Raw genomic sequence first — 70,477 nt, 5'->3', positions numbered from 1 at the left:
TTATAAACTGGAGAGTTCAGGTTCTGATTGCATATTGATGATTCCCAGTCGGTATTGATAGCCTTATACTCACTTCACTGGATGTGTTAGGGACTTACTAGCTGGTTGAAACCCATTGGTTCGGTCACTAATTTTTCAAAGTTTTATTTCCTGTTCGGCTGAAATACCGTAGTCACGAGTAAGTTGGTGAATTGTCTGTCTCTCTGAGGAGTTAAATGGGCACTTCTTGAAAGTGTCTCTCTTTTCCGGTTTGCCCCATCTCTAGATAATGAAGTTTCTTTAGAGTCGGAAGGAAATGATTTTTTTTTCCATTTCATTTTTCATTAGTGATCTACATATCTCCTTATTCGTTTTTGGTGCATATCAGATACCATTCTCAAGACGCTGTTAGAGCCAAATTTGCTTTTCACCTCCTTGCTGGTCAGTATGTTTACATCTTGCTTTAATTTACTGTCCTCGTACCTTAGTGTTACATTGCATTATGTTTAGGCAAACTTTTTTCTACTCCCATTAAGTCAGATGGGAATTCCATCACTTAATCTAAATTGATGTATTTTTTTCTCCTTCAAGAATAAATTTTAGAACTATAAAGGAAAGTAACAGTTTTGAGGGGTGGGAGTAAATATGGGGAGATAAGATTTGGAACCTATGACATACTTCTGGTCCTCTCACGATGTGTGATACACAATTGCACAACATTAAAATCTCAGAATGACACAGAGTTGGGTTTCTAATTAGTACTGTTGTAAAAAATGCATCAGTAAGGCTTCTTTTTATTTTTTCCGATTAAAGCATGAGTAAAAATTAAATGTCAAGATGTGTCTCATGTGCTGGTCAAGTACCCAATGCCTTGATGCATTCTCGTCAGCCTTAATTTTTGTCAAGCCCTAATCCTCACAACATAGGATTGTTTGGGAACAATCCTATGTTGTTGTTCATTTTTTCCCATTTTTCCACACTATACCATACCAAATAAGGATTTATGTAGCCAAACTTAGGGGTGGCAATTCGTGTTTGCGGGCCATGTCAAGTCTTAGACATTCGATTATATGAGTCAACCCAAAATCGACCTGTTAAGCTAAATGAATAATAAGGTACCCTAACCCGGCCCATTTAAATAATGGGTTGTGTCGTGTTTCCCGTTTTGACTCGTTTAATAATTAGTTAGAAATAGGTCAACATCACACGACATTTTCAACTCGTTTCTTGTAAATGGGTTGAACTGACATACATAATCCATTTGACCTGATTATATAATTTAGCATAAAAACTAAAATCTATATTTAATAGTAGCCACAATATGTAAAAAAAAAAAAAAAAAGACTTAACTACTAACCAAAAATATTAATACTTTTCAAATTTTAACCTATAATAAAACTAATATTACAACCCAACAATAATAAAATTGTCATTTTGAAATAAAATTTAAATAGGTTATTGCGGGTTGATTTCGGATTGGGCGGGTTGACCTGTGATATATCTGTTTATTAATCGTCTCTTAATGGGTCAACCCATTTTGACTCGAATCCATTTATACAAAATCCAAACCCGGTAATTTCGTGTCGTATTTGGTTAATGGGTCGTGTCCCATATTGTCACCCCCCCGCCAACCCCCCTCCCCCTGCTATATCTGGATTATTAACTCTTAATGGGTTAGAAGTTAGCGGCTCTTTGCAGCCAGTAGCCTTTCACCAAATGCTGTCTCCCACCCTCATAATCATAGGATAGAGGGAAGGTCACATGATTTGGGACTCTTGTCGTAATTGCCTAAACAAACATACAAAAAGCCTTCTTTTGCAATTTGTCAGTTGACCATTATCCTTTTTAAATACTCGGGAGAATCCATAGTTAGTATCTTTCTCTTCCTTGGTACAGTTAGCTATTTACTTGAAGTGTTGTAGAGTTTATTGCTATAGACATTCAGTTTTATCCCTTCTTAGAAAAATGTCAGTTTTATCATTATTCTGAATACAAAATCTGTATGTTTGTCAGAGTTCTAAAGATGATGCTCTTTTACAAGAAGTTCTGTATGATGTTGTTATAAGGTTGGGGAAATCATTCCTTGAACCTCCCAGAGTGATTCAGCTGGCTGGCAAACATTTGAAAAATCTTATTCTGACATGGACGTTTGCTACTGAAACTGCCATACGGTCTGTTAGGTACGATATGACAGTTGCATCTATGAAGCAACAGTTGCTTTTAAATATATTTCATCTGATAAATCTTGTGTTCTAATTTGCCCCAGGGAAAGAGGTAACCAGGCCAAGGCTTTATCTTATATTAACGCCTTCTCTGAATCTTGCTTACCCTCTCAATTGATCAAGTGGGTCACTAATCAGACTACCACAAAGGGAAACATAAGCAAACCGAATGCTTGTACTCCTGTAGCTCTTCTTGGTAAGTTGCCTTGGTATCTATATGCTCTACAATTTAATTAACTTTTGAATATACACCATACTACTATTTTATTTTCATCCTACTAAGTAAGATGTGACACATTTATCACCATTAAATGATCTTTTATTGCATGCTTCTTTATCATCTAATGGTGATGAATGTGTCACATACTACTTAGTATGATCAAAATAGGATGAGAGTGTGGTGTATAGCATTACTTTTAACTTTTTGGTTTAGGTTCAGCACCTCTACAATGTTTATCTGGTTATTATTCTGGATTTTCCATGTTAAAATATGGCGACACTGCTAGCGTAAAATGGTAAAAGTAGAGCATAAAAGTTACTAGACTGCCCATCTCCTTTGCGGAGTATGGCAGTGCTGTGTTATGCAGTGAACAATTTCACTGTCAGTGTTAACTGGATAAAAGTTGGAGAGAGCTAATTAGATACGAGCTTCCTGGTTTGTTTTCTGGTTTTTAGATATTTATGATGGTATATAAATATGTATCTAATCAGAAAGTTATGCAATCTCTAGGGTGGCTACTAATTGTTGAAGATCAAGGGGTCAAAGTATTTGATTGTGAAATCTCCAAGCTTCAGGCCAAAGCAGTAATTTGCAAGTCAAGATTAGAGTATGTTGTCTCAGAATTAAAACCAGAAGGCAAGAACCTAGATGAAGATCTCCTGTTTAGTTCTACCAAGGTTGAAGTAGAAGATAAATTTGATTGTGACCTGGAGATGGCTGATGCTGTGGAATCCACATTTTTGTGGGATGACGGTATGATGAAGGCAACAGCAGCTGATGGGACAAGAAAGCGCAAAGAAGGAATAAAGGATGATATGGAACTACAGGTTAAATTTGGCAAATATCACTTTCATGAGAATTCAGTAAGAGAGAAGTTTTTGCCCATGGGTACGAATGATGGTTTAAGTAGTGAGAGTCAGGTGGAAAATCCAGTTCCAATGAAGATACAGAAGATTTAAGTTAAAGAATTTTGTATAATGAAACAAAATACAGACTGCAGTATTAACCCTTGTTGGTATTGTATCAATGAGAATAGATAGTTCATACTTAATAGTTGTCAGTTGCAACCTGTTTACTTGCCTTTGGGTTGTGTCATCTTCACTAACTGTGGAACTGAACATTTCTTCGATCGATCTTTTGTTTTACTTCTTGTAGAGATGTTCCTTGAAGAGTTGTTGATAACATGTAATGCCGGCCTAATGTCATATTGAGATTGATTGCTATGTACTTTTACTCAATATATACAAGTCAAGTGGTCATGGCAGAGAAGCCAGTCTTTTTTGAACTATCTTACCTTTGCAGTGCAGATGTTTAAGTTTATGATAGTACTCTATCTAAGTGTAACATTTTGGCCTATTGATTGACATTGTAGATGCAAGTTTGTTTTACCTGTTCAGCAAAATCTCATTTCAGAGGAAAACATGGTTTTTTTTTTTCCTCCCTCAATTTTATTGAAGGCATTCTCATTGGCTTTGTGATAAGGGATGCTTGCCTTCTTTCTCACATAATTTTCCACTGTGACATTATGACTTAGAATTTACTCACCTGCATTTCTGACACGTGTTCTTATGTAAATTAGTTTTGAAGAGACAAATGCCACTTCAGTATTTTCTGTATCATAGAGGACCTAGAGGTGGGTTTTTTTTTTTTTTTTTTTTCAAAAACAAAGTATTTTCTGTAAAAGTTGTAACGTCATCTCAGTTTCTGTTCTTTTTCTTTTATTCACTTTTCAGGCTAAAAACTAAAAAACAAAAAGCAGAATTATTGCTTTATAAATATAAAGAAAGTAGGGAAAAAAAAAAGTATATGCATAAAACAGAGCATGCATTGTGCACTCACTTGTAACACAAGCAATGTTGATGCAAACCACGGCCTGAGGTGTGGGGGCCAATCATTGAAAGTGATGGTCAATTCATAAGCTTTGAGATGAGTAGGGCTTGATTAGACAGTGATACCAGGTGAAATGATTTTAAATAAAAATTAAAAATTAAATAAAATATTATTAAAATATTATTTTTTAATATTATTATTATTTTAAATTTTAAAAAAATTAAATTTTTATTATATTTTATATAAAAATTTAAAAAAATTATAATAAAGAGATAAAACGAGACGAAACTGTTTTATATCTGAACGGCCTTACACTTTGCATAAACACACATGGATGGTCACCGATTTTTTTCCTTTTTTTAACCAATGATTGATAGTAAATAATTGATGAATAAATCAGAAATATATATATTTTGGATCATTCTTCTTTTCTTCTTCTTTTTTTTTTTTTTCTCAAATACCACAGCTTAAAGCCTTAAGCTTAAGAGAAATATTTTAAAAGAAATTTTATAGAAGTAAACTGATAAATTGAAATGACTTTAAATTATATATCAGATTATAAATTTATTTTTATTATAAAGTAAATTTAACGTATCACATAAGATCACGTTAATTTAAAAGGATATTTTTGTGACCCCTCTATGTAACTAGCTGTAGCATTTCTCTAAACTCAAATGTTTATTATCGTTTTACGAGCAACTCAAACCATCAGGCCATCTACTCTTGTGGCACTAATGGCAATATCTCGAGTTAAATATGTAAATATATACACTTGATATCACTGCAGATGCTATTGGGTATCATTTAAACAGCAAGATTCTCCTAAATAAGGGGGTGTTATAAAAACATGTTTTTTTTTTTCGGACACATAATTTATTTACAAAGAGCAAATGTGCCTGAAATGAAAATCCAAGATTGTCGGTAGATAGGATTTGATTTCGTCAGCTCAGGTTGTGTCGGTTCTACAACCGTTTTCAATTGTTTTAATATTTTCTCAAATATTTTATTTCTGAACATTAATTAAATATAAAATATTTTTTAATTTTTAATTTTTATCTAATCTTTATAATTTTTTCAAAACTCTCAAACACAATATAAAAAATAATATAATATTTTCAAATTTCAAAAAAAAAATTATATTGAAACAATTTTTTAAAATTTATAATATTTTTATTCAATATTTTCTCTCTCATTTCCTAAAATCTAATAAAAATTTTAGTTTAAATAATTTTATTACTATTTACAGATATACTACCACTTTTTGAGAGGTTTGTATTTGCAACTCATCTCAACTCATTTCAACTCATCTCAACTCATCTCACTACTATTCGCTACTATTCATCAACTTTAACTTATAAATTTTACTACTATTTACAATTTATCTCATTACTATTCACAACTTATCTCAACTTATTTTCGAATCCAAACGATACTAAAAATATCCAAATAGGACCTAAAGCTTGTCCTTTTTTTATTTCTCTATATAATGTAAAAGTTATAGGCTGTTTTGGTATTTTGATTATGAAAGTATTTTTCTTCATGATCATAGTTTTATTTCCAATCAAATTTATTGAAGTAACACATTTTAAATAACTGTCGATTTAAATAGTGATATGAAATATTTTAATGCACCATACGAGTAGATGCAAATGAAAATGATAAAATAAAAAATGAAAACTAATATTGCTTACTTGATCATGGAAAGAAAAAGAGAACATTGCTTGCAGGAAAAAATACAAGTAAAATTATTGGAGTTTGACTGTTTTGAAGAGAAAAGAAACCTAAGTAGTGGGGCTAATGAAATAATTCTTCAAAAGAAAATGAATTATATAGATTTAGGGTATGTAAGTCCTGAGTAGCATTTTGAAAAAAATAAAGCATACTTGAGATTTACACGAAAAAAATTTACATTTTATGGTAGACTCTAATTTTTGTTTTAAATAAATTACGTGAAACTTGCACACTCAATATCTGTATTTAGCATTATTGTAAAAGATATGAAATTATTCATTCCAACTAATCTTCAAATTCTTCTATATCACACTTATCACATAATTATTGAGTCACATTTCTTAAATAATGTAAAATGTTTTTTGTGAAATCGGAGTTCGAACTCTTAGTTTGGATTGAGAAATACTCTTAATCCGTCTTATCTCATCATTACAACTTTCACAAATTCTCATATAAAATATAATAAACAATTTAATTCTTTTAAATTTCAAAATAATAATAATATTAAAAAATAATATTTTAACAATATTTTATTCGATTTTTAAATTTTATTTCAACTCATCTCATCTCAACTCACTATAAAAAATCTAACCTTAATCAAAACTATGTAAGGTGTTTATCAAAGCTGAACTTGTGAGTTAGATTTTTTTTTTTCCAGAATTAGAATGGATTGATTATTTCCGAAAAAGGAAGAACACAAAAAGAAATATAGATGTGATGGTTAAACTAATGATAGTTTAATTATGCTGTTTTTTTTCTTTTTTTTCGATTGTATTGTGTCAAATGTTGTTCAAAACTCATTTTCTGAGACTCCAAAAAACTTTTCACACCAAGGACTCGACAGGAACGTGCTTGTTACAGTCTGGTGAATGCTAAAGACAGATACCAACTTAGAAGGAAAGTGATATATAATATAAGAATTGCTTAATTTACAAATAAATATTATAAAAAATAAATTTATAAATTGATGTGATTTGATATGATATGTCAAATCCTGACTATTATAAGGCCCAATGCCTTGAGGGCTTTATTTGCTAAAGCCTTTCTGCCTAAATGGTTACTGCAGATGTCTTCATGTGTTTTTATCAAGACATACCATGCTTCCTCGGGCGAGATGCACCTTAGCAGAGGGCGGCAAAACCTTTTTTGTACAGGATTCTATCAACTTTAATAAACCACGCCGCATTCCTTCTAATTTTCCTTGCCGCTCCTTCCCTTTTGGGAGCTTGACGGTATTTATTTACTCCAATATTTCTTTAATCCACTCTGACCCGTGGGCACAACTTGGTTCACTTGGATCCTAATTGCTAGAACCTCTATCATTTATAAAAATTATGAAATTATGAAATGAGTATTGTTGGATATAGGATATACAACTTTGCGTATTTTCTCTGAAATAAAGTGAGATACACTATTAAAAAAATAATTTTTTTATATAAATATAAGATTTATACATTTTTTTAAATAAAATGTACATAACTTACACACTCTAAAATTATAAATATTATATCTCTTATAAAATATATTCGCATTTGACATCAAGATATATTAAATTTATTTTTATAAAATCTATTTATAAACTTAACACTTTATTTGAGTAATTCATGCAACGGACCCACTCATTGTTTTCTTTTAGAAACCAATGGACCCCATCTTGACCAAAGAACACAATGTCTCAACCACAAGAGCCTGTGGCCGAAAGCCAGTTCGCATCTTTTAAAAGGTGTTTGCAAGAATGCAAATATATAAAAATAATGAATAAATATAAATAGTAATTATTGTTAGAAGTAATTATTTTACATACATAATATGATATTATAGAGATCACATATCTTTTAAGTTTGAAAAAAAGAAGTGGAGAATTAGAAGTAACTATATAGTGAGTGTAAAGTATACACTGCTACAGTAATTTCTCTCTAGCGTTATTTAAAAATAATATATATGTGAAATAGAACTAAATAATATATATATATATATATATATTACATAGAACGTGCATATATCATTGTTCACGTTGAAAGACAGCGTGACCTAGGACAGATTAAAGTGGGAAACAAGGACGGAAAAAAGAGACATAATTTTAAAGTAAGAGTTAATTAAGGATTTCATTCATTTTCATGATTATAATTGGTATGTAATTTGCCCTTTTTTTTTTTATTATTATTACTTTAGAAAAAAGTTCTCTATTTTCAAAATGTACTCATTCTCAAAAGAGATTGGAGGATCAAACCAAATGGTACTAATTCTTTTTTAGTTTAGTTAAATAGATACATCAATCGAACCGAGCATTAGACCAACTTTGGTTTGAGACTATTTGTGTCTATTTTGAAAGAGAGAGCACATAAAACTAATGTTCAATTTGTTATATTGGTGAATTGGCCATTGAATCGACTCGAAACTCTCAAAAAATAGCTAAAATCGATTGATCCAGAATGATATACTGACTAATCGACTCGATGGATTGTTTGAACAATCATATTTGTTAATAATACAAGTTATATGGCTTTTATATTATTTCCACATACATAAATTCACGATTTCTTTATCATTAAACGAAAAGGAAAATACTTTAGTTATAAAAAGATTATACAAAAATAATATCACAAATTATGTACCTTAATATGATTTGTCAGATTGTAAAATTATTTTTATTATAAAATAAATCTAATATATCAAATGAAATCAAGCCAATTTATAAGATTATTTTATGTAATTATTTTATGAATATAACAATCTTCAAAAAGGAAAACATAAAGATAGGGAGTTGAAGACAATGAAAGTCAATTTTATAAAATAACATAAAAATAATATCTTTTTTATAGAATTAACTTGAATTTAAAATATTGTTATTTAGAGTCTGTTGTCTGTTTGTAAACAGGATTATTTTAAAATATTTTATTATTATTTATAAATTATTTCACTTCTATTTCTCATTATCATTTACCAATCATCTGAAGTATTTTTATAGAAACGGATTCATTACTCAGGTTAAAAAATAACACCCAATCATTTCGTCAAACATAGGATACCAATATTTTATCTTTGTCAAAAGTCAACCGTACAACTTAAGATGCATTATTTTCGAGGCAAGGAAAAAAGCAAAACAAAACAAACGGGAAAAGAAAAAGAAAAATGATAAACATACGATATTTTATACAATATTTTATATAATAATATTTTAAAATGAGAAATATTTTTATAAAATATCTTATAAAATTAATATTATTTTATAAAAATATTCTTATTTTATAATATATATTATAAAAAATATTATATAAAGTGTTATGTTATCACTGCTTAAGGGAAAAAGGGACAAACCCTTGATTAATGGAAACAGGAATACGCGGCGTTGTTGTGTCGTCTGGGGCCATGGGGGCGGCAATATAGTATTTCAACTAAAACTGTCGGCCTCTATTAACTCTGGTTAAATGTCTTAACCAGAGGCCCCAGTTAAAGGATTCTGACCGACCGCTCGACTCGTGTCTCTCTCTCTCTCTCTCGTTCAAGCGTCGGTGACTCGGGGCGACTCGGTCCGAGTTTAGGCACGAGTTAATTTTCAACTAGATAGTCGAGAGAACCTCTCTCCTCTCTCTCTCGCTCTCTCTCTCTCTCTCTCTATCTATATATATTGACGTACATGGAGACCTAAGCCAACTGCCTCTGCAAATTTGAGAGAGAGAGAGAGAGAGAGAATGGGGTATTCGAGCGATTCAGTGTCAGTGGATATGGAGGGGATCTCTTTTGGCGGAAAGGTTACTTCCACTTAATTTATCTGGTGTTAACGCATTTCATAATCCATGCATCTCTTTTTGATATGCATAAATGCTTTGTTTGATTGCTTCGAAAATGTAGGAAAATTGCGAATAAAACGACTTGTCTCTCTATTCAACTAAGCATACTGCTAACGTCTGATCAAGTGGAGGTTCTTTTGAAACTGTTTTAGATTTTTCCGTTCTTTTAGGCATTGATGAAGCGGCTCGTAGTTTCTGGGTTTTATCATTTTTTTTAATAACATTTACTACGTTTGTTATATCTATCTTGTTTCTCTATCGTTGAGTTGATTTCTTTGTGTATTTTAGCTGAATTCTCGTGATTTTATTGGGAATAGTTTGATTAACATTAGAAAGTTGCTCTTCTGGTTGTTGACTGTACATGTTGCGTTGAGTTAAGCTTTTCTGAAATGCCAACGACTCGTTACCTTACTTAGTCTTTGATTCTAAAGTTTGGGCATTCAAAATAGGATTGCATGGAAGGGAATTGGGTAGTATTACATGTGTGTGCGTGTGTGTGTGTACTTTGTCAGGAATGAGTGTTGGGGAAGTTTATTTATTTTGACTTTTAATTTGCTCAGTTTCTTTCTAAAGTTATTCTTTGCCTTTCGAAATGTCTTGCAGGAGCATCGAATACAAACTTGCCATGGTTCTGTGTCTGTTGCAGTGTATGGATACCCGGACAAGCCAGCTCTCGTCACTTATCCAGATTTAGCTCTAAATTGTACGTAAAAACTGAACTTTACATTTTCCTAGAAGGTTTTTCCCCTTTCCAGTTTCCCGTCGATTCAAATTTTAGATTGTCACGCATGCGGCATGTCCGACACTGTATTATTTACTCGCGAAGCCAATTAATTGGCACATCAGTTGACTTACTTCTTAATCTGCAGCATTATATGGTGAGCTCTTTTTTAGTATAGCTAATTGCTTTGAAATTAGCATGGAGATCCTGGTCAAATTTTGGCAGGAGTTTTTTTAAATTCAAAGCTATTGCCAAATTACTTTATCTTTGAAGTTGTGTGGTTCAGGTGGTCTTGGAAAATTATTTTTTCTAAAGAAATGTCCGAAAGACTCACATTCCATCAAATCTCATCAAATAATTGCATTCTTGATGGTAATTGTTCATATTTGAATCCAAACTCTGTATTTTGTAGGATATGAAAATGAAAATATGCAGTATATATATCCTTGATTTGTTGCATTCGGAGATTAAGATAGAAATCAAATGATACTAGAAAACTATTCCACCATTTTACAAAGCTCTAACTTAGCTTTCTCTATATGTGATTGACCAGATGTGTCCTGTTTTCAAGGATTATTCACTTGTCCAGAAGCATATTCCTTACTGCTCCACAATTTTTGCATATATCATATCAGTCCTCCGGGGCATGAGGTTTGTAACTTACTTTTTTGCGTATCATGGTCCTGCGTATTTTCATATCTGCATTGCTCTGTCTCGTTCATTTAATCTAATAATTAACATCATTTCTTACTTCAAGAGCTGTTGCAGTTGGGAGCTGCTGAAATTAGCCCAGATAAGTCTGTGCTTTCCGTTGATGATTTAGCAGATCAGATTGCCGAGGTTCTCGACTTCTTTGGGTATTTTTTTTGAACTTTTTCACTTATATTTATCTATTCTTTTTTTAGCAGCAGCCAATCAGGAGTTCGCTTTAGGGTTGTCTCTCTTTTTCTTCAAATAGTTTGTATGTTTTTATCACAACTTCTGTTGGCTAGCAATGCTTCTGGCAGTTGTCTGAAAAAATAAGAAGACATTCGAAAGATTTTTATTAATTAAATATGCTGTGTTCATTCCTCACCGTCAGCATTTACTTTGGATATATTGAAGGGAAGCAACTGATGTGCTCTCTCTCTCTCTCTCTCAGACTTGGTGCTGTGATGTGTTTGGGGGTTATATCTGGAGCATATGTCCTTACCCTATTTGCTGTAAGTTGTCTAAATGGGAACAGCATACATGTTTTGGTGTCAAGCAACTTTTAGGTTCTGTTTGGACACTCTTTGAGTGTTAACCGATCTTATGATTACTCTTGATGACAGATGAAATACAGACAACGTGTTCTTGGACTGATACTTGTCTCTCCTCTATGCAAAGAACCTTCTTGGACAGAATGGTTGTATAATAAGGTTTTTTTTTTCTGAACCTTGCTAGTTATTTGGGTTGGAGAATCTTATTCATATGTGAGATCTAATATCATCTACAGGTGCTGTCAAATTTACTCTACTTCTATGGCATGTGTGGAGTGGTAAAGGAGTTATTGATTAAGCGGTACTTCAGCAAGGTATGGCTGTGCGTCAATTTTTTCTCTATTGATCTTCGTGTTTCGAGAAATTGGTTTGGTTTCTTTATTTGTTTTTTCACTTCAAAAAAGGAATTTGGTTGGTTGAGTGATTGGATTTTAAATAATGGTGGCAGGAGGTTCACGGCCTTGCTCAAGTATCAGGGTCAGATATAGTTCAGGCATGTAGAAGAGTCAGTACTCCAACTTCCCTTATTTCCTTTCTGACTTTCATTTATTCACGAATTGGAACTGAAAAATTTTAGCTGAAGGCTTGGCAATTTGTCGGTTTCCATGACATTAAGTTTCTTTTGACAGTCTTTGGAAGAGAGGCAGAGCTCGAATGTATGGCGGTTTCTTGAAGCAATCAATGGGTAAACCCCATTGCTAAGATGGTTTTGCTTTACTTTCCATAAGAAGGGTAAAATCCATATTATTTGATACGTTGAGCATCAATGTCTAATTTGAAATCCTTCATGGTGGAAAGCAGCTCCGAGGGCATCCCTAAATATTAACTGACTTTCTGCATTTTCTAACCCATAAATTTTTCTCAAGTCATTTTACATCACACGATTAAGTTTTCACCGATCAATGTTATAATTGCCAGTCTGTACGGTGCAATTGTTTTAATGCCTTATAGAAGAATATCTAACACAGCGTAATAAGCTATGTCCTTGTGGTTTCGTGATGCGCACACATGCTTGATGCTTGTGCCTTGAGATTTGGATTAACTTTATCTTTTACATCTAGCAGGAGACCTGACCTTACCAACGGATTAAGAAAACTACAATGTCGTTCGCTCATCTTTGTCGGGGATAACTCTCCATTTCATTCTGAGGCTCTCCACATGACTTCCAATCTAGATAGACGATACAGTGCTTTAGTAGAGGTATGTAACATGTCTATCCTATGATTTTTATGCATTTATATTAAGCTGGCATGAGAAGCTAGCTTTATTTACTGGATGGTACTGGGAAACCACAGGTTCAGGCTTGCGGGTCAATGGTGACAGAAGAGCAGCCCCATGCCATGTTGATACCATTGGAGTACTTCCTAATGGGATATGGCTTGTACAGGCCATCTCAAGTAAGTGTCAGCCCAAGGAGCCCCTTGAGTCCCTCTTGCATTGCCCCGGAGCTTCTTTCACCTGAAAGTATGGGCTTGAAGTTAAAACCAATTAAAACTCGAATTTCTCTGCAAGTTTGAATGAAAGATGAAAATGTAGAAAAATGGCTTCTTGTAATGTATTTTATCATAGGGGGTGTTTGGATGGGCTGGATAAATGAGAGGGTTAATATGTGTTGTTTTGTAGATAAGAGGGGAAAAATAGAAGGAAAGAAAGCATATATATTTTCATTCATTAATTTGTAGTAATCACTCTGTTGAGGTGGGCTGAACAAAGTTGTCTGTAAATCCTCAACCAATCATTCATCAACGACAAACGAAGGATAATAATAACAAGAATAAGCCTTGGATGGTGGCTATGCTTTTCTCAGGTTTTGAAGTATAGTTTATTCTTTGGCTAATTTATTGTTTCTCTCTCTCTCTCTCTCTCTCTCTCTCATTTGGGGATTTAGGTTGTTTGAACGTGAAGAAAGTAGGGGCTTTATAGTTGCACTTTTACAGTTGTATTTTCTTTTTTTATGTCGGGACCTCTCTAAGGCAAGGCAAGGCAAAGACCTTTCAGACCCACTTATGCAGAGTAAACCCTGGTCCCTTGTACCACACTGTCGGAAGTTTTCCCTACAAGGAATTGGTAGGAGCCTCCATGAATTCGCAATTAGGAGCATCCCTCTTTTTCCATGAAGACAAAATAACTATTGGAGTTCTGGCATTTATAAACAGGGGTGTATACACACTACCTACTATGTCTCATTACAGTTAACCAAAAAGAAAAAAAAAAAAAAAAATCAAAGCATGAATAATTTGAAATCGAAGGCTTTCAGAAGTAAAGATCTTTTCAACTGAAGAAGGATATGGGTATTCACAAGATACTCATGCTCAGAAGCATGCAAGTAGGCGAATACTAATTCTTTAACACTCCCAACCCCCTAAATTTATGGAAAAATTATTAAGTACCGGATCATGTCATGTAATTTAAATTGCTTATGGAAACACTAACTTTAATTGATATAGCATGTTGTGATTGGACGGGAGCACCATGTGTTGGAAGTATCTATAATTACTACAACTTTATAGAGCACTATCCACAGTTATTGGTAAACATGATCTGGATGTGGTTTGTTTCTTATAGAATGACAAAAAAAGTTGTTCATCCAATTTTTCTGTTTACCTTTCTTCCTTCAGCTTCAACTCGCATTAGATCTACGGTTGCTGATACTTATGTGGCTTCTGTGATTGCTTTGGGCTCCTTCCTCATCCCGTCGCCCCTTTCTTCTATTCATCTCGGCATACATTTCTTCAATCATTGGTTTCCACAGACGAACCCGAGCATTTATAAACCAATTGGATACCTGATCATATATCCAAATACAGATAAGAAAATAAATTGAGTCTATTCTATTTTTCTATCCCTTGTTAATTCTTAAAAAAATGCAATCCTTGGTTAATAATACCGCAAAGCATTCTATATACTTCGATCCACAATGATGGAGGGAAGTACCTGGCTTCTAGTCAATCCACTTTTTACTGCAAGTAAATGCTTCTCTGCGTCTTTAGGATACCTGACATTTATCATGTGCAAGAGTTTCTTGTATATCATATACCATGTACAAATGTGAATTTCACCAAATACATCTATCTATCTGATAATTGAGTTCAAAAACAATGTTAGCCGTGATATATTAATCTTACTGCACAAATGTTAAGATACTCTATAGTAAGAGAGCTTACGGATGAAGAAAGTTCTGAAACATCCATGCCCGTAAAACTGAGACAGATCTTTCAGGCAAGCCTCGTTGGGGTCTCCATATATGATGATCTTTAGTTTTTAGTTGCTGGAGAGCCCATTGCTTTTGGATGAAAGAAGTTTCAAAAGATCTTTCCTTCTCTTTCTTGCATGTGCTGTTAAAATGTGGTCCCATTGCAAGGATGTGGTTGCTAATCCTCTCTCTCAAGTTTTTGTAAAAGAAAGAGATTGTTTGCAGAGCAAACCGAGCATCTATCTGAGGGTCCAACTCAGTAGCAGCATGAAATGCAGATATCACAGTATGGATCTCATCCATACATTGGTTGCAACGGTCATCAACCTGGGTGCAAAAAAGTATGATATTCAAGGTTAAGTGCAAAGCTATGGCAAAAAAAAAAAAAAAAAAAAAGTCCAACAGTCATCTGAGAAAGAGAGAGAGATAGAGATGGGTAAATTGTAAGACAGCTTGGTCAACAAAAGCTTTAATATTGAAAATTTTCTGAACAGTTGAATGCAATTTAATTTTTTGAAGAAATCCATTCTCTTTTGATTCACTGCAGTAAGTTTCAGCATGTCTCTACCCATAAATACCAATATGCATGACAAAGTTAGCACTAACAGACTACGATTGATACCAAAAATCCAATCAGGTAGCATTAACTAAGCCCACATACCACCTGTAGCAGAGTCAGCAGATGGGTTTTCTTTGCTTCAACTGTCCATCTTCGCAATGTGGACTCCATTTGAAGCTCAAATCCACCATCCACATCAGGAAAAATTGATGGCATCCATCTTCCAGCAGCGAAATTTGAAGAGAATGGAGCCGTTGGATAACTCAAATGATCTAGATTTTCTAGAGAATATTTTGCAATCTGTGCAAATATCTGTTTAATTACATGAAGATATCTTGGTCCTAATACCCCTTGAGAGAATTGAGGCGGATTGTAAGAACCAAAATTTAAGGAAATCTCCGTACTGTTGCAAGACATTGGCTGAGATCTTAACCTTTTTTTATTCAAGCAATGGCTAGTTACATCAGACATGCCCATTTCTGAGGGCCGATCCGGGATATTAATCTCCCTGAGAATAGAAGGCTCAGATGTAGCAAGAGTTAGAGAGAGCTCATTATTAAAATTGGATGGATTGTACGGATGATTTGCAGTCACATGCCCACGATTTGATGACATCCATCCATCTGGAACCAAATTTACTGCAGATGGATAGGGCTGAAGCTCTGCTCTTACAGGGGATTTCCCATCAAGCTCCAGTGGAGCGGGGTACTTGTTATCCCACTTGGTGTTCATACTACCAAGTACATTATCGTATCCACATTTCACAGAAGTTGCAAACAAAGCGTTAGAATTGCCATTTGAATCATAAGTTGGTAAAACTTCCAAAGGACAGATTGAAGCTGCTGAAAATGCTAAATTGTTAAAATTTTCTTGAAGACCACTTCTTGCAGGTAGAAATGTAGGGTGTGAAGCAGTAGAAATAATCGTTCCTACAGCTGCTTGGTCTGGAAACCCAGAGTTATCAGTGAGGCGTGGACTGCAAGGTGTGGCATCCCTCACAACATGTCTTCCTAGCAATGTAAGCAATGCATTCGATTCAGCAACGCACACACCACTTGGAATGTGAAGATTAGCATGGAGACCATTAATAGGTTCACCTTGCAATGCTGAAAGCACTGGGAAACCAGCCATGACATGGTTTTGGTTATTAAGGTCAAATGACTCAGGTTGCGTAAGTGCATTTGTTGTTGTACACGGTGGAAATCCATCCATGTCAACAGGACTTTGGCTGCCCATACCCATCAGAACATTATTCTCCATCATATGAGATACCAAAAATTGCTTGGCATCAGGTATAAACAATGACTAAGTGCTGCATAACTGGGTTCTTGTGCTTCAAATGAATGCTGGGCCAGCTTTATTTCAAGAGCACCATTCTGACTCTCCCAGGAAATCCTCTTACTAAAAACCAGAGGAGATCAGAACATATTAATGCCTTTTGTCTTCATGCTTTCAACGTTTTCTGCCAAGTAATATTAACCTGGACGAATGCAAAAGTGGAAGCAGTAAATGAAGTCCATAAGAGCACAAACATACCACAACAATATTGAGAAAACAACTCTTCTGAGTTGTTACGAAGATGAAGGAAATCACTTAGATTGATCATATCAAGACCTAGTTGGTATGCAATTGCAACTTTCATTCTTTCCTTTATATTTTCAGCAAACGCACAAGCCAATAGGCAATACAAGGCATGTAAGACATTCGTTGTTATCAAACACTTTAGGCATATTTTTATTTATTGGACCCAGCAAATCCCGGGGGTGCACAGGTCCTCGGCAAGGAGTTTCTTGCAAGTGCACCTCAGGCAATTCAAGGGGAAAATCTCCCAATCCGATGACCCCTAGAGATTGTGTGCACCCAGTGGGATTTGAACTTTGGACCTTGGAGGGAGCATACCACCAAGACCAAGGCCTTTTACCACTTGAGCCAATCCCTAGAGGTTACTTCAGGCATAATTTAACCATACAAATGAAAGGTGAAGATTATGTTTGACAGGTTTCAACACCTCAGGCACAATGGAACAGATATTGACTAGTAACTATGAGATGACCAAAGGAATTAATTATGAATATCCCTAAACATCCACATGTAGCCTTAATTGCAAACAAGTGAAACTGCATCCAAGCAATAACATCACTGGAGCATATGTAAGACATTTAAACAAGAGTGTGCTCATATCATTCACTGAAAAGCCAATACCCAGGTAAGGTAATAGGGAATACTCAAATTGTTCTTTTAAGCTCTTTGAGCCTTATGTTTAATCTTGGAAAGGCATTAGCATACATTCATTTTCTTAGAATAGCTCTTTGAGCTCTTTACATCCTGGGACACACTGAGAATTAAATGGTGGCACAACTTAAGATAGAGGCAATACTAAGTCAGACCTAAACCATATTACTCTATCACCACAAACTAGTAGCTAGAAAACAAAATGAACGTAAAAGTCTGAGTATACCATATTACAGAAAATTTACAGCTTCAAATTCAAATTATAGCAGTTAGCGCTATTCTGAGTACATACCATAGGTCATTGAGCAGAAGGAAACATGAAAGAACAACCAACCTCCCATTCATATGCAGAGGAGCTAGCACAGTCTGCACGCACAACAAAACGCTCACGAAGACTGCAGCTTTCTCCACCAAACCCCCCAGAAAGCAAAACACTGGTGACAATAGTACTCATGCAGGTTCATAGGATTTCTTCAACTTAGATCACAGAGATCTTCCAAATCTCAAAGATAAAGTTGTATATGAAGCTGTTTGCTGCTGTGTGCAGTTTTCCTATGAAAACCAAAACAAGCTACAGCAGTGCAAGGTTCACTCGACACCGCTAGTTTCTCTTTCACTTTTTCCGCAACCAGAGAGCAGTGGTTAAAAAAAATGTCTCTTTTTTAATCAAGATAAAAAATGGAAACGCTAACAAGAAATATACACTGTCCCATCTTCTCAAACCACAAGAAAATCATGAGCCAATACAAAAAGTGGGTTACTTTCTTTGCATGAACAAAGTAGAATTTCCTTCAAGAACCCAAAACCCAAGAACCTAAAATTTAGAGTCTCAGCAACTCGGACCCCATCATGACCCTCGATCTCTCTCTTTTTCTATTTCTGTGCACAAATGGGTCTGGAAAATAAAGAATACTAACTTCACAGAATCCACCAAGAGGAAGAATTAGAGTGCGCACCAACAAGCCAAAAAAGGCTTTTGCAGAGAGCTTGGTGGAGACGAATAAAAATGGTGTGCAGAGTGAACGAATATAGCACTCGAGCAAAAACAAAGGGAGAGAGAGACACACACACACATTAATCTTTGGTGCAGCAGTGCAACTGATTTCTGCTGCAGTCTTTAGAGGGCCCATCCTTTCCCCCCGTCTCTGATCTCCTTTGTCCTCACTCCGTCTCATTATCTGCTGGCCTGCAATAATCACAACTAAAGTATTTGGATTCTCTCTGTTGAAACTTCTTTTCATGCCAGGTCTCCTCGGCACCATTTTTCAAAGAACCAAAAAAGTCTTTCTTTTCACCTATTTTTAGACAAGAAGCCAGTGTGATTAGAGAAAAGAGTGATTAGAGTCAGAGGGCCTCTCACTCTCTAATAATCTTAGAGCAGTGGTTCATGTATCTTCGTATGAAGAATGATTTTGCATACGGAAAAAATTTTTTATATTCATTTATGTATCTTTGAATTAAATAATAATAAATTATTATTTTTTTTTATTTTTTATTTATTTTTTAAAATTATTTATTTATATATTTTATAATTAACATCTATTTTGTATTATCAACTAAATACAAATTTTATATATCAAAATTATCTTAATATAAATTTTATAAAGTTTATTTTAATAGATAGGAGAGAAAAAATAATAATAAAATAATATTTCAAAAATAAATAGTATTTTTTTAAATTTAAAGAAATACTATTTATAATTATATAAAAATTTAAAAATATATAAGTCAATATAAATAAATTTAAAGATATTTTTTAAATTTAAAGATAAAGATAAAGAATTCAATATCAATACTCTTAAGTGTGTATGGATGTTGAAGTGAGTTGAGTTGAGTTGAGTTGTGATGATAAAATATTATTAAAATATTATTTTTTAATATTATTATTATTTTAAAATTTAAAAAAATTGAATTATTTATTATATTTTATATTAAAATTTAAAAAATTTATAATAATGAATTGAAATGAATTGAGATAAATTTGATAACAAACGCAAACTTAGTCTCTTACACGGTTCAAGGGTGAAGGCAATGGAGCTGTGGAAAGTGAGAAAAGACTACTGTTCAAGTACTGTACTTTCTCTGTGAGAGATAGAGAGAGATGTCTGAACTCTGAAATGACGACGCAAGCAACAGAGGGTGATAGGGGAGATCTTGTGGGATTGGGAAAATCTTTGACATATTTATTGGAACAATTACAACTTACAAGCCCATCTACTTTTTTGGGGAGATTTGCTATTTAAAATCACACATCTCTCATCACAGTTTTTTTTTTTTTTTTTTTTTTTACTTTGTTTTTAATTTCATTCATCATAAAATAATTAAATTTTTTTACTCATTATCTATATATATTATATCATATATTTAATAAGAGAAAAAAATTAAAAAATTAATAAAAAAAATAATATACGGTATGTGGTGTGAGAGTTATAGATAAAATTTTTCTCTTTTGGGTAACTTTATTGAAACAATTCAATATTATTTACAGATTATATTGTTATTATTCATAAATTTCTATCATGGATAATGTCTAGCAAGCACATTTTTAACTAAAAACTACAAAAACATCCCCATATTGAATTATGTAAATGCTAAACTAGCCAAGTTCTTAACTTCAAGAATGAGTATTTTATTCTTATATTCTTTGATCACTATAATTTTATGATTTTCATTTCTTACTTATCTACCACGTATAGAACTTCAGATGGACCATATAAGATTTAAGTACTCCCAAATGAAATTTTAAGAAATGCTAGCAAAATAAAATGTAAGAAATTAAAAAATTTATGATTTCTGGAATTTTTTTAATTTAGGGTGAGTTTGGATGTTGAAGTGAGTTGAGTTGAAATGATAAAATATTGTTAGAATATTATTTTTTAATATTATTATTATTTTAGAATTTGAAAAAGTTGAATTGTTTATTATATTTTGTGTTGAAATTTAAAAAAATTATAATGATGAGTTGAGAGTTGTTCATGTTCCAAACAAAGCCTTAATGAAAACTTTGTCCTTATTATATATGCAATCTTTCGAGTTTGACTATCTTAGGAAAATGCTCTTACAAATTATAATTGTACTTTGAGTTTGCGGAACAAGCCTCTTAGAATTTAGAGATGAGATTAGTTAAGATGATTTATAAATAATAATGAGATTTGTGAGTTGAAATTTGTAAATAATAATAAATAGTAATGAGATTCATTTCCCAATCCAAACGGCATATTATTGTAATAAAGTAAACCAAAATAAACTTTAGAACATATTCTTGCGTGTTTGCTGCACATAAAAATCATCCTTGTTTGATTCATTTTGGTTAGATATAGCATAGTGTGACATTTCAAAATTGTAATGGACGTGGATAAAAACAATCATTATTTAAAAATTACCTTTAAAACAAAAGACTTAAATAAAAAAACGTTTAGATGAAATAATAAATATGACTGTTGGATTTCAAAATATGACCGTCATATATTTTAAATAAGAAAATTACAAAAGATTATTAACAAACATAATTTTAATAGTTTGGCAAATTTATACATAATCCAATGTGTGGATGTATAGGAAATATATTACCTAAAATAGCCAAGATGGCATTTCTAGCTCAATTTTAACTACAAATTTAGAGAATCCAATGCTAATACTCAATCATATCCAAGGTCCTGTTTAGATACAGAAACACTCTCAATCTATCTCATCTCATCATTACAACTTTTTCAAATTACCATACAAAATATAATAAATAATTGAATTTTTTCAAATTCTAAAATAATAATAATAATATTAAAAAATAATATTCTAATAATATTTTATTCAATTTATTTAAAATTATTTCATCTCAACTTACTATGCGAACGAGCCCTAAAAAGTATTCTATATTAACTTAGCCAATGATCAATCATGATGGATTTTCGCTACACAAATATGTAAGGAATTACAGCTTTAGACAAGACAATTTTAATTATTATTTACTTGTTTTCTCCAATGGTCATTTGGGTTGAGAAAATAATATAAGAATACTGAATAACTTAGCCAACCTTATTCCTAATTCAATGTGGGATAAAATTGATTGATGTTAACTAAAATCACATGGATGTCTTTTTTAACTTAAATTTGGCTATAATTATGCGCAAGTCAATAGTAATGCTCTTAAGACATGTAAAACAACTTATGTTTTCTGTTTTCAGGAAAGTAACAAAATATAAGGAAAATTGTTTTCATTTTTTGGAGAACAGAGTGATCACTATCTTGAAATATGCAAATGGTATTTGAATCTACTAAAACTTAAAAGGAAAAATCTATTTTGCCTCTCCACTTTGCCCACTCTATTTGACTGTTGATCAAATTTTTTTTTTACTTAGTAATTAAGGAAGTGATTTTAAATATATTGGTATTTTTTTATTTTTTAAAAATATTTAAATATATTAAAAAAATGTGAAAAGGAAAAAAAAGAAAAAAAAATTTTTACCGCCTAGTGGTCAACATAGGGGGCATAGTAGCCGCACCCCTGAAATCTCAACTACGAGGATTTAAGTGATAGAGACATATATATATATATATATATATATATATATATATAAAACGAGTCTTGTAATATTTATCGAACATTTAACGTTATCCAAAATATTCATTTAGATGGTCATAAATGTCATGTAATTCGTTTTATGTGTCTATTTCTCCCACATTTTAAACCATAACGTCTGAACAAAAACTCAAAAAAGTTTAAACTCATGCAAATGCATGGGATGACTTTAAATTTTCCTAAATATAATCTACATAGTAGCACAATCAAGTCATTTTCCCATATAAAGAAACCCAAATAGTTCAATGTATAATATAATCCTTCCTTCTTAGAAAAAAAAAAAAAAAAAAACACACTTGGTCATCAATTATGTTATTTGTAATATAACCAACAAATTATAAAAATTATACCTGAACCTCTCTTTGTAATTAAAACATAAATTGTAATGTTTTCATTATTAAAATATGAGTCTTATGCAAAAATATGTGACGTGACGTATGTAAAGATCCTACAAGGAGGCAAGGATATAGAATATGGATGGTAATAGCTGACATGTCATGATCCATGAACTTAATACAAGCACAACACCAACTAATTTGGATTTAAATTTGATATAAATAAGTTTGAGTCACGAATTGACCCGATAAGATATAATAATTAATAAATGAGTTAATTGCAGAAAAATTTGCAAAATCTATAATTAACTTGTATAATATGAATAAATTCTACTTTTAGATTCTATAAATGTTTAGTTTTATATGCCTTTATTGTTGTTTGGATGTAATATTAATATATTTGCCAACTTAATATCTCAAACTATTAAACTTTTTTTGTCAATGTAATTTTATTTTATGGAAATATTTGTTTTTTTATATTATTGATTTGGATATTAATTATAAAATATTTTATTATGAATCTAATTATAATTGTGAATGATTTATATCGTTATGTTTGTATTATATATAAAATTATATTAATCGGGTCAAAATAAATATATGGGGAAGCTCAAGCAATTTATATGAAACGATTTAAATAGGTCAAGACGAGTTAAACGGGTGGTATCCAGGTTAATTCAATAAAAGTTAACTGTTAAACGGGTTATGCGAGTTGTTTCATATCACCCGTTATTAATATAGATCATGTTAGGATTTTGGAGTCTAACTTGTTTAATTAAATAGATCGTATTCAGATTAATCTATATAGTCTAATACTCAACCTTGATATGACATGAATACGATTTGCGAATACAAATTGACACCCCTAATTTAGAAGCCTAATGCCAATATTAACTAAGATAATGAAAAATTCGATTTATGTGACGATGTGGAGTATACAATCCCAATGTGTCTAATATGACAAGAGTTTTTTTATTTATTTTATTTTTTTTGTATAAGATTCAAATTTTTAAACTTTAAAATTCTTAAGGTATCGATTAATAAATTCTATCTTGAAAACCACATCCATTTTTGTACCCAACTATACCCCATTTTCAAACAATTTAAGAACAAGAACTTAATAAGACATTTTAGGAAATTGAGAAGAATGGCTCCTCTTTCATAGAGACTCTCTCCTGTCTATGTACAGGTGGCTCAGTTTCTAGCTTTCCATTCGTTTTTCTCGGGGACTCTAGATAGTATCTTGATCCCTTGTGAAGATGGAGGAAGGACTGGAAGATCTGTAAAAGCGGTATCACTCTCAGAAAAAGAAAATGAGGAAGTCATAGTGGAAACTGAGATACTGGAAGAGACCATCACAAGGGGGAAGAAATGCCTGATTATCTCATTTCTCATGAACGACCATTACAATAAGGAAGCATTGAAGCCAACAATGCAAAAGATTTTGCGAACGGTCAAGAGTATTACCTTTAGAAACCTGGGGCCAACAATGATTTTGGTGGAGTTTGAGGATTGCAAAGATAGAGATAGAATTTGCTCGGAAGGTCCTTGGTCTTTCGATAAGAATCTGATTTTGATGAAGGAGCTAGAAAGCGAATTACAGATAAACCAGATAAAACCAAACGAAGCCTCATTTTGGATTCATCTGTATGATTTATCTCTCTGTGCAATGAATGAGAGAGTTGGGCAATTGATAGGTAAAGCCATTGGAGAAGTGGAGGAGGTCGATGCAGAGTAGGGTGAAGCAGCATGGGGGGAATATCTTAGAGTCAAGGTGAAAATTGATATCACAAAACAACTGCTACGTGGAAAAAAGATTAATCTAGAGAATCTTGGTATAAACTGGGTTCGATTTGTATACGAAAGAATGCCGAATTTATGTTATGCGTGTGGAATGATAGGGCATGACCATAAAGATTGCGCCCTGTGTAAGATGAAAGAAGAACACTTTAAAAAAGAGGGCTTGCCTTTCAGGCAGTGGATGAGAGTTGGAGAAAGTTTGGCAAGATGGAGGGAGAAACGGGATCAGAAACAAAGAGAAGCTCGAAATTCACCACCGATGACAGATCATAGAGCAGCACCAAAAGCAGTGGCGAAGGGTGCAAATACTATGGCCGGAAAAAATGGGGGTGACAGAAATCTTGTTGACATGGTCATTATCCAAGATACGATGGCAGAGGTTGTGGCAGGCATATTTCCAAAAATTAAGGATCTAGTTAACTATGTTAAATCGAAAGAGACTTTGACAGAGTCCCAAAACGTTATAAAAGAGGTAAATGATAGAAATTTGTTTGTTTGTCTAGGAATTGTTGGACTAGCAGAAAAGTTGTCAAAGGAACGAGGAGGCTTAGTTACACAAAAGGGGGAAGGAGTAATAGGTCAGCGAGATATGGTGGATTTATGAGATAGGGTCTTGGTGGAGTGCCACATAGTCCAACTTGTAACCCAGTCCAAGCAAACAAGAGGTATAAAGTGGCAGAGGATCTGTTGCAGTGCCACAACCCAATACCCTCCACAACTCAACACAAAAGACAAAAAGAGAAGTGCTACGAGGGGAAGAAGATCCCTCTAATCCCCAACAAAAGACTCATAAGAGAATGAAAGTTGAGAGTAATGGTAAGGGAGCAACAAAGGAGATATCAGCGGAGGCTGGTCCCTAGCCTTGCCGGGGGAATGAAGCTGATAAGTTGGAACTCCAGGGGGCTTGGAAACCCTCAAGGAGTCATAGCACTTTGTGATTTTATCAGGAAGGAAGGTCCTGATCTTGTATTTCTACAAGAGACAACTGTTAATAAGGAAAATGCAAGCACTGAAATTTAAATTGGGATTTGGTTGTTTTCTAGTAATGGAGAGTGAAGGAAGGAGTGAAGGACTTGCCATGCTGTGGCAAATGAGCTCAACCTAACGGTTAAGAGTCACTCAAAACATCATATTAGTGCCTATGTAACAGAAGGGGAGAGTATAAACCTGTGGGTTTTAACTAGGGTGTATGGACACCCAGACACATAAAAAAGAGAAGAGACATGGAGCCTGCTAAGATCTCAAAAAGAAGAAGGAAATAAGGTCTTGTTGGTGTTGGGGGATTTTAATGAAATACTAAGTGGAACTGAGAAAAGAGGTAGGAGAGAGAGACCTGAAAGACAGATGGATGCATTTATAGCATTGGTGTATGAATGACATTTAAAAGGACCTACGTTATGAAGGTGTCCCTTATACTTGGTGTAATAAAAGAGGACCCCAAGATAGTATAAGTGAGAGATTAGACTGATACCTAGCCAATGGGGTATGGTGTAATCTCTTCCCATATGCTAGTGTCATCCATGGGACAGTAGTTCATTCTGGCCACATTCTTATTATCCTGCACCTGAATGGTGGAAGCCACAGAAGGAGGGGAAAAAAGCCCTTCAGGTTTGAGGCAATGTGGGTGGAGACTTGGGACTGTGAGAAAATTATAGCAGAATCCTGGAAGGAAGATACAATGAATGCTGACCTTGAGATATTAATGGACAAAATAGATTGTTGTAATAAAAGTTTGACAGCATGGAACCATCAGGTTTTTGGAAGAATTCAATAAACCATGCCAGAAACAAACTTGAGCAACTGCAAACAAGTTATCCAAATTGTATCAAAATTGGTGAGCAAAAGGCAGCTCAAGCTAACTTACAATGCTGGCTGGAGAGGGGAGAAATTATATGGAGACAAAGATCCAAATCCCTATATTTGAGAGAATTGGATTGGAATACCAAATATTTCCACCATAAAGCATCTCAGAGGAAAAGGAAGAACACCATTGTGGGTGTTTTGGACGAGGCATGAGTATGGCAAGTAGAGGACAAAAGAGACAAAGTGATCCTTGAGTATTATCAGGACCTCTACACAGCATCCAACTAGCTAGGTGAAATGGAGTTATTGGAAGGATTAGAAGGGAGTTAGTGAGGAAATGAACCAAATGTTAGACCAAGATTTCACTGAGGAAGAAGTCTGTAGAGCTTTGCACCAGATGAACCCCACAAAAGCTCCTGACCCTAATAGAATGACACCTATTTTCTAACAGACATAGTGGAAGATTGTTGGAAAGACAATAACTTTTGCAGTCTTGAAAACTTTAAACACTGGCATGTTTCCTAGCTCTCAAAACCAAACTTATGTAACTTTAATTCCAAAGAAGAAAAGGCCCAAGAGGGTTTCAGATTATCGACCAATTAACTTCTGCAATGTGGCTTACAAACTATTGGCAAAGGTGCCGGCCAACAAACTCAAGTTAGTTCTCCCACAAATTATATTTAGCTCCCAGAGTGCTTAGTGGCTCATGAGGTAGTTCACTTTTTAAGACAAAGGAGAAGGGGGAAAACTAGTTACATGTCCATCAAGCTAGACATGAGCAAGACTTATGACAAAATAGAATGAGACTTCCTTCAAAGAACAATGCAAATGTTTGGGTTCCATGCAAGGTGGGTGAACCTAATCATGAGATGTATCAAAACTATTTCATTTTCAATTCTAATAAATGAGGATCCTAAAGGACCTGCTACCACCTCTAGAGGATTAAGGCAGGGTGATCCTTTGTCACCCTACTTGTTCGTTCTTTGTACTAGAATGCTATCACACGACTGAAGCAGGTTGAAGTTAAAAACCTTATAATAGGCGTCAGGGTCTGTAGAGGGCTTTACGTATTAACCATTTATTTTTTGCAGATGAAAATGTCCTGTTTTGTAAGGCAACAATGTAAGAAAATGTCCATTTTCAAAATTTGCTGGAGAGCTATGAGAGAGCATCAAGCCAGAAGGTATTGAAGGCAATCTGAAAGATGCAGATTCCCTATAGAATCAAAATTTTTGCTTGGAAAGCTTGTAAGGAAGGTCTGTCCACCAAAAACAACTTGAAGAAAAGGAAGGTGCTTATTGATATTTTTGCCAATTTTGTTGCAAAGAACCCGAGATCCAATACATGTTCTTGTCTTATGCCTTCAGCTAGAAGAATGCTAGAGAAATGCCCCACTTGCGGCCTTGCCTCATTTGTTAATGACATTCAGAGAAACAAAAGCTTCTTGGAGATTACTTATCAGATATGTGAAAGGGGTCGAAACTCGAAAGGAAGATCTAGAAACATTTATGATGATGGCATGAGGTTTCTAGTATAGAAGGAACCAAATGGAACATGAAGGAAAGTTCCCACTTCCAGACCAGGCATTGGAGCATACTGTATCCCTGTTAAAGCTGCACTAGGAACTGAAGTTGAGGCCCAAGAAGAAGGATCAATCTCCCATTTGCTGGAAAAAAGACCTTCATCAAGAGTGTTGAAACTCAATGTTGATGGGGCTGTTTCCAAAGACCAACACAGGCAGGGGTGGGCATCATTCTTAGAGATGTAAATGGGGAAGTATTATTGACTGCAAGCAAGAAGGAGAAGGAAGTCAATGATCCAGCAGAAGTAGAGTTGCTGGCAATGCTGAGAGGCTTACAACTATGCCCTCCCTTGGGCATCGAGGACCTTATTATGGAGAGTGACTCATTACTCATGGTGACTCAGGTGCAAGCGGTAGAAGAGTCTTGGTCCTTGCTCGGCAACATGAAAAGATTTAGAAGATGCACAATTCAACATGTTGGACGTATGGGGAATGAAGCTGCTCATAAATTAACTAGATGATATCTCCATTTGGTGGGAATCTTGCCTTGAGTTTATAGTTTATACAACAGAATGTATGGATGGATGAGCGTTTGTAATAGTTTGTTATTCAATGAAGCTCCTTTAACTATAATTATAAAAGAAAAAAAAGAACAACTTAATAATGGAACAATCAAACCTCGATTTATAATATATTCAAAATTCGAACTCGACCTGAAATCATCTGTGAATGACAATTTCACTTTTACGTTCACAAATTGCAATCATCAAAGAGAATCTAATAACAAAACAAACAAGCCTTGATACATTTTTTGAAATCATCTATGAACAAAAGTTGCCACTCTAGATTACAAAACTGAAACTATGTTACATTTGAAAAGAATAGTTCTCCACAAATAGGTCAAGCAGTGGAGGCAGGTGAATCACAAATAAAGAAAGCTTCAACTGTTAGTCCTTTCAGCAGTTAGATTACCTCTTTCCCGATCTTACAATTCTTCATCTCGAATCGATTCGTTGATCTTTGGTCAAATCAGTAGCAGGCAACAGCGATGATCATGGAAAAAGCTTTTGTATAGTGAAAGAAATGTAATAAACTTCACCAGTCTGTTGGAAAGGCGGAGTGCTATAGTACAAATGTGTCCTTTAAATCATACTGAAATTGCTTTCAGTTCATAAATGTCATGAATCATGAGGTCCTTGGTCGATCAATATAGCACGCTGCTTTGCACTTTCTGACCGGAGGTTATCTCCTTTTAATCCTATCTGAATCTGGAAATAGTGAAAAGGAAAACTATTCAAGATTCATTTAGTACAATAAAAACCAGAAGGATATGAGAAAATTTGTAATTAGAATATGACCTTTTAATTGTATACTAGTAAATACCTCAACAGAGCTGTTGAGGGAGAACCACCGTACCAGCACGCCAAGGTGAACAACAGCAGGAATTAACTTGAAAAGCAGAGGAGTTGTCACCTGGAGAAGTTTTTGTGAATGATCCACTCAGATAAAAGTATGGTTATAGTAAGGAAGATCATTACTGCAGCCATGATCATATTTATCATTGACATATATGAACAATTCTAAGCTTCAATTGCCTTCTGTTTCTGTAAGATTGTGTCACATCAACATGCCCTTATCATTTCAAAGCCCCATTTCATGCAACATGAGGGAACTAAACATTGCCTCGTTTGTTTTCGCAGATGAGATGAGATTAATTGAGATTAAAGTTAAAAGTTGAATAAAATATTGTTAAAATATATTTTTTTAATATTAATTTTATTTTGAGATTTAAAAAAGTTGAATTGTTTATTTTATTTTGTACAAGAATTTGAAAAATGTGTAATGATCAGATGAGATGAGATGAGTTAAGAGGAGTTGTGAAAACAAATGAGGCCTTAAGGTGTGAGCTGCCTTTTTGTCATCATACGACCTTTTCTTATTGGCTTCAGGAAATTGTTATTCCATCATCATTCATGGCTTGGGTTCCAGTAAAAAGAAAAGAAACTGCTAACTCATGTAAAAGCAGGTAATGGATCAGTTCACCAAACCTATAAAAAGATGAAACACACAATGCAGACTCGTTCCAGTTTTAGTAAGAATTGTTTATATCTGATATTACTTTGTTATTCATCAAACAAAAACCGAAATGTTGAGGAAAAGACAAATAAGGTACATCCTTAGCATGCATGGACTCCATCAACTACAAAAAATATAAGCTAAAGCATAACACAAAATAACTTCATACCAGACTTAGAGCGGTAGTTCCAAGAAGCAACAGGTACACTTTCCCCTGAAAATGTTTAAGGTTTCAGCTCTATAATAGCTTATATTTTCCACCTACTTTCTGGCCAGAAGTTAAAGACCTGGCAAACAAGGCCATAGTAATATATGATGGACATTTGTGCAAAATGGGAGCACCTGACATGTTTGCTCTCCAAAATAATCCTTGCTAGGAAAATTCTGGAGAGCAAACATGCTAGTAGAATTTTGGAGAGCGCACACGTCTGGTGCACTCATTTTGCGCCAATGGCCATAGCTAGCAAGGGAAATTTTCTGCAAGTATCAGCATGAAAAACTGAGACTGCAACACTTACCTCAACTAGATGCAGATTCGAAGCACGACTGAGAAGAACAAAAGCAAATTCCCCTATCTGTGCCAAAGACACTCCAACCTATACATGTACCCAAATTCCCTCAAAAAATAAAACTTTCATTTTTCCAAAAGAAAAAGGTAAAACTATTGTGATATCAAAATCTTACAAGAAGAGAAGTTTTGTTGTTATAACCAAATCCCTTGACAACAGTAGAAATTATGATTGTCTTTACGACGATCACCAAAATAACAGATGCTAGCAATATATCCACATGGTTCCAGAGAAATTGAACATGGATCAACATTCCAATGCTGGCGAGGAAAAGAGCCGCAAAAAGATTGCGAATGGGTTCGATCTGCAGAGGTAACAAAATTTGATGAGGGATCACTCAGAGCAGAGCCTAATAACCACCCCTGAAATGTTTACTCAGAAGACGTACACGTGATCAACAGTTTTTTTACAAAGACAAATCAAAACATATTGCATATCATAAGACATTTGCATGATGGTTGCGCAGTCTATAGTACAGGAAGGGGGGGGGGGGGGGAAGAAACCGCCACTGCTACAGTTGGGAGAAGATGAAAAATGTAAAAACTTGGACGCTGGAAGAATAACAAATCAAATAAAAAATTTTACTTGTTCTAGTGTGTGTTGAGCAAGATCAGTTGTTGATATCATCACTCCAGCAGCAAAGGAGCCCAGTTCTAAACTTAGCCCCAGCTTATCACTACACTGAAATCATTAGAAAAATTAAACAACAGTTGCATGCTTAGGGTCTATAGTATATGCAAGAAAAACAAGTCCATTCAAAAGCAAAAATTTGCTAAATTAAATATTACATTGAAGCAACCAACACTAGTTAACAAGGAAACTCTGACCATAGCCTTTTATGCCGTCTGATGCACCACCGGTAGATCCGTTCTAATCCTTTTAGATTTTCATTTGTGGGTGATAATGTCGAACATATGAATATACTCTATACTTTATGCATAGCAGACCAAGACAATCACAAATTTTTAATGGAAGATTATTCTTGGGGTATATTTAAATTGAATAACCTGATGCAGCAACTTTCAACCATCTGAGATGAAGCCTTTTCCCATAGGCTTAACCAATACCACACAATTCATCATTATAAGACAATACAACAAGTTTATAATTCGAATGTTGCAATTCATTGGCTTAAATGTTTAAATCACCATGAAGAAGCAGGGAGCAAGTACTGATGGTGGGCTGTTTTATATTTATTGGAATCATGGAAGAATATCCTATTGAGTGTAAACCTTTCCCTTTCTTTTGTGCCAAGACGAATCAAGAAATTGAAATCCTCACTTTCGCATTACCACCCTCACTAATGCATAGAAGAAAGCAAATGAAATTAACATCCTTTTAAGGTAACCACTATCAAACTTTTTGATGATGTATCCACGCATTAATGAGCCTCAAACTCTTCTTTTCCAAACCTAAAGAAATTTAAAATTTAAATGGAATGAATATAGATGAGTGTCTTAGTGAGAGCAAGAATTCCAACAGAAGAAGAATTGGGAAGCAAAACCAACCCAGGCTACAAGCAAGCAGAATGCAACTGATGCCAATTGATACAGTTCATTGGTCTGCACAGATAAAAATAAAATTATAGAACAGATAACAGTCAGTCAGGTTTCTATCTCTTGACATTTTGTAAAAAACAAATAATCACACCTGTGATGATAGGCTTATCATGAGTTTAAGTAACCAGGGAACACAAGTACGGGATAATACTGATAGAACAGCCAAAAATGTAATTAACATCACCAGCCTGGAAAAGAGAAGAAATAAGATGTTATAACATATAGTACTCGGCAGGGACAAAGATGAAGAAAATGATAATGCAAACTTCTGAAAAGAAACAATCTATCATCACTGTACTAACTCCCACCCCCAGGCAGTGCCAGTTCATCAAAGCCAGATTTTCCTGGGCCATTTACTCTTCATATCTACATATAGTATCATCATCTCAAGCAGAAATACCTCTTTCTTTCAGCTTTGCTCACTTGTAAAGAATCAAAACATCTTATCCAGTTTAATGGAAATAATATAAAAGTTGTTAGTTCCATTTCAGTTGTATATAATCTATCAAATATGTAAGCTTCACATTACTTGGTATGCAGTACTAAATAGTCCTATTTGTCCTCTTCAAAATAAGATACACTTTATTCTTTTTCTTTACGTACTGTTACAGAATAAAGTGCCAGCGATGTGCTTCAACTCCTTTTGCTATATACTAAATAGCAGAAACACATCTTCTCTTGAAACATTTGATATCAGACACATTGACACTTCTGAGACACAGAGAAAGAAGGTTGAAAATGTGGAGAGTTTCACAAGTTCATTACTTACACTTTAGTCATGGACATCACTCCTTGAAGGACACCAGAAGTCCCTCCCAAAACTGGAAGCAAAGCAAACAGTAAACCCACGGCACAGTCCTGGAGGGCAAAAAGTTTTTAAGACTCAGAGAGTATTTGAGAGAAGAAATTTAGTGATCACATCAATTGTTTAGTACTAGAAGGAAAAAACAGTAACAAATGAATTGGAGTTCATGGAAAGAAGATTGCTAAAGAAAAAAACTAATTAAAGAAAATAAGAAAAAGCAGCTAAATACCTGCAAAATAAGGGTGCCGATGGTTACTTGGCCATGAAGCGCATTAGTAGAGTTTTTATCCATCAGAAACTTCAATACCTGTGTCCCAAAGAATAAAACCTCACCATTATGGGCATTATCCATTATCCAACCAGTAGATAGTTGTAGAAATCAAAGCACACGCATTCAAAAGTCAGATTCACATAGAGCTTTACCACTGCCGTTGATGACATTGAAAGTAATGCGCCAACAAATACCCCCTCGGAAGCTTTACCACCAGACAACTGCAAAAAGATAAGTGCAGCTTTGAAAGTCAGAAACATCATATAACAGTCTGTTTTCAAGAAAGATATTTGGAACTTAACAACACTGGCATCAAACATCCATTTGAGCTGCGCAAGCACCATACAGTAAACGTTTCCCCTTTTTTGTTCACAAAACCTAATAACCACCCTAAAAACACCCTACTGCTTTTACACTTGAGCCAAGCCAAGGGGCTCCACACTGAACTGTTCTGATTGCTTTGAAAAGTGTAATCTTCAGGTATTTGCAGTATTCCCAATTTAATTAAACTCTTACAAGGGAGATCCAGTGCAAGCAGTTTTTACAAGTAGAAAAGTACAAACTTTCATGAAAATTCTGTTAGAATCTGTAGGCATACCGAGGCTGTAATACCACACAGGCACATAAACAGGAAAATTTGTAGCAGGCCTCCTAGAACAGCAACAGCTCGAACAACTCGAAGCTACAATCACACAGTAGTAAACTTTCAACCACAATTTCACTAAAATCCAAAGAAAGCGAAGCAGGCTAAAGAACAAAATTTGACCTTTGTTGTGGAGAACTCCAGGCCCAGCGCAAAAAGAAGAAAAACAACACCAAACTGAGCCACTGTTTCAACCTATGTGCATGCAGTAGTGCAAAAAGTAAGTGACATGTAAAAATATTTGATAGAAGGATTGATGCATATGAAATCTTCACCAGAGAGGAGAAAGTATTGGTGCATTCACTTGTAGACTTCATGTGTAATTGAACTATGCCAATTTTCATATCAATCAAATTTCTTTTACTTATCAAAAAACAAATTTTAACAACAATGTCAACAAAATGCATGATCTCTAGTAAATTTCTAATGCAGGCACATTGTAATGGGTTCTAGAAACCTAAATAAATGCAAACAACCAGTCCAGAATAAGTGATAGTCTAGGCTTTAACTAGGTTTTAAAGGAATCAATACCATGATGATCAAAATGATTGTTAGATAGGTCAGTTAAATCACTTCCATCATTAGATATCATTCATTATCCATGGCAAATGAGGGGATTACTAGACCAAAACAGTACAGTATGACGTTGGCTCGTTGAGCAAACAAACCATCTTCCAGATTTTTTGAGGAGGGAATAAGAGAAAACAGGGCCAATAGCTTTCAAAGGAAAAAGCAACATACTTGAACCATTTCGCTGACAAAGTTAAACCCTCCAGGTCCAATCAAAGATCCCGCAAGCAAATATCCAGTGATAACCTGAGAAACATACAGCACGATCAACAATAATATCAGATAATTGGTGCAATATAACACATGAAACAGATCCAAACACTGCACTTTGCCATGTATAAAGCATATATCAAATATAATCAGACCGGCTGTCCAGCACAAGCAAAGGCAATGCCACCACAAGTTGCTGAGACAATAACAACTACCAAATCCGATATCAATCTACAAGGAAATAAGTAGAAAATCTTAGATAAGCTTATAACGTACATGCAGAAACATAACTTGCAAAACTATTACAAATTCACAAGATTACCTTATGTCTAGCTGCAGAACTGGATATTTTGATTTAAAATTAGATATGATAAAGACATTGTCCTGGAAAAAAAGCACATAGATTATTCATCTATAACTAAACTGATCGACTTGAAAAGGGAAAGGAGTTCCCTTTTTAAGTTGTTTATCAAAAAGGCCATATTTTTTTCAATAGGTAATCAAGAGATTTTATTCATTAGAAAATAGGCATGGCGCTAAGTACACAGGACGTATACATGAGAAAAAGAACATAATTTTTTTTATGAAGCAATCTTACCTTTCGATCTATTAATGTCGGTGTATCTTCAGCTCTATTATCAGTATCGAGATTAAAAACATGATGTAGTTGGAATGACCTAAAAGTTGGAAGCAACAATAGAAAGTGAGGAATGCGGAAAATGCTCATCTTACAAGTGATGAATTCTAGTGAGAAACTAGACATGAATCCTGAAAAAAAATTTTTACAAGTAACATGAATCCTCAGATTAAAAACAGAAAGACATACTTTTCCTCCTTTGTGTCATTTTTCTTTGGCTTAACTCTGGCTACAGTTTCCAGAACTGCCTGATTAACACAAACAGATAAAGAAAAATCAATTCAGCAAAAGTTTCATGCTAGAAGGGGTACAGAATGATAATCTTAAGCGTCTCCAACTAATTCTTTGGTCAGTAATAAGACTTCATTCGAAGGCAAAAAAGAACACAAGTGATTTTCTGGCAACGATAATATACGGCATGCCAACTAATTAAGAGGCTGAAATGTAAAAAAAAATTAAAAAATTAAAAAAAAAAAAATCGCATTTGAGAACAAGGAAAGAATCTATAATAAGAACGCAAGTGATATAAGCTATATAATTGGCAGCAAATCTAATCGCAATAAATTTTCATGAAATTGGAGCTGTGATGTTTTAGATCTTTATAGAATCTTTAATGAGATCAACATTTTGAAATGAACTACCAAATCAATTATCAAGTATTAAAGTCAATTGCCCCGTCGTAGTTTATTGTATCTCGATTTGATTTCTCTTTTCGGTGTAGAGAAATGCATCTTAATAGAATATTTGGAGTTCTTTCAAATATTTTATCACTAAAATTCTTAAAGAAAATGGTGCCACCGACCTGCCGTTCAGCAACACTGTTGTTGAAGCCTCCAGCATCAGCCGCTGCCAAAATAATCATACAAATAAAGTGAATCGAGAATAAAAAACAGTAGCTATTCTAAGCAAAAGAATTACACATTGCTTTTGCATTTCATGCTGGTTCTTCAGAAACCAAACAAAGAGAGTAATGCAAACCCTAACGAAAATGATAAGAAGAGAGAGTGACTAAACAGCTTGGATCTGCGAACCTTCTGGCTGATCGTTCTCGGGAAATTCGTTGGCGAGAGCTTGATCAATCATTTGGGCGAAGCTGCCTTCTTTGGGCTTAGAAAGAGAGACATTAGACTGGGTGGAGTTATTGGGGTCGAGCCGATCTGAGTCGGCGAGTGAGGACGAAGGAAGTAGTAACAGAGCGGTGCAGAGAAGGAGCAACGCAGGTGCTGCCAACAAGAAGAGATTGATCTCCGAGGATGGATATTTCTTCGACATTGCAGAGAGAAGCTTTAAGCCTGTGGTTTGTGTTCGCATTTGTCCTCCCCGAGAGAGAGAGAGAGAGAGAGGTCTTGGTTGGTCGGAGTTCACAGAAATATAATAACGAGAGCGAGAGAGAGAGAGAGAGAGAGAGAGAGAGTGGCAGTGGAAAATTGGAAATAGAAAATGGATAATTCCGTAATTTTGTGCTTACCGATTTACCATGGGGGAATGTACGAATACATTGGATTTTGTATTTAAGGTGTTTTAATATGTTTTCTAATGTTATAACTTATAGAGAGTATTGCTATATGTAATTATAGAATGTGTAAATATTATATATTTATTTTGAAAAAAAATAAAAAAGATAGTTATAATCGTGAATGTATAAATTTTATATAATTATTTTAAAAAAATAAAATAAATATGTGATTCATATAAAAAAAAATAATTTTTTAATAATAAATTTTACTTTTTTTCAAAATGACTGTATGTTATTTACGCATTTTATAATTGTATATAACATTACTCTAACTTATAAGAGTCTTTCTAGCATAGTCTTTCTAGCAATTTTCCGTATTATTATATATATATATTAAATATTTATTTCATTTTATTATTTTTTTAATTTGAATTATCAATTTCGAATTTCAAAAGAAGATATTTAAAGAACACAACATTTTGTAATTTTTATTTTATTTTTGTGAAGTCTTTTCGATAATATAACTTTAATGAAGTGCTATATTTTGATTTTCTCTCACAATATATGAACATTTAGTTTAGAAAAAAAATTTAGAAAATATTTCAAAAGACTTCAATCTTTCGAAAAGACCAGCTATCTAAGTTGTATCCGAGAAACTTAATTTTTTTAAAAATAAACCCAGACTGATAAACGTCTCCGAAATCCGGTTATAATGAATCGGGTCGAGAAAAAACCGACTCGCATGAACAATGCTGGTATCGTTTTACCATGATGACATTTCAATCTAGAACTTCTCAATTTCAATGGAGTATAAAATAATTATCTGTTTTGTTTTTAATATCAAAGGTTAATGACTTGAAAAGGAGATTATCATGTATCAGTCACTATTTACTCTCACACTCTACACTTATAATTTTTTTATAAAGTATATAAGTATTTTTCATAAAATGTAGATAGGGACTGATAAAAAAATTATATATATATATATATATATGTGTGTGTATGGGCATTGGGATCCTCGTGCCATGGCCTTGCAACTTGCAATTTGCCATTTTCTCATTTTCAATATATATGTTTTTTTTAGAGGGTCAATTAAACTTTATTTTTTTTTTTGAAAAAAAAAAAAAAAAAGAAAGATGAAAAAGAGGTTTGAATACACAGCTGGAACAAATTATAAAATTTTCACAATAAAAACTTGACAATGAAGAACATTTTTCAGAGCATCTTGCTATACGACTTGTAATGGTTGACGAAAGAGATACTCCCTTGATGGTTGCTTGACGTGACCAGACACCTGAAATTCTCTTTATGGTTCTTTTTTCTTCTGTTCCAAATCTTAACAACACAACTAATTTAAAAAGATTTAATAATTTTATAATTTAACGAGTCACGTCAATTTATAATATTATTTTTATTTAATCTCTTTGTAATTAAAATATTTTCTAATTTGTAATGAGTCATATCTATTTTATAATTTAATATATCATATCAAATCATATTAATTTATAATTTATTTTTTATAAAATTATTTTATAGATCAAACGCTTTATCTTCAAGAAGTAAACTTTGAATATATAATTTGACTTGAAAGTTTTGAATTTACTACTTCTCGTGATTTGTGAATCCATTTAATATATGATTTCTGTGAATGGAAAATTTTATATACCATATTATCATTTTTACTTTTATCCGACTAATTATTATGTGTCATATTTATCATCATTAAATAGTCATTTATTGCATGCTTATTTATTATCTAATGGTAATGAATATGTCACATACCACTTAGTATGATCAAAATAGAATAAGAGTGTGGTATATAGCATTACTTCTCGTGAATATAGCAAGTACCGATTAATGACTATTCATGAAAAATAACATGGTGAATAAAAGTTTAAGTTGATGTAAAAATGAGATTTTAAGATTTAATTTATATTTTGATACTCTTCTTGTCCATCAAACTCTCATAATTGTTGGTTAATTTGGGAATTAATTGAAATTGATGATGAAAAAACTTTAGATCATGTTTGGATACAAAAACAGTTTCATTTCATCTTATCTCATCATTATAATTTTTCTAAATTTCGAAACAAAATATATTAAACAATTCAACTTTTTTAAATTATAAAATAATAATAATTTTAAAAAATAATATTATAATAATATTTTATTCAACGTTCATCTAAAATCATCACATTTCATCTCATCCCATTGTTCAAACAGTATCATTGGAAGCAAACTAATGAACAAACTTGTGAGTTCTCACAAGGAATCACTTCATGTTGGGGTACTCAAACCATCAAACTTTTAACAATAAAAACTTCTTTTGTTACTTTGGTGACATTTTATCTTGTGCTGACAGGACTACTACATATAACTTAATTAGTAAGGCTTTTTCTTTTTAGTATAATAATAATAATAATAATAATAATAAATTTAGTCATTAAAATATTAGAAATTAATATGCATACCAAATTTCATTTTCCTATTAATAAATTAACCAACTATACCATGATTGTGATAGATAAAACGTGTGCAATCACCATCTTAATATGTATATATAAATATATGTATGTATGTATATCAACATTATGTCATTAATATATATTTTTCTTTCAATAGAAGAAACCTTCTAAAAAGATTAAGATTCACTTAAAAAAAAATTCATTTTTTATGAGAAGTTTTTATTTTTTAAAAGTTTGAACAACTTTAAATTAAACAAATATTTTAACAATTTTATAAAAATAAAATAATAAATTGACGTGATTTAATATAATAAATTATATTATAAAATTATTTATATTATAAAATAAACTTAATATATAACATAAAATCATGTTTATTTATATTTTTTTTTATTTTTTTATTTCATCTAATTTTTAATATTTTATATAGCATCAGCCCCATAGAAAATAGTTTCGGAATTTAAAAAGAATGAGACGTAGGTAAAGTTCATGGGAAGAGCAAAGCTGAAGTGATTCAGATCACTTTTCGGTAGTTCGACGATAGCAAGCTTTGAAAATATTAAGGAAATTTGAGGGAACTTTTCTCTGTATTTTGTGCACTGTATTCTCTGAATCGAATCCCACGAGCATCTCTCTTTTTTTACTGTCTCTAAACACAGACGAAGAAGAAGAAGAAGAAGATAGAAAAGAGAAATGGCGGACAAGCCAAGCCGAGCACTGGTGTTGTACGGAGATGGGTTAGCCCGTTTCATCCACCCATCACACAATCATCTCCACTCTCTCGCATCCAAAGCTGCCTGTGGATTCTTGACCCTACCCAATGCCCCTCCCTCTGGTTTTTACTCTCTCTCTCTCTCTCTCCCCTTTTCTTTTCTTTTCTTGTGCCCTCTAATTTTGTTTGAATTGATATATCAATCTCGTTCAACCATAAATGAGTAGCCATATAGGTGTGAATTCATAGATCTGCAATTTACAATTTAAGGCTACTTTGTTTTTAATGACGCATAAAAAAGTTGCTAGTCTATAGTCTTCCAAACGAGAAATTTTGCTATTCATTATGATCGGAAACCTTTTCGTTTTGATAAAAATCGCCTCTTTTCTAAAATTCACTTTTAGTGCTTCTTTGTAATTCAATTCCATCGAATGCGTGAAAGAAAAAAAAATGTCGATTTGATGCTTTCTCTGTATTTGATGTGTGTTTAAAGCCTTCAATTTTGATGAACTGCATGCAATCTAGAGGTCCAGAACTTAATAGTACTTGCAAACTTTGGTATGTTAGGAAGCTTAAAAGCCTTCAGTTTTGATGAACTCCTTGCATTTGGGACGCCTAGAATGCTGTTAACTTGAAAACACTCGCAAGGTTTGGTCCGTAATAGGAAGCTCATTTTTGGACTCCATGTGTGCAATCCAATCATATGAAGCTCATTTTATTGGAACTCCAAGGGGGTGGCTAGAAGTCATGAGGCAAACCGTATAAACCAGAGGTCCTAAGTTTGAAACTTCGCATTCACACTTGGGCGATCGGAATGAAGGAATTTTTCCTTTAATTATTTGAGGTGCATTGGCAAAAAACTCCTTGAAGAGAACCTCTGCACTCCACAGGATTAGTCGGGATTTGTCCTGGACAGGCATTGCCGATGCCCATCAAAGAAAAAAAAAAGGAGCTCATTTTTTTTGGCAGGCTGGTTTGCCATATTTTCCAGTAGGCAGTTAGTTTTTTTAACCTGTTACAGGTAGAAAGTCAATTGGTGCTGATAGTGCTCTTGGGGAGTGTAAGTTTTACATAGTTACTATATAAAAAATTTACTTGTTAGTGTATTGCATATGATCCAATTTAATTCACCTTAGTTGATTCTATTCATGTTTGTTTGCATTCGCTTCCTCAATTTACTATTAAAAGTTGTTAAATCTATGCTCGTTGAGATTGACTTGAATTTAGATTGCAGAAAGTGGGGATGAGAGAGTAGTTAGGGAGTTTGCGGTACTGCTGGATGCTTCTGAAGCTTACCTCGACAAGGTGAGGTCCCCATACTAGACACATGTGACACTTCGGTTTCATGATGAAATATCATACATAAAATCTTCCCTTTTTGTCCAGCTTGGCAATGCCACTAACTGGCCAGCCATATCAGAGAGGTAATCTTTCCTTCCGGGGTTTTCTGCAGTTGTTGTCATATTTGTAATTAGAAAGTTTCAATCAACACACTTTTGAACTTCAGGTTCATGGGAATGAAAGCTGCTCTAATCACAAACAATCCAAGTTTGCAATTTTTTGGTGCCAAACTTGGCTTAACTGTGTTGAAATCTGATGACCTAGTAAAAAACCCATGTCTCCCTGCGGAACCATCAGCTGATGTTGTGGCATTGGAGTTTCTAAATTTGCTTGGATTTAAAGAAGGGAAGACACTGGAGACGAGTGAGTATGACATAGTTTTTGTGCATGTTGGGGATGGCGAAAGGGTAAATGATGAGAAAAATGAGGCTGTTACCAATGACATGGAGTACATCAATACTTTGGTGGGGGGTATAATGCAGATAGCCCAACCTGGATCCGAAATTGGTTCCCGTCTGCATTTTTCTCTCATGATGAGCTACAGTGATGTCCCAGCCGACGATGAACCAAACTTGTCAGTTTTGATAACTAAAGATAAGAAGGACGCTTCTCTTTCAATTCTCTTCCCTCATCAAAGTTACACTATGAGAGGAGAGAATCCACGGAAAGATGTCAGGTGAGTAAAAATTTGATGGTTTCTAGCACTTCTTAGATCATTTCACACAGCTCCGGCTAATTTTTGGGATGAACAGGCATCACTGCCCAATGTTGATTGCACAATTGCAGTATGGCGTAACCCGCAAAGATATGGCAGAGGCATTCTCCTTTAAAGAATTTAATGAGGTAACTGATTAAAGTAATCAAACATTCAAACCTAATTTATTCTTATCTGCTAGTAAATGTTTTATGGATATATTGTAGTAAGAAGTTCCACACTTTTACAGTATATATATAATATATTCCAAGCAGATGCTCTCTTACATGTTCTTCAACATAATGGAAATGTGATATGGAATAAGATGTAGTTCAAATAAAGGTCTTGTACTTGTCAGCCTTGTTTACTTTGTTTACTATAATGACATAGAACCAGCTGGATGCATATCGAAATTTATTGAACCAAGTGATACCGTGTGCCCACGTGCTCTAGCTAGATACCCCAAAATTCTACTGCTTTTGAAGGTCACATTGTATCAATGTTATTAGGATACAGGGTATTTGAGGTTATGCATATAGCTTTATCTGTACATTCATTCGTGGTTGCCATAAATTCTGTCTTAGCCTCCTTGAGGTAGTATTAAAAAGACTTCCATGCTGTCGGAACTCTGGGAGACTCAAACTATCTTCAGTTCTAATTGGTCTTGGGTTTAGATTGGTTAAAATGTGGCTAAATGCTTTGCTATGTTGTATGTACCTAATAACTGCTTGTTCTCTGTTTTTCCTGTTCATTCACAGCATGGTGGAAATCTTGCAATACCGGCTGATAGGTTTCTGCATGAGGTTGCCTTTAAGCTTTGGAAGGCCCCCAAGTATGGAGCATGAGATATATTTATCAACAGTCCAGTTACGTGAGACAATACTCAAGTCCTAAAATATAGATCAGAATAACAGCTTCCTGTCCTGATTCTATATGCATTATAATCTGCCGATTTTTATTTTTTATTTTGGTAAAACCAGACACTGCTTGATGGGACATGTTTTTACGTGCTCATTTCTCATTTTCCTTCCTGTTGCCAACTAGTGCAAGTGCTAGTCATTTGATTTTCTGACATATTTGTCAATTTTCATTCCGTCCCAGATGTGAGCTTGGCTTAGAAAGCTATTCTGATGTTTGTGCAGTTGTGCTTCCATTTTCATCGGCCAAACGTGGAAGAATTTTAGCCTCCAGTCCAAATGGTAACATATAGATATCAAAGATTTCAATTGAAGTAAGCCTATTATGTTGCAATTCATAGAATATCCAACTGGGTCGGGGTGGTAAGAAGTTAAGAACTGAAGAGCCTGAGGAAATAATCATTGTGGAATCGATGTTTACAAGACAATTTGTACGTAAAAAGGGAGAAAGTAATCATGGGACAAGCCTATCAATCTGCCTTAGTTGTTTCGTAACATCAACCATAGTTGGCCTCATCTTTGGATCCACACCAACGCACATGAGAGCCAGCTGCAGCACTGCTTGCAGCTGCTCCATGTCTGTTCCTCCTGCTTTTGCCATGATTGCAGCATCCAGGATCTCATTTACCTGACGATGTCTCATGTACTCTTCCACATGGTAGTGAGTATCTTCTTCATCGATTGTTGCCGAATGGAGGAGATCGATTGCATCTCTTCCCGTTAAAAGAACTAACAGAAGCATACCAAAACTATAGACATCAGTTTTCTCAGTTACATAGGAGGTGTGAAAATAGTCTGGGCATAGGTATCCCAAAGACCCAGAATATGGAACTCTTGCGCAGGTTTCACCCTCGGGGATCGTTACGCGGTCAAAAAAGTTAATTTGGGAACATCATGTTGGTCAAAGACTATAGCATGCACGGATATTCGCCTGTGGATTATGGGTCGAGCGAAGGCAGTATGGAGATAAGAAATTGCATGAGCAATGTCCCTTGCAACCCTTAATCTCCTTCTCCATGGCATAGGCTGACGTTGTTGTCGTGGAACTTCATTACCAAAGGCATGAATTCGATCGGCAAGGGTCTCGCTTGCAATAGACTCGTGCACCAAAATGGGAAACTGGGTCTCGAGACAACACCCAATTAGCTTTAGAACATTCTTGTGAGCTCTCATCTTTGCAGAAATGGCTATGTCGGTGAAGACATACTCGAGCGAGCTTAGATATCCGTTGTACTTTTTGATGGAGATGGTTCTTCCCTCAAGAGAACCCTTGAACCATTTACAGTAGTCTTCAGCACGCAGAACAATTTGAGGATCACAGCTATGTGTTGCAGATCTAAGCTCTGCATAAGAGAAACTACGGATGGGAACAGGCCTGCCATCACAGGCAGCAACCAGCTTCTCCAAAAGCATGCTTCCATTCTCTAGAAAAGCCTTCTTTCTCCCACTTTTTCCATACATTCTTAAACAAAATGATCTCTTCCTTCTCCACAATCTGCAGTGCTGAGATTTTTTTATCCCCTTCAATTCCCCGACCGTCCACGAAATTAGATGGAAACTTCGTGGCAAGTGAACGGATCAGCTTTCCACATAAATGCTCTGTTACAGTTCCTTCTGTAATTCTTGGTTGGTGCCTACCGACCCATGGAAAAAGGGGTTATTTTGAGACGCGTGTTTCATGTATTGGAAAATTTGAATAAATTTCTTTTTAAACATTCTTTATAACTTGCGAGAGTAAATACAAAAAAGTTGATTTTTACAGTAATTACATAGGGCCACATGGAGAGATGGGATGAACAACCGTGCAATATGGGAATTGAACATATGCCCTGCAATTTCTCTACTTCAGAGTCAAGTTCTTTACTCAAATTTCTGAGCAACCAATCTACCCAAATTTAACAAGGTGGCACAAAAAAAGAAAGGAGAATTTACATTCTCACTGTGGCACTGAGCAATCGATTGCCCACACAAGCCCAACCCAAGTTCATCCTCACAATGGTAAGAGTCACCGCCCTTGAAACAGGCAAATAATCAGGTTAAATGCCCCTGTTTCGGATCCACGTGCCGAGCCAGGCCATGGGGAGGCCGGTGAAGAGTGCAAATGAATGTCACCGGAGGCCCTTGAGAATGGATAGGAGGTGGAGAGGGTCAGGTGGAACAGGGCACTCTTTCTGGCGGGGTGTTGGAAATTGAGCTCTTATGATTGTGGAGGCAGTGGTAGTGGAGAAGATTGAGGTTTGGGATTGAGAGGATGGGTGAGAGGAAGTTGGACGTGGAGTGAATGAAGAGGGTCAGTTGCTACATCCAAGTGAAAATATTGTCTTTAATTACTCGTTTAGCTGAGTGTATGTTCAAAAAAGGGGAGAGAGTTCAATCTGCATAGATTGCCAACCAAATAAACTGAGTTGTAGTTCAATTGATTGGGAGGACAAAATAATAGGTCTTCACATGTGTAGTCTCTCTGAAGTTACAAAAGGAGAGAGATTCTGAATTTAATCGCCACGGATGCGTGCCACGCACGTGCTTGAGAAGAAAATTAAGAAAAGTATAAATTATAATGTGCAAATTAATAATAATGAGATTGTAGATAAAACATGACAAATTCAAAAACAAAACATGCAAGTCTGTTATCCGGACCTTATAGTCCCTTAGGTTGGCTTTGCCAAGATGGGTGATTCACACAAGAAAATGAAACACATCTCAAGTAAAAAAAATTCCTTTTTTTTTTTCCTCCTTTCTAGATTTTGGTCTTTTTTTTTTTTCACAACATTTTGCAGAGATCAAATGTATACAATTCTACAGACATGATCTCAACTTGAACATGTTATTTTCCTTTTTTCCTTTCTTTTTTTTTTTTTTTTCCCCTCTTCTTTTTTCTGTGGGACTTTCTTACATGTAGAATGATACTAGCTACTTACACTACTAAAATTCAATGGTATCCTCCACTGCACTTTTGCAGCTATTCAGTTAGGAGGACCGCCAAATTGTTCTGAATGGGTTGTGTTCAGCCCCCACTTTGAATGAGCCAACACTTCCCAATCCAGCTACTTTCATTTCACATAAAAACTTCAGCTGCTCTGGCTCTTTGAGCCGAAGAACTACAATTAAAATGGAACTGATCAGGTCACTGTTGATTCATTTGTTGAAACAACTAGCTGTTGAAGATACCGGAGACGAGAGATAAGCTGCGAGAAGGATGGCCGTAATTGTGGGTCCCTACAATAAAAAGGGATTAAATATGATATGCAGGATAAATAAATTACTGCAATAACTTATCAAAAGAAAAAAAAAAAAAAATACTGCAACCAAGAATTCCATCACAAAGCACGTTAATGAAATCTTTTGTATCTATAATTGATACTATTCCAAGAAGATAGTAAAAGTTCTCCATTAACCTGCTGTCTCAATACAAAAAGTTAGTACAACATTTTCTTTCACTATTTGATTAAGATGTAACTAGACATTTAAATTGAAATTAATATAATTGCCCATTGGCTATAAGAATTAAGAAGTGACATCACGCCAAGTATCAATAAGAATATCAAGGTCTAGAACATACGTTTGCCAGCAATCATGTATTATCTGGGCAACCGCTGGATCAACTTCTTCAGGAATTTCGAGTCGCTTGTTCTGGAATCCGACAGCTCCAACAACCTGCATTGGGTTCAATCCCTTCCAAGGGATACGCAAAGTACATAACTCCCATAGTATCACCCCAAAGCTATACACATCACACCTGAAAACAAGACAACCTGATTGAGTTCAAAACCCAGCGGCTAACAATTTTCCAATATACATCTGCCAGCCTCCAGACATTAAGCAGAAAGAAGCCCACATATATTAACTTACTTCTCATTTGCTAGTTCATTCCTTAGAACTTCTGGTGCCATCCATTCAGGCTGCAGTACATAAGCAGCTTTCATTATTAGATCTTTTTATCAAACAGCAAGGTGAATGACTGAAGTATAACGTGGAAAGGAGCTACAAAAAGAAGATTATAAAAAGTTTTCACACATAAGAAGTATTACAGTTCCTGCAGTAGACTTCGAAGACAGAAAAGTGTGGTGCTTCATGCGTGACAAACCAAAATCACTAACCTGCAGAAACAAAATATTGGAAAAGATTAATTGATTTCCTGCATCAAACAGTGTGACAGTCCCTCTGTTTCATAAACAATAAGCATAATCAGGAAAGAGCTCCCAGAACTTGGTTCGAACCTTAACAACCCAGTTTTTATCAACAAGGAGATTTGGAGACTTTAAATCTCGATGCACAATGGGAGGATGGCTTGTGTGCAAGTAATTCATTCCCATGGCCTGCAAATATCAGGAAAATTTTCTCAAGAAAACAGAACTAAATTGAATAGAGGAAGCAAAAAGAAAATGAGAGAATCCAAATTATACCACATCAAGTGCCATCCACATTCGCCTCTTTTCATTGATTGGAGGAACGGGACCATGCAGTAATCTATACAAACTCCCCCTACATACCACAGAGAGTTAAGAGGGTAAAGATGATATAGTAGACAGAACTAGTAATTGAGTTTTGTGACAATCCTATTTCAGTGGAAGTTTTTCTTGCAAAGACTAACAACGAACATGAGCTCAGAAATCTCTCTGATAACACACTTTAGATAATTTTTGTAAGGAAAAATATACATCTGCAGAAGGATCTTTTCATTTGCACATACAGCACGCCACAATTTGCATTCAGAATCACATGTTCACTTCATAATTCCATTCATGATAGAGATAGTCGTATGGGCTTCAGGGATTAATTTCCAGTCGGGGCAATTTGGCATACACTGACATCCATGCACTTTCAATTAATGAAAACGAATGTACACGCACACAGAAATGCACAAGCACATGCATATGTGCAAAAACTTGTGCATGATGCACTGACATTTTCTGTGATTAACCATTTAAAATGAAAGAAAACCAAGATAATATCAACAAATAACAATAACCACCCTCTCAATAAGAGCATAAATAAAAGAAGCAGCCCGTTGAAGAAAATATTGGCATTCAAGGCAACATGGTAAATTGGAAATATGTACCATATAGTTGGGTTGGTAAAAATATGGTACCATTTACCACCAATTTGAAAAAAAAAAGAGTATACAAGAAAATGAACCTAGGCAGGAACTCTGTAAGGATAGAGAAATGTGGGGTCGAGTAACCGCTCCCATGAAAAGGACAACATTAGGATGTCTCAACCTTAACATGATCTCAACCTGCATGAGGCAGCAAGAGGGATTTCATCAGTAATACAGAGCAAGATAGATAAATGAAATATATAGCTCGTTGTAAGACAATAGTAAATTATGTAAGGTATGTCTCCCGCTTACTTCACATTTAACCTGAACCAATGCATCACCAGATAAATCTTGGTCTAGAAACTTCTTGACAGCAACTTCCTGAGATCATTCACATAACATCAAGATGGACAAATCAATAGAGGAAGGTATCATAATTTTTTAAAGTACAGAGCTAAAAACCATGCCTATTAACGGAGGGATTAAAGAAGCCAAGGGCACAAAGTCCCCCCACCCCCCCACCCTCTTCCCAACTGCCTAAATATAACTACTGACAAAGGATAAGATAAAACCACTCGTGCTAAAAATATAACTCACAGTGCCATTCAATTCTGCAAGATAGACCTCACCATATGAACCTGCCAATACATCATGTAAGACTGATATCAAATAACAAATTATACTATCATACAGATATTCAGGTTAAGGGGGAGATGAAAGTCTCGATCAGACAATCTTTCACAATGGGAAGCATATACGTACCATTAGACCAAAGGGTTAGTAGCGTTAAAGCAAACAGGCTTCCCAAACTTTTTTCCTTTCGTTGATTACAAAAGTTGGGATATGAACATGAAATTTTATTGTCAGTGTTTTAATCGAGTTCCCCAATTACTTCTCTCATTGTATGGCTTGGATCATGAAAACACAGTTCAAGCTCAAGCTTTCACACTTCACTAAGCCCAGCTGAGATTAAGCGGATGCTTGGAGAATGAAATAAGATGAGAAATCTGTGAATAGTAATGAAATAGTTTGTGAATAGTAGTAAAATGATTTGAATTATGATGTTTTATGGGGTTTTGGGAAAGGAGGGAGAAAAAGTTGAATAAAAAATATTATAAAGTTAAAATATTATTAGAATATAATTTTTTAATACTATTTTTGTATTGAGATTTGAAAATTTTGAATTATTTTTTGTGTTTTGTTTGAAAGTTTGAGAAAGTTGTAATGATTAGGTAATGATTAGATGAAAAAGTTGAAAAGTTGAAATTGAAAAATGTTTTTGTTTGAATGATGTTTGAGAAGAAAATGAGATGAGATGGGATGAGATGAGACCATCACATCTTCCAAACAACCCCCAAGTAATTTTTTTTTATAAGTAAGAAGCAATTGTATTGATAAAGATAGGCATAGCCCACCCCTAAGTAAATTAACTTGTAGAACTTTTACAAGCCTGAATTTGAATTTGAAATCAAGTCACAATAAATAAGGTAGCTAAAAACCTCTTTGAGTCTTTTAAAGGGAGAATCAGACTAAACCAACTAGAAATTGATAGCAATCTCATAACTAATTGACAATATGATTATCATAAAACTATGAAATGTATGCTATAGTACAAGTACAATCAAATCTGAATAAGGCTCAAACATAGATGGGTATTAGATCAAAACCAATCAATTTAAACTAACTCGTAGGTTTCTTCCAAGTTGTATAAAGCATACGCATATCTACATTTGTCTAGGGCAAGGATCTTAACATTCTCTTAGAGAGGTAAAAAAAGCTGATCTATCAGAACAAAAAAGAAATTTGCAACAGTTCTTCCAATTATATCCAGTGTCTCCATATGGACTTCCCCTTAGCCTACTGGAAAAAGCATTTGGTATGAGTCTCATTATTAATCAGATATTAGATTTAAACTATATAAATCTGTCTTTTTATTTGCAATCGGAATTTGGCTCAAGTGGTTGGGGGTGGGTCTTGATCCGAATCCTGACAAAAATGAAAAGTTTGCCCTCTCATTCTAAATTGGGCCTCTAAGAAAAAAGTTGGACAATGGATAATTTCAATTATTCAACAAAAAAAAAAAAAAAAAAAAAAAAAAAACCAGCCAAAGAAGCAATACATTCAGTATACTGCATCCCTGTGAAATGGGGTAACATCATTTTTTCTTTTATTAAATTTATCTCTAGCATATATATATATATATAATTGTATTTATGTATTTCTACACATGCATTCAATAAACTTCAGCACCAACTTTTTTTTTTAGTAATAAGCTTCAGTACCATTAAAATGAAAAGAACATATATAATCCCAAACATTACCGATGTCATACATGTAATGTTAACATATCTTTAGGGAAAAAGTTAGAAACTAAAAAAACCTTAAGGTCTAGCATGATAATACATTGTCTAAAAGATTACACCCGTTTTCTGCTATGAAACTGAAAAAATTCAGATGAAATATAATCTTACCAATACCAATACGATCACCAATCCGTAGATCCTCCCATGGAATTTCCCATTCTACAACTAGGTTAATGCCCTCGCGGTCAGCATCAGAAGCAACACACACACTACTGTTTACAGCGGATTCATTGCCCCATTCAGTGTCACTAAAACCTCTTCCAATCATTTTAGGGTGATTAAGAGCAACCATATTTACATCCATAGCATCATTCTGGAATGAGTCGTTAGTTCTATTACCAAAAATTGAAGGTTCAGTGGACAAAAACAAACTGGATTTAATGGAATTTGTCTCCAATTCTTTATTTTGTTTGGATAAACTCTCTGCAGACAGTTTTTGTTCCCAAACAAAATTAGCATTGTTCAAAGGCTCCACTATAGCATAGGGCAAAAGGGACTGCTCATGATTTGACAAAAACTTATCAGGGCCACATGGAGTCTCATCATCTACACTTTTACCATTTACCATATCATTTTGTTGAAGCACTTTCTGCCAACCCAAGTCGTATGGATTTATGTCCAAAAACAAATCTGGAGGAGGCGATGCACCACTCTCTAACAGAACGGCATGTAGTTTCTGAGCAAACTCCGGGTTCTTTGCTGCACTGATTACATATTTTGAAACATCCTTAACTTTTTTTTTCCGTACAGATGATGATTTTCCATACGGGCCTGATGGGCTTTCACATTCAAATCTTTCAGTTTGATTCTCTTTTGTTTGGATGCCTACAACTGAAACTTTGGCTGACTTTGAATTGCCAACCTCAAAAACTCTATCAAGATCAGGTGGTAATGCAAGCATTCCGGTTCTTTCATTATCCGCCAAACACAAATTGTTGGGTGTTCCCACAACATCTGCAAAGCTCCTAACATCAAAACCAGGATTTGAGAGCTGACTGCTTGATACTTCAGCAGGAATTAGGGCTCCAGGAGCACCCATGAGATCAATAATATATTCACTGCATGAAAATCAACAAATCAATAACATCATGATAAATTCCTTGCCGAGGGCTTGTACACCCTTGGCATTAGTTAGGACGCTGTTCCTGGACACCACGTGCAAATAAAAAAATAATAATAATATCATGATAAATTATTCCATAAAATTTTCACGCTGCTTGTATTTTCTACAGTACATCTGCATTAAATGGTAGAGCAGAATGAAAATACAGAGCATACGACCTTTGAAATCAACTCTCCTTAACTACAAAGGAAAATTCAAAGCCAACAACTTGAGTTAATATTGTGAAAACAAATTGCAGCATTAAATATATCCCACTGATGGATGGATTTACATACACCATTTATATATATATCTAATTATTTGTGTGTAAATTGTAATGTAAGAGAACTGCTGCTAGTGGAATGTCTCAAATAATTGATGTCCATTAGTTACTTATTTTAAAGAGTGCAACTGAACAGGTGTGAAGCTACTAATTTTGTAAATAAATGCATGTCCTGCTTCATTAACCCCTTTCTTCTCTTTTTTTGGCCCTAAAATAACAATTGACTACAAAGTAGGGAGTATGGCTCAAACGCCCAAAACCCCACTGTAATCCCCACCCAATGAATATTCCATCGTGGGCCCTGGTACAGCCCCATAGGGTGTTTATCATCACTTTTTGCAGTCCCACGTGATCAAGTCTGACAGTCTGGGGTTTCAGCTTCCATGATTTCCTTGTAACTGTTTCTAGTTCCTGTTATTACTTATAAAAAAAAAAATGTGTTTCTAGTTCCTAAATAGGTGTATGCCTTTGTATACTCCTAGTGTACTTGGGCTATGCCTATCTTTCTATCAATGAATTAACTTATTACCTATAAAAAAAAAGTTTGACAGTCTGGGGATTAACTTGACAAAAATAAACCCTAACAATCAGCAAAATGCACAACACCAATTAAAGTGCCAAAATCACAAAATTGACTTAATCATAATTTTCAGAAGATTCTATATCTGAAGCATTGAAAAACAACAGCTGTAGCTTATCACCTTCCATCATCAATTTTGATAAAGTTCACAGCTCCATCATCAGTGCCTGTGTAGTAGCTTCCTTTGACCAGCATACAAGGAAGATTAATCCTATCAGCTAGTACCTAGTACCAGAAGCATCAAGTAAATAACTTCTTACCACTTTGTTCCCGCAAGATGAGAAATATCGTACAAGAAGACAAAATTTAACAAAAACAGGTAATATATTCACAATAAAAGAAGGTGATGGAAATTAAGCAATGGAGAGATGCCTGAGGAGAGTTAAAAGGTGCATAATTTCTTCATAATTCAGTTTATATAAGGTAAGTCAAAGATGATTAACCTTAAATAGCAAGGCCCTGTGGCGCGAAAGTCCAATGTCAAGACATCCAAGGGGAAGAATAATAGTGTTTAGAGAATTCCGTAACTCATAACTCCTCATGGTCCACCTTCTCAACATTTCATCAGCATCAACTACCACACCACCCATTCTATCAACAACAAGATTGGCGATTTTTTGAATTAGGCCACTTAAAAGCAGACCATGTTCAGAAACTTGACACCCTATGGATATGGTATATGCTCTTCTCTCAAGCTTTTGAAGTTCAAGATCAACCAAGCGATTTACCAAAATAACTTCATAATCAACATTATCTAAACTCGATATTGCTTGAAGATCCACCAGCAAAGGCAACTTCCCTTGTGTGTTCAACTTTGAGGTGATGCCATATACATCATAAAATCCATCAATCACTTTTTCATGATAATTTACAACATTATAGTTCTGCAGAAAGAGAAATGGAAACTTATTAGAAACCTCCCTCCCAAGACAGTAAACAATAATAAGAATCTGCATGTAGAGAACTCAGAAATTAGCTATAGATCATTAAAAAAAATAAAACTATAAAATATTATCCATCTAACATAGGAAAGTGCACAAGACATCGATATTTTGAAACTGAGATTGCCATGATCCAAGTTCCAAGAAATCAAGGCCTCTGCTAAAATACAAGCAATATCTAAGACACCACAACAGTATGGAGTTAGAAAATTGCTTATTTAATTTTCCTCGATCCCTCAACCAATTTGAGGGTTTAGAAAAAGTGAAGAATGATCTCATCAAAAGCTTCAGTTATCAAGAAGTGAAGATGGCTACCATTTGGAAGATGGTTCCCCTATGCCTTATGTGGTGTGTTTGACTTGAGAGGAATTGCCGTAGTTTTGAAGATAGAGAATGCTCAATAAGAAAGATTAGAGATTTTTTTCTTCCATACTTTATTACTTTGGGCATCTGATATTGTATTTGATGGGGCTTGTTTTCATGATTTCATTGTTGTTTTTTCTAGTTTCTAGCTTGTAATTAGGTGTTCTCTCTTGTATACTCCCTGTGTACTTGGGCTATGATGCCTAATTACTCGGTTTAATAAATTTCTTTTTACCTATAAAAATATACTGGAGAAACTAGATCCAGATAAAGCATGGTACATAAGACAACCAGAAAACGGGAATAACCTAATAAACAAAAGAATAACCAGTGGTAAAAAGTAAATAAACATCACCAAAAGCAACACCAAGAAACAAAATTTTATGGTTAATATAAAATCAACCAATTAATATGTGGCTCCAGACACCATAATGCACAAAAAATTTTAATTGTCAATTGAAATCAATCATTACCATAGCCTTAATGTAGCAACACAATTCAAACAAATCAAACTGCCCCTCCTGATCACAACACTAACTCCCCTCACCTCCACAACCAGTTGTATTGCCATAGACAATTAGCAAATGACGTGACCCAGTAATTATTCTTCCTCAGCCTATACATGTGCCAGAGCAAGGACACCCCCTCTAGGGGGAGGGGGAAGGGGGAAGAAAAACGATCAGTAAGGAACAATACAAAATGAAAAAATACTAGACAACTGCTGTACAATATCATATCCAAATACCATTCACCATCATTATTCAACCGACGATTTAGAGTAACAATCCAAAATGAAAAAAAAAAAAAAAAAAGAGTAGATAACCGGTGTTCAATATCATATCGAAATACCATTTATCAACATAAAACACAGGAAATAAGAAATATAAATTATCTATTAACGTCAAACAAATCATCCGGAACTCTCAAACTATCAGTTCAACACTAATGCACCAAAGGAATATACCTAAAAGGCGTTTTGACAAATGCCGAGGATATAAACGCGAATAGATGTCACCCAAAACGAGAAGAACAAGATCCAAAAAATCCAAAAACAGGTAAAATTCGCTCAAATTCACACACAAAACAACATGAACGACGAAACCGGGGAATTTTGAAAATCGGAATTCAAAGCCTACCCAATACCGAAGTGATAGGAACTTGACGAGTGCTTGGCTGTCGGAGACGGGAGCGGAGCATCCGAGGCTAATCCGCTTGGCGGCATCGATCTGAGCAGTCTCGGGGTCCTCACGCCCATCGGGATCCGACGCGCTAATTGCGAGGGCCAACTGCATCTGAAACTCCTCCTCCAAGAGATAGAAATCGCCGTACCCATCACCGCCGCCGCCATCCTCAACCATCCGATCGACCACCGACTCATCGGCCCCGATTCTCCCCATTGTGGCGGACCCAGAGGCCGAAGAAGACGAAGCGAGCGTGTTCGGACTGGGACCAGGACTGGGAATCAGGTTCGTTGAGGGTCGGGTCTCGCCCAATCTGTGGTGCTCATTGAGTCCACCACCAATGTGAAGCTTTCGCAGCAGATGCTTCATTTTCGACATCGATCATCGAAGGAAAACCCAAATTCTCTCTCTCTCTCTCTCTCTCTCTCTCCCCGTCTGCTGGCTTAACCTGCGCCCACAACGAAGAAAGCAGATTCGCTTAACCTGCGCACCCTTCTTCGTCAAGCTACCTGCGCACCCTTATTTTCAATTAACCGCTCACCAATTCCCTCCATTGCTCAGTCCCAAAAACAAAATTTTCAATTACGGATATACCATGAGATATTTTTTTTATAAATATATATTTAATTTCGCAACAAAGTTAGGTTGTTTTTTTTTTTTTTTTTTTTCTTTTTAATGTAACCTCGGTCCTATGATGTTTTTTTCCTTTTAAATATCATTACCAATTTTATGCACATCCATTCAAACATTGTATTATATTAGTCTATTTTTAGAAATGATAGTTATAGTTGTGAATATATAAACGTCATACAATCATTTTTAGAAAAGTAAATAAATACGAGACCTACATGAAAAAAATTAATTTTTTAATAGTAGACCTTAATCCTTTTCAAAAAGACTGTATGATGCTTACGTACTTTACAACTGTATGTAGCATTACTCATTAAAAAATGATGATATTATTCAACCTCATGAGTATACCCTCCTCAAACTTACCACTAGTGTAAATTGTAATTTTTAGTTTTTTTCTTTTTCTCTCAAACATTTTTTTAAAAATAAAAAATACATTATTTCATTAATAGTCATTTTCTTAACTAAGAAAAAATAAAAAATAAAATAAAATACCCTAACAATAACTTTGAAAGGACAAACTTACGAGGCCAAGTATCATTTTCCATTAAAAAACTTAAAAGTATATGGTGGGTTTGGATAGACAGTTCAGATAAAATAAGATGAAATATTTTATTAAAAGTTAAATAAAATATTGTTAGAATATAATTTTTTAGTATTATTATTTTTTTTATAATTTGAAAAAGTTGAATTGTTTATTATATTTTTGTATGAGAATTTGAAAAAATTATAATGATAAAATAAAATGAAATATTTTATGTATCCAAATCTATCTAAATTGTATTTCGTTTAAACGTCAATCTCAATCGTCAATATAAAAGATATATTCATTTAAACGATCTATTTATTTAGTTCCATATTATTAATACGAAAATTTAAATTATTGGTGTGTATTTCTAACATGGATGGAGAGGATGAAGGGTGATTTTTTATTTTTTTTCAATAAATAGTATTTTATTGATCATAAAAATAGGCAAGAGACCAAGTATAGACATATAGAAGCAATGCCTAAGCATATTAGTTTAATAATACAAAAAACTCCTAAAAAGTTATATCATGAAAATCAATTACAATCGACCAACAAAGTAACACTCATCTATTGACTAATGATCTTCAAAAAAAAAAAAAAAAAAGAATGGATTGTTGGGACATGAAATTCGAATAGAGGTAGAAAATATGTTTTATTCGTGTAAAAATAAAATAGTGAGGTACCTTTTGAGAATAAATGAAGAATAGATTTATGATCGAAAAAATTCTATGCATTAGTCAGTATTTATTATTTTAAACTTTATATCTTATAAAAAATATTTTTATATTTTATAAAAAAATTTAAATATAAAATATAAAAAATAAATAATGACTGATATATAAAATTGGTTGTACATGACGACGAAGAAGAGCGGCTTGTGACTTAGCTGTCCAATTGACTTTATCTTCTAATTCTTTCACCCACTTTCTTTTCAGTTTTATCATACGCAACCACAGGCAATTGGTGTTTCTATTATTCTAATTATTCCCCCTATTTTTTTTTTTTTTACTATTTTTCCTTTTAATTTAAGTATCAAAACTGTTAAGATTATTCATCCACACTTTTCAATTTATTATTATTTTTTATAATTTACACATCGGATTGGAATTGGGGTTTAAATTAATAAAAAAAAAAAAGAAGATATACAGCATAATTATTAATTGTGACTATTATATATATACAAGTTTTTAAAAAGTGATAATTGACATGTAAATTAACTATTTTAATACTTTGCTGTGTAGATTGTAATTTACACGTGTAAAATATATACTTTCCCAGCTATTAAAAAATAGTGAGGTACAGTATTAGTAAAAAATAGATTTTGTTACTAGAGCATTATTATTGGTCTATATATATGTATATATAAAATTACCTATTTTGCATAACTACTTTGTCATTTAAGCAAAGTTTTCACTTTGGCTTATGTATATTTGAGACAAAATAATAATAAAATATTATTATTTTATTATTAATTTTTTGCTAAAATCAAATTTTTTATATATATTTTATAATTAGCATTCACTACATACATTTGACATTAATAATGCAAATGCAATAATAAAAAATATAATTTTTTTATATATTATATTAAAAATATAATAAAATGAAAAAAAATATATAATATATTATAATAATAAAATGAATATGCAGGTGAAGGTTTGTTGTGTTGTTGAAGGAGGAAGAAAATGAAAGGATTGTGAGAGAGAGTGGGAAGAGAGAAAAATAATAATTAAAATATATTTTATAGAATAAATAGTAGTTATCCAAATTTAGATAAGCACTGTTCATAATTAACTAAATATTTGTATATGCATAAGCTAATGTAGAAAATTTTTAAGATCATATTATGCAAACATAATTTTGCATATATATATGTATAGACCAATATAAATGCTATAAGGTTTCGAGATTTATTCAATTTTTTTAAAGAAATACGTAAAATTTGTACACAATAAAACAATAGAAATCATTTCCCTATGAACAATAGAAACAAGGGAAACAAAAAAAAAAAAAAAAAAAACCTGCAATGTACAAACAACCTAAAATGGAAATCAGGATTGCGTGGTGAGGAAGAGAAAAATATAACAATATTAAAACACAAAAAACAGATTTGAAACAGCTAGCCTTAGCCAAGATTGCTTTTACTTTTCCTGAATACAAACATGGCAACCTGGAGCTTTCTGCATAGTCTACGTACCAAGCTTGGGTTGGAAATTTCCATGCATGTTTTCTGCCTATCATGATCAGTTTCTGACTGTAACTTTACTCTGGATGATAGTACCTTCGCCAGTTGGAGCATTAGAGGCAAACTAGTGGCATGCACACATTTTAATCCAGCCAAATAATTCTTTTACTTGCAAGCAGACGGAAATATATATATATATATATGTGAAAAATACTTTAACAACAAAGAAACTATATAAAAGTAAATCTATAAATTGATGTGATATATCAAATTATAAAGTTATCTTTATCGTAAAGTAAATTTAATGAATTTTATTAAGTCACGTCAGTTTGTATCTTTGTATTTGTAACAGTTCTCTCTTTATATATTATCTACACAATTAATATGATAAGATTTGATTTATAAGAAAAACTCTTCTTCGATATATAGGTACAAGCGGCCCTGTATATATATGGAGCCAATTAGGATCAATAATGTCTAATTCTGGATTGATATATACTATAATATTCAATGAATCTTCTCATTCTCTAATCAACGAGGACTTTAGAAGTGCTATTATTTCTATCGATCACAATCTAAACCCAATATCAGTTCTTTGTCCGATTGTCAAGGTATTAATGCAATATTATCCGATCCCAATTTTTCCCATTTTAAGATATTGTAAATTATTATCTAATTATAATACTATCCATTCTTGTGAAATTTGTAGCTTAAAAGCTCAAAATGGAAACAAGAAGTAGACAAATTTAATCAATTTAATCAACAATTAATAATGAATTCATGGATGATTACTGTTCCATTAACACCAGAAATTAAAGAATTGGGTAATTAATATATGGAAAGAGAAATTCTATTTGCAGTATCCACTTGGAGACAGTATGTGCAGGTCATTTATTAAATGAAAAAAAATATCATTTTAGGAGGGATATTTTTGTAATTTTTTAAAAAATTAAAGATAAAATTACCTAAGCTTGCATTGCAGTCCTCAAATGATGATTGTACGTAACATTGTTCATATAAAAAACTCTACTTCCATCGAGGATAACCTCCGAAAATTTTGTACCAAATTGCTTTTTATTTTTATTATTTCTTAATGGTTAAGGAAGCACTTTTTTAATGTATTTATAATTTTTTTAAATATTTAAGAAGTTTAAAAAATATTTTGAGAAAAAAAAGTTATAAGTTCTCGGTGGGTGTAGCATTAATATTGATCTACATGTCTAAGCCAAAGCAAAATACAAAGACAATGAGTAAACTATAGAAACAAAATTGAAATTTTGATTGCAAAAGGGAGTGATGACTGATGATCAGAACCTCAAAGCCATGAATTACAATCGTCTGCCACATTACTGACAAATTAAATATATCATGATGAGTACTTATACAGCTAATTAAGGATATTCCAATATTAATGTTGCATTCTTAATGATTTAGGTTTCGTTCAACTTATATTTAAAACTTTAAACATATGATTTGCACGATAAAATGAGGTTTTGTTTTCATTTTTAATTTTCTGTTTGAGGTATTCTATGTTCTCTACCCACAACATTTATAAAAGTAAATTACACATTAACGTGTATTATTCCGTCATCTATTAATTAATAATTATTTCAATTTCCGAGTAAGTATGCTTGACATTTCCGAACACTTTACGAACTCTCGAGCCTAAATTGATCCCGAGATGACACTGACAAACAGTAGTACTAAGTCGGTGCGTAATGGTCTTTCCTAAATATTTATAACTCTTAAATTTTTAGTTGTAACTACAGTTTTCCTCCGCTTTAAGTGAGGATTAAAATAAAATTGGGTCATTTTATTTTTCTAAAAAAACAAAAAAAGTCAGTGTAATGTAGCAATTTTCCTCGCTGTTTTCTTGGCCACACAAAGTACTATCAATGAATAGAGAATATTGTCACCAGCCCATGCATTCAATCAGAATTAATACAGATAGGTCCTAAATTTTATATGGACCACCCAACTGTACATACTGATCAGTTCTTCTCATGACCTGGGAATCCCATGGCATTTCGCCAGCTTCTGTTTTCAGCAAAAACTCTGAATGAGACGTCTGAAGCTAGGTTTACACAGCCCCCCCTAGCTATCTTCTTCCTAACATATATGATGATATCCCCGGCCATTCCATGGCGGGGTCACCGAACGTATCAATTAATATGATTAGAGACGATAAAATTCTGGATCATTCTGAAACAATTACGAATGCAACTTTGAAAAACTCTAGAGAGATTTGAACTTTTTATTCTTCTGATTTTGTGGATCAACCCACATTTTTGGTTCACAAAAAGCTTTAGAGGATAATGATCGATCTCTTCATACATGCACGCACATAAGAACAGATATAATAAACTTCCTCAAAGATCAAGAAGAATTTAATGGAAAAAAAGTATAAATTAACTGTGAACAAGGGCGCCACAAGATAGTTCCATTAGCAAGATTGCTGCAGCTTCTGCCTCGTCCTGTGGAAACACTCGTCCAAGATCAGCTGAACTGTTTCTCAAACTTAGAGCGAAATCCTTGAAAGAAAGCTGCTTCCTCACGCTCATCATCTCACTGTGAGAGGGGCACTTGAACTTGCAGTACTTATTCTTCTTGTATTGTGCAGCACGCAGATTTTTTGTACCCGATTTATTTTCCTTCTTGTGCAACTTATTGATCTTCTTCTTCTTCTTCGATGAGATATCTGGAGCAACTCCCATGCCATTTGCAGCTGCTGCAGCTTCTGCCATGGCCCGTCTGGCCTTCCTCTGCCGAATGCCACAGGCATTGCAAAGTGACTGCACCAACAAACAGGCTGGATCCTAAGAAAGTAACTCAAATATATATCAACAAACAGGCTACTCTTCTTCCCAAAGCTTGTCATCCTCAGTCACATATGATGAATGTCATATTTCAAGTGGCTTAATCTTATATCAACCACTTAAATTATATACAGCGTGCATCCACTTGAAATATGTCAGATGATCTCACTAAGTGTGGCTTGAAATGACAAGTATTAGGATGAAGATGATCATCAAGAGAATTCAATATCAGAAGTGCTAGTTTTTGGACAAATTTAAACGGAGAAAATGAAATAATTAACCTTAGGACCTCGAGGGCCACCCCTCCAAAGAGGGGTGGTGGTGGTGTTACAGTCGGCGCAAACCCGAGCGTTGGAATTTGTACTGTTGCTGCTGCAGTTAGGTGAGCTGAGTTGATCAGAATCACCATTCTGCAGATTATTTTGGAACTTCTTATAAATAATTCTCACTGGCTTATTATTTGCAGCTGGGCAATTTGGGTCCATCATTTTTTGCATCCACCTCTTCTTTGAGGACATACATGAGTACTGTACAGGACCATCATGAGCAGTATTTTTACTTTGATCTCCATATTCCTCCTCCCTTTGACATAAGGATAATTTATGGGGATTAATGTTACCATCTTCCTCCACAGACTTCTGAAATGAAGAACACGAAAATGCTTGATTATTACACTATGCATGATGCAACAATATCATGGGCTTCTCATCAGCCTATGATCAACGAGATCAAAATATATATAATTTAAGACCAGCAAATTGAAGATCATGTAATCTTCAGCTCATGACCTAGAAATATATTACCAAGAAATCAGATCAGAGAATACTAAACTCTATGATCTGTAGTAAGATCATGGTCATGATAATTAACAAAAGATCCAAGAAATTAGATCGAAAGTTAACTGGGAAAACAAACCCAACCCAGTTTTTTTTTAGAGCCCCACAGTAGCATGCGTGAAGGTACTATAATTAACTATATAGCAGTACTGGCGCCTGGACTTTTTGATAAAAGGATAAAATAAATTATCAAGGAATAAGATGAAAAGATCATAATCAAACTAAGTTAACACGCTTGCCTTTTCATCATGTTCTTGTGACTGATCTTCAAATATACTCCCTATTTCATCTTTGATCCTGTCAAAGAAAGTAGGACAGGATGATGTTGAGAGAGAAGATGAAGCTTGAATAGTATGTGTTGAGATAGAGAGTTTTAGGTCATCGTGTTGATCTTCTCTTTGATCTACAAGAGGGCATGGAGAAGATGGTGGGTTCAGATAGGCTGGAGCCATAAGGGAGAGAGAGCTGTTGTCCAGTAAAGATGGACAACGTAGGATCGGCTAAAGAATAACAAAGCTAAAAGGGACAGATCAAAGGGTGGTGACGGCCTTATAAAGGAGAGAAAGGGCAAGAATTGCAAAGAGAGGTCTGAAAGTTATTCACGTGACTTCATGTCACCCAAGCAAAACAAGTTTAGAAAAGACAAACCAAAAGGAGGTGTAGAATGCTACTACTCATGACCATGTTGAGTACTGATCAGTATATATCATGACAATCGATCCCCTATATCACCAGTTTTTCACCTCTCAAACCACTTCAAATACATGATGACATGCATACAGATCATTGTAAATATATAACCATCAATTCAACATGCATGCATGCTTTTATCTCTCACTGATAATCTATACCGATCAACAAGATCATGATGAAGTCTTGATCTTTTTCATAACTTTTTACGTGCTTTATTTACATATCATTGTAAATTATATATAACCATCGATTCAACATGCATGCATGCTTCAGATTATAGCCTCATCTCATCTCACATAAAATAAAATAAATAATTCAATTTTTTTAAATTTCAAAACAAAAAAAATATTAAAAAAATATATTCTAACAATATTTTATTCAACTTTTAACTTTAATCTCAATTTATCTACGAAAACAAACGAAGCTCAATTAACAAGATCTGATCATTTCATGAGTTTCTTGAATTTACTACAAGAAAAATAAATATTTGTGACGAATTATTTATGATGATAATCATGACTATTTGCAACAAAAACACTTGTTTTAATAAGAAATAACTAGCTCATCACAAAAAAGTAATTTTCTTACGGGGAAGGTATTTGAATTTATCACTTTCTACATGATGCATCAAGCTGATCATCAGGGGACCACCAAACAGATCATGACGATCGATCGATTTGGTTCCAGAATTTTCTGTGTAAGAATTTTCTGGTGCCCATGAACGTCACCGGCTTACAGGTTGAATAAAATTTTTTCTTTTTTCCTTTTTATTAATTTTATAGGAGCATGGGGTTGGATCGATGTATATATCATGTCGACTTGATTCCTGGACATCTATTTGCAAGAGATTGATCAGTATATATAAGGGCAAACAAATTATTAGCTACTGAGACATTATAAACCCTACAATAATGCATTGATTCTTTTTTGTAATACTTCCATTTAAATTTTATTGATCAGTTATTAAATTATCCAACAGGCTGGTTTGAGGAGTGAGATGAGATGAGAATTTTTTGAACAATAATAAGATAGTTTGTGAATGATAGTGAGATAGTTTGAGTTGAGTATTTTTTAGATTTTGAAAAAACAGATAGAAAAAGTTGAATAAAAAATATTATAAAATTAAAATATTGTAATAATATAATTTTATAATATAATTTTTATTTAAAAATTTGAAAAAGTTAAAATATAGTTAGATCAAAATTTTGTGTCTCATATGAGGCACCAAACAAGCTTGATAATATATATAACTGAAATAATGATAGAGGTACTAAAAATAAATCATGCACTAGGGGATGTTTTTAATTATTTTTTTTTCCTTGCGTGGAGGACAAAAAGAAGGGACAAATTAATTAGATCAGATTGTTACTAATAAGTGAATTTATCATGTGAAATATTTAATTAACTGATCAGGATCTCTAGTACTCTAATATCATGTAAAATGATAATCACTTGTTTTAAAAATTTAAGCAGATGAAAAGAGATATATTTAATTATTTATCTCCTTTTAACAGTTGATCGGTTTCATATATATGCAGGAACTTAATTAAAAAATGATATATTGCCTGGGAGTGGGGTTACTATGCCATCTCATTCTTACTGCTGGGCATACTGCCTAATGTTTTTATTTTATTTTTTATTTTTTTAATATATTTAAATATTTTTAAAAAATAAAAAAATATATCAATATATTTAAAATCATTTCTTTAATTATAAAATTAAAAAAAAGTTATATAAACAGTTAAATAGAACGGTAAAAATGGGGTGGCAGACTATTTTTCCCATTGCCTGGACACGACAATATGGCCGGTAAGTTTTGCAGGGTACGGATATGATCATCTTCCACCCTAAATAGGCTTGCCAAAAACCATAAATTCTTACGGGCAGGCGCTAGGGACAAATACAACCTGATCTTGTCCCCACAACTTTTGCCTTCGATCCTAATTTATTCCATGCTTTCATTTCATTTTAGTTTAGTTTTGCAGGCCTTAGCTAACGATCATCAAATTGCCCAGCCTTTTCGTTTTCAGCTTGTCTGTCATTTTGATTTCTTCCCATTTGTGCCCTGATCAGAAAAAGCACAGATATCAAGAAGAAGCCGAGATGATCTCTCTGCATGTAAAATATAGCTTTATATATATATATATATATATGGTTGTTCTTTGCCTCAGATCACGTGGAAGAAATTACCTAATAATTAAGCTCAATGATTAATGATTAATTGAAAAGTATATTTGGTTTTGTCAGCTTCAGACTTCGTGAATTTGACTTATTTTAATAAAAAATAGTGATTTAATTAGCAATAAATAACTAGTCACAATTAAAGAAACAAATTTCTTGTAGTGATCACAGTACTTTCTCAAAGATATATTGCATTTCTTCACCCTTTTAACCCATTATGTATTTTGGAAAATAAAGATAACCTACAGTGATCCAAAAAAAAAAAAAAAAGAATTAAAAAGATAATATGTGGTTTTATTTACAGTATATCAATGATATTCTAATAAAATATTTAAGGTAGAAAAATATTGAGAGATCGAGAAAAATATGGATTTTTTTATAGCAATACTAATTTTTATCATAAATATTATTGTTAATATCGTGTTTCGCACGCCTTTAGGTCAGGTTCTGACAACTGAAGTCTTAATAACTTGGACCTGCAAAAGATAGAGAAGAAGACAATTAGGAGAGGGCGGCCTTGGGCTAGGAGTCTCCGATATTAAAGTTAGCAAATTCTTTTAGAAGTTTGTAAATAAGTGAGAGAGTTTAGAGATCAGAGAGAGTTTCTCGTACCTGAGACTGGCTATTTATACCATTAGCCTGGGGCCGACGGGACAGATCGTGTCTGTCCCTACAGAGTTAATGTCCTTCATACTGTTCTTTTTGTCAGAACCCTTTAATGCAGTGTGGCTTTACGATGACACCATTAATGTGACGTGTAGCTCAGGTAGTGGTGCCATTAATGCGGCGTGGTTACCTGGTCTTGCTTTTATTCTTTGTGAGTCGTCGATTTTCCCATGTCAGAGGATCGAGAGTTCTCCGTATTTTCAACTATGTCTTGTACAAGTTCCCATGATCAGAATGTGGCCGAGCGACGTCAGGCAGCTCTGTCCCGTCAGCCACTTGATTACTTTCCCTTGTAGGCATCTTGCCTAATGGGTGGTCTTGGGATCCTGTGGCCAGGTAATGGGCTGAGGCCCAATGGGCTTTGTGAAGTGGGCAAAATCCCTAATAATTATCATCCTCAAATATATTTGGCTAATTTTGGGTGTTTTAAGACGTTTTATGTATTGTTTTCCACCTAAACAAACAATAAGAGCATTTAAAATATGACACAACAACAATTGTGGGTATACTACTTGAGATGACAAAAATTACATTTATGAAGAACATCATTTCTCATATAGAGTATATAGAAAAACTGTTTATTTGTTGCTAATTATTTTCTATAAAAATAATAATTTTTTTTTATCAAAATAAGTCTATTAATTCTCGTCACAAATCGTCATTTTTATAGTAAATAACTCATCATAAATGTTTATTGTTTTTGTGTGCGTACAATATCTATATATATATATAGATATATATTATAATAATGATGTCTCATTCTAAAACATTTTCACTCCTGACCCCTTAAACTTCAACCCTAAACTCATTATTTATTTATTTTTTTTACAAAGACTTGCTGGAAGTGTATGGATCATATGCCCGAGAATTCCTACAAATTCCGAGCTAGAGGCTTTCCAAATGAATCTAATCTTCAAAATCATTAGAACAAGACGGAAAAAATGGTTATCCCTATAGCTATATTTTGATAGTACTATACTATAATGCATGTATGGAGACTTAGAGAAAAAAGTGAATCGATCGCAAAGCTCCTGATCAGGACTTTGGAACCACTGATTACAAGAAGTTAATTATGTCCATATCGATAATGTTGACAAAAATATACAGTACACACTTATCTTATTAGTAATCACCAATTGATTTATGCATGCATGCTTGATGTATATTAATATATATAATTTATATGATGAAGAGTGGTGCTACGTATAATAAGTTACGTAACTCCAATATATGCAAGCAAGAATTATAATTAGAACTAGCTAGTCAAATCGGATTTTTCGAGGCAGATTTCTTCTATTTTTTAACTTAAATATTTTCTACAATTCAGAAAGAGATAGACAGTGACATGCAATATACAATACGTGGATCCTTCTCCATTAAATATATTGACCTTCAAGTTCAAGATCTCATGTAAAGGTAGCATTAACCGCGTTGCAGGGTTTAATTCATGTGTTTATCTCTCTTTTTACTTGAGCTCGAGATCAAATTAAGAAATATAAGAAGAGAAATGCTTTAGTAACAAATACATTTCATAAAAGTAAACCTACAAACTGACATATTTTGATATAGTATGTTAGATTGTAAAATTATTTTTATTGTAAAATAGATCATTTTATGATATGAAACTTATATATATTTTTAACTTGTAAATTTACTTTTGGGACTGTAATAGTACTTCTCATATAAGATTTTGAGGTGACCTTGTAGAAAAAATTAAAAAAAAAATGTGAAAAAATCCAATATCTGTGGTGACAGATCGAGATTGTGTGGCATTAAGATAGCATTGCAGAAAAAAATAAATAAATAAATAAATTTTGTCCGTTCAATGGCAGTGATTTTCAAGATCTATTTTGGTTGTCCAAACTGGAGAATTATGTCATGATCTTGGAAGTAGATGACAATATTATTAATGGAAATGGGCCATGTTTCTTATAATTGCAATTGACATTTTTTGTCTCTTTTCACATCTACAATTCTGCAGTTCCATGACTATCAAGACAATTACAAAAGTCATCATGTTGAGATATTACTCATCCAACCAAAACGACAGAAATGGTCACATCTTTTTCGATAAAAACGATATATCACTACAACAAAAAGCCTCTTTTGAGACGAAAATTTTCATCTCAAATTATAACTATTTGAAAAAAATTCATTCCGAGTTCGTTCTAATAACACTATGCCAAAAGATATATTGGGACAAAAATCACCATTTCATCCCAGAAAATATCTTTTAGGACGAAATTGAAGGACACCGTTCGAACGAGAATTTCTTTTGTCACGATTGAAATTCGTCTCAGAATATCATTCGAACGGTTACAATTTTACATTTAAACATAATTAATGTGTTTGAACGATTGCAAAATACGTTCGAACTAAAATAAATTATACACACATTTGAACGGTATTAATTTAACTTTTCGTTCGAACATTGAAGGATCAGATCGAACAATATAAGCGTTCGAACGGTATAAGTTCTGTTCGAATACTACGAAAATAAATGGCGTTCGAAAGTTATGTGATTGTTCGAACTCTACGAAAATAAATTGCGTTCAAACATTATGTGATCCAACGAACACTACGAGCGTTCGAATGTTATGTGGTTGTTCGAACGATAACTATTTTATTTAAAGTCAATAATAAAAAACCAAATAGACATTCATAATATTTAAAAAAATACATTAGAAACTGTTTAACACTCACAAAAGTTTTATAATAAGTGCGAATGAACTAAATAAATAACCGTGAGACTGACATTATTCGTACATAAATAGATAATCCCAAAATCTATACGTAAAAAATCATCAGTTGCTTGGAGGTAAGCTGCTGCATTTGGAGTTGTATCTGTCTTCAGAACTTTTCTTGTTGTTCTTCATGTTGTTTGAGGCGCATCTCCATGTCTGCTTGTTTTGCCAATTGAGCCTCTAACTTATGCTACATTGCAGTCAATTCTTCGATTCTAGAATTCGCATTCTCTAACGCTATAGAAGTCATATATGCAAACTCGGAAGAAGAGGAAGAGTGAGAAGGTTTTACACAGCGACCCAAACCCCTCAAATATCCTGAACGTTGACCCAGGACTTGTGTAAAAATATCAATATCACTTGTTGAGAAATTTTTGACGCAGATTCAGCATGTAGGGCAATCATTTTATCCTAGATATATATAAGATAAAGAATTAATATCATCAGAAATATTCTAATATATTTAATTAAAACATGTTATAATACTTACATAATTTTCACGGGCATCAGGATAAGTTTACTCTCCATTACGATCAATGTGCGATGCAACATATAATTTTGTCAGATCAAAATTGGTATCTGAATCTTGCTACAATAAATATGTGTTAAGATATAAAGTCATTATGATTCATCCAAATAATTAACTATATCCAATAAAAAAAATAGCAATAACAATTTCTTAGAGAGGCGATAGAAAGATTTTGAGCCTGCATGATGATTAATCTTCAATTTTGATCTATTTGTTTTGTTTATAGAATTTCGCTCCTACAAAAAACTGAAAATATTATGAAGCGAAATGACAAATAGGACAAGTAAAATAATTAAATTTAATTATACATGATATAATGGATCCTCAAACATATCACAAATTTTTTTCTACTTAGAAGGTCAGACATTCTGAAAAGGATATTGGCGTGCATCTTCGTTCTTCTCAAACTTATTATAATGCTCATGGTACCTTACTTTATATTTGCGGAATGCATTACTCATAACCTCTTCCACAGTCTTACGCTCATTTCTCTTACTAAAATTTAATTTGAAATCATTCTTGAAAACAATAGTCACAAATCCAAACTATTTGTATTTTAATTTAAAGATTTAGTAGTATTTTAATTTAAATACTTAATTTTATTAATTTAGAATTAATTATTTAAGTATTATTAAATCCTAACTATTTGTATTTTAATTTAAATATTTAGTATTATTTTAATTTAAATACTTAATTTTATTAATTTAGAATTAACTATTTAAGTATTATTAAATCTTAACTATTTTTATTTTAATTTAAAGATTAACTAGTATTTAAATTAAAATACTTCATTTTATTAATTTAGAATTAACTATTTAAGTATTATTAAATCTTAACTATTTGTATTTTAATTTAAAGATTTAGTAGTATTTTAATTTAAGTATATTTTAATTTAAACACTTAATTTTATTAATTTAGAATTAACTATTTAAGTATTATTAAATCCTAACTATTTGTATTTTAATTTAAAGATTTAGTAGTATTTTAATTTAAATACTTAATTTTATTAATTTAGAATTAACTATTTAAGTGTTATTAAATCCTTACTATTTGTATTTTAATTTAAAGATTTAGTATTAAGTATTTTTTTTTTTTTTGGTATTTAGTTGAAGTATTTTTAAACTATTTTGAGTAATCATTATTGACAACTATCCTTATATATTTGTATTCTAATTGTAAATATATTGATGTATAGTTTCCGTTCGAATGGTGCTAAATTATGTTCGAACATAACATACCCGTTCGAACGGTAAGACTAAACAGTTCGAATGAGTTCATTCTAGATTTCAGTCGTCTTCAACAACGAAAAACCCCCTTAATCATGAATACACAACAATACAAACAACAATATCAAGAGCATACAAATTTCTAACATTGTAAAATATCATATTCAAACCAAAATGAGAATATAAAGGCATACTTGAATTTTTAGAGATGAAAAGGCAAGAAGATTAGATTATATGCCGTGTACCTAGTGCGAAGGAGCTCCCTGAAGAGTAGCAATCCGAGAATAATTGAGTGAGATGAAAACTCTTTTGAGTTTGGGGGCTAGATTGAGGAAGAATGGTGCTGGTTCGCGAAGGGGCTCTGTTAATGGTGAGACTGAGACTGGCGCGTGGGAGGAGAGCGAGATTGTGAGGCTCTGTCATGTATTTGCAGAACATTTCCTGTTCGAACGGTTATATATATACTTACCGTTCGAATGTGAAACTATGAAGCGGCAAAAAAATTCCTTCCTAAATTTTCATGTTCTAACGTATAAATAGTTTGTTCGAACGGTAGTGGATGAATTCCCGCTCGAACATTAACCATTCGAACTCTTATTATTAACAGTTCGAACGGTTTGGTAAATGTTTAATAATATTTTTTTACACTATACATTAAATAAAAGAACAACATTAATATATATAGACATATTAGATGATACTATAGTTTAGTAACATAGTAATATCATATTATAATATATAATCGAGCATATTATATATTATATTATAGTAAAGTATATATGAATATATAATATCATACTAATTAAATTATAACTAACATATATATAGTATCATACATAGTGTCATTTAATTAAACTATAACTAAAATATATTATGTTAATATATTAGACTATATATAACATATATATAGT

At 33.5% G+C, this 70,477-nt stretch overlaps 8 protein-coding genes across 15 annotated transcripts in view; 3 read left to right on the top strand and 5 right to left on the bottom strand.

Annotated features, from left to right (window-relative positions):
• The window catches only part of LOC121244762, a 4,729-nt gene extending 1,020 nt beyond the window's left edge, over nt 1-3,709 (top strand). For both annotated transcript variants that reach the window (XM_041142968.1, XM_041142969.1), the window contains 4 exons: nt 368-420; nt 1,993-2,159; nt 2,246-2,397; nt 2,932-3,709. In XM_041142968.1, coding sequence (XP_040998902.1) covers nt 368-420; nt 1,993-2,159; nt 2,246-2,397; nt 2,932-3,380 — 821 coding nt within the window. In that variant the 3' untranslated portion in view covers nt 3,381-3,709. The remainder of the gene's footprint in view (nt 1-367; nt 421-1,992; nt 2,160-2,245; nt 2,398-2,931) is intronic.
• Nucleotides 3,710-9,450: 5,741 nt separating this feature from the next.
• On the top strand, nt 9,451-13,525 carry LOC121244496 (protein NDL2-like). 2 transcript variants are annotated; one of them, XM_041142582.1, is made up of 11 exons: nt 9,451-9,734; nt 10,377-10,476; nt 11,048-11,145; nt 11,263-11,351; nt 11,636-11,696; nt 11,808-11,894; nt 11,972-12,049; nt 12,184-12,228; nt 12,365-12,420; nt 12,800-12,935; nt 13,031-13,525. In XM_041142582.1, exons 1-11 carry the CDS (start codon nt 9,675-9,677, stop codon nt 13,250-13,252), a joined length of 1,032 nt encoding a protein of 343 aa, XP_040998516.1. In that variant the 5' UTR covers nt 9,451-9,674; the 3' UTR covers nt 13,253-13,525. The 2 variants fall into 2 exon arrangements, with proteins under 2 accessions (XP_040998516.1, XP_040998517.1); XM_041142583.1 differs by having other exon boundaries at nt 9,452-9,734; nt 12,184-12,240.
• LOC121244495 (homeobox protein ATH1-like) lies at nt 12,768-18,337 on the bottom strand. 3 transcript variants are annotated; one of them, XM_041142580.1, is made up of 6 exons: nt 18,054-18,337; nt 15,590-16,967; nt 14,900-15,255; nt 14,670-14,730; nt 14,340-14,520; nt 12,768-13,193 (listed from the first exon to the last, which is right to left on the bottom strand). In XM_041142580.1, exons 2-5 carry the CDS (start codon nt 16,748-16,750, stop codon nt 14,356-14,358), a joined length of 1,743 nt encoding a protein of 580 aa, XP_040998514.1. In that variant the 5' UTR covers nt 16,751-16,967; nt 18,054-18,337; the 3' UTR covers nt 12,768-13,193; nt 14,340-14,355. The 3 variants fall into 3 exon arrangements, 2 of the variants coding, with proteins under 2 accessions (XP_040998514.1, XP_040998515.1); XM_041142581.1 differs by having other exon boundaries at nt 15,593-16,967; XR_005936437.1 differs by lacking the exon at nt 12,768-13,193 and having other exon boundaries at nt 14,503-14,520; nt 14,861-15,255.
• Nucleotides 18,338-28,419: 10,082 nt separating this feature from the next.
• Nucleotides 28,420-36,541, bottom strand: LOC121244624 (K(+) efflux antiporter 6-like). Of its 3 annotated transcripts, none has more exons than XM_041142784.1 (20): nt 36,127-36,541; nt 35,898-35,941; nt 35,285-35,343; nt 35,057-35,135; nt 34,781-34,842; nt 34,614-34,689; nt 34,420-34,494; nt 33,802-33,873; nt 33,634-33,717; nt 33,188-33,256; nt 32,994-33,071; nt 32,729-32,817; nt 32,051-32,147; nt 31,909-31,962; nt 30,986-31,081; nt 30,516-30,704; nt 30,350-30,427; nt 30,001-30,045; nt 29,139-29,228; nt 28,420-29,045 (listed from the first exon to the last, which is right to left on the bottom strand). In XM_041142784.1, the coding sequence occupies exons 1-20, from the start codon at nt 36,404-36,406 to the stop codon at nt 28,998-29,000; spliced, it is 1,764 nt and encodes a 587-aa protein (XP_040998718.1). In that variant the 5' UTR covers nt 36,407-36,541; the 3' UTR covers nt 28,420-28,997. The 3 variants fall into 3 exon arrangements, with proteins under 3 accessions (XP_040998718.1, XP_040998717.1, XP_040998716.1); XM_041142783.1 differs by having other exon boundaries at nt 28,420-29,023; nt 29,114-29,228; nt 36,127-36,540; XM_041142782.1 differs by having other exon boundaries at nt 28,420-29,023; nt 36,127-36,539.
• Nucleotides 36,542-39,478: 2,937 nt separating this feature from the next.
• LOC121244620 lies at nt 39,479-42,830 on the top strand. Of its 2 annotated transcripts, none has more exons than XM_041142776.1 (6): nt 39,479-39,851; nt 40,963-41,033; nt 41,115-41,152; nt 41,236-41,745; nt 41,822-41,912; nt 42,522-42,830. In XM_041142776.1, the coding sequence occupies exons 1-6, from the start codon at nt 39,710-39,712 to the stop codon at nt 42,606-42,608; spliced, it is 939 nt and encodes a 312-aa protein (XP_040998710.1). In that variant the 5' UTR covers nt 39,479-39,709; the 3' UTR covers nt 42,609-42,830. The 2 variants fall into 2 exon arrangements, with proteins under 2 accessions (XP_040998710.1, XP_040998711.1); XM_041142777.1 differs by having other exon boundaries at nt 39,693-39,851; nt 40,956-41,033.
• Nucleotides 42,831-43,134: 304 nt separating this feature from the next.
• On the bottom strand, nt 43,135-44,141 carry LOC121244827 (non-functional pseudokinase ZED1-like). The gene is made up of 2 exons (XM_041143043.1): nt 43,736-44,141; nt 43,135-43,475 (listed from the first exon to the last, which is right to left on the bottom strand). Exons 1-2 carry the CDS (start codon nt 44,139-44,141, stop codon nt 43,135-43,137), a joined length of 747 nt encoding a protein of 248 aa, XP_040998977.1.
• Nucleotides 44,142-45,387: 1,246 nt separating this feature from the next.
• LOC121244455 (probable serine/threonine-protein kinase SIS8) lies at nt 45,388-55,119 on the bottom strand. Its single transcript, XM_041142530.1, is given in 14 exon segments — nt 45,388-45,896; nt 46,240-46,416; nt 46,530-46,579; nt 46,709-46,777; nt 46,898-46,996; nt 47,084-47,162; nt 47,817-47,853; nt 47,856-47,916; nt 48,031-48,099; nt 48,316-48,356; nt 50,190-51,139; nt 52,168-52,271; nt 52,490-52,930; nt 54,487-55,119. Coding segments are annotated over 14 exon segments (2,697 nt in total). The 5' UTR covers nt 54,910-55,119; the 3' UTR covers nt 45,388-45,799.
• Nucleotides 55,120-60,224: 5,105 nt separating this feature from the next.
• LOC121243862 (putative GATA transcription factor 22) lies at nt 60,225-62,064 on the bottom strand. Its single transcript, XM_041141927.1, has 3 exons — nt 61,767-62,064; nt 60,973-61,329; nt 60,225-60,667 (listed from the first exon to the last, which is right to left on the bottom strand). Exons 1-3 carry the CDS (start codon nt 61,977-61,979, stop codon nt 60,284-60,286), a joined length of 954 nt encoding a protein of 317 aa, XP_040997861.1. The 5' UTR covers nt 61,980-62,064; the 3' UTR covers nt 60,225-60,283.
• Nucleotides 62,065-70,477: the final 8,413 nt, after the last annotated feature.

This window comes from Juglans microcarpa x Juglans regia, chromosome 8S (assembly GCF_004785595.1).
Source record: "Juglans microcarpa x Juglans regia isolate MS1-56 chromosome 8S, Jm3101_v1.0, whole genome shotgun sequence".
Taxonomy (NCBI): domain Eukaryota; kingdom Viridiplantae; phylum Streptophyta; class Magnoliopsida; order Fagales; family Juglandaceae; genus Juglans; species Juglans microcarpa x Juglans regia.
Note: the sequence above shows the minus strand (reverse complement) of the source record. Positions and strands in the feature narration are given on the sequence as shown.

Coding starts and splice junctions, on each gene's coding strand:
- LOC121244827 (XM_041143043.1), bottom strand. CDS start 44,141: ATGTATGGAAAAAGTGGGAGAAAGAAGGCTTTTCTAGAGAATGGAAGC. Junction 43,476..43,735: donor CGATCGAATTCATGCCTTTG/GTAATGAAGTTC, acceptor ACCTATGCCCAG/ACTATTTTCACACCTCCTAT.
- LOC121243862 (XM_041141927.1), bottom strand. CDS start 61,979: ATGGCTCCAGCCTATCTGAACCCACCATCTTCTCCATGCCCTCTTGTA. Junction 61,330..61,766: donor CACAAGAACATGATGAAAAG/GCAAGCGTGTTA, acceptor TCTTCATTTCAG/AAGTCTGTGGAGGAAGATGG. Junction 60,668..60,972: donor GTGGCCCTCGAGGTCCTAAG/GTTAATTATTTC, acceptor TTGTTGGTGCAG/TCACTTTGCAATGCCTGTGG.
- LOC121244624 (XM_041142782.1), bottom strand. CDS start 36,406: ATGCGAACACAAACCACAGGCTTAAAGCTTCTCTCTGCAATGTCGAAG. Junction 35,136..35,284: donor AATGACACAAAGGAGGAAAA/GTATGTCTTTCT, acceptor TCCAACTTTTAG/GTCATTCCAACTACATCATG. Junction 32,818..32,993: donor TCGGCACCCTTATTTTGCAG/GTATTTAGCTGC, acceptor TTTGCCCTCCAG/GACTGTGCCGTGGGTTTACT.
- LOC121244495 (XM_041142580.1), bottom strand. CDS start 16,750: ATGATGGAGAATAATGTTCTGATGGGTATGGGCAGCCAAAGTCCTGTT. Junction 14,731..14,899: donor TTTCAGAACTTTCTTCATCC/GTAAGCTCTCTT, acceptor GATAAATGTCAG/GTATCCTAAAGACGCAGAGA. Junction 14,521..14,669: donor GTGGATTGACTAGAAGCCAG/GTACTTCCCTCC, acceptor ATATATGATCAG/GTATCCAATTGGTTTATAAA.
- LOC121244620 (XM_041142776.1), top strand. CDS start 39,710: ATGGCGGACAAGCCAAGCCGAGCACTGGTGTTGTACGGAGATGGGTTA. Junction 39,852..40,962: donor ACCCAATGCCCCTCCCTCTG/GTTTTTACTCTC, acceptor TTTAGATTGCAG/AAAGTGGGGATGAGAGAGTA. Junction 41,913..42,521: donor CCTTTAAAGAATTTAATGAG/GTAACTGATTAA, acceptor GTTCATTCACAG/CATGGTGGAAATCTTGCAAT.
- LOC121244496 (XM_041142583.1), top strand. CDS start 9,675: ATGGGGTATTCGAGCGATTCAGTGTCAGTGGATATGGAGGGGATCTCT. Junction 10,477..11,047: donor TCCAGATTTAGCTCTAAATT/GTACGTAAAAAC, acceptor GTGATTGACCAG/ATGTGTCCTGTTTTCAAGGA. Junction 12,241..12,364: donor TAGTTCAGGCATGTAGAAGA/GTCAGTACTCCA, acceptor TTCTTTTGACAG/TCTTTGGAAGAGAGGCAGAG.